At 44.7% G+C, this 72,089-nt stretch overlaps 1 long non-coding RNA gene across 1 annotated transcript; it reads left to right on the top strand.

Moving 5' to 3' along the window:
• Window positions 1–15,142: 15,142 nt before the first annotated feature.
• LOC130294019 (uncharacterized) lies at window positions 15,143–62,228 on the top strand. Its single transcript, XR_008848357.1, has 3 exons — window positions 15,143–15,339; window positions 29,440–29,609; window positions 61,914–62,228. It is a non-coding gene; the product is annotated as an uncharacterized LOC130294019 (long non-coding RNA).
• Window positions 62,229–72,089: the final 9,861 nt, after the last annotated feature.

Below are 72,089 nucleotides of genomic sequence, written 5' to 3'. Positions count from 1 at the left end.
CCTTTAAATGGTCCACAGACTAGTGCATCACAAAGTCAGCCTACATCCTCAATGGGACGTTCTCTAGTAGTTACACTGTACTGGAGCAGACATTCACAAGAATCAGGGTAGACTAAAAGTACAAAACCAACACTAAGACAACAAATCTGCAATAAAGCTATGGCTGCATATAACAAACAATTTTACAAGGACAATGACTAGTAACAAAATGTTACTTTCCTAAAACCAAACTCGTATTCTAAAGAACTGTACAAAATTCCTGCCCGTTTTTAAAGTATTTGCATTGTATTGATCTACCTCGGGAGTAAAGTAAAGTTACAGTTGGTAAAACACGCAGGGATCTTCAGACACTACCAGGGCCAGATTAAGGTAGCCTAGAGGATGGAGTACTTTATTATGATGGAGCCCCATCCACAATCCCCCATCCTGAGAATAAATCAATCCTGGCACATTCATACATCCATTTATCGTTCATAGATACACCCCTCCACTTTTGGTCTCCTCACCCCCCAGTCAACTTACCCTCCTTGAGATCAACGCCAGGGATGAAATGAGGTTGGAGGCCTATCAGTCGCAGGGAGGAACACGTCAGGGGCTCAAAGCAGACATGCATGCCATCACGTCTGTTCCCAGTGGCCCCTGCTGCTGTTAAAGCGGCAGTGCCCCTAAAAAGTATTTGGGCTGGCCCAGAGTGAGGCTCCAGTGGGGCAAAAAAGGGGGCAGAGAGGGAGCCGCAAACTAAAAGAAAAAATTTGAAAAAAATTGCATTGGGGCAGGCGGGAAGCCCACCGGACATCTCACACCAACGGGTGTGCCCGATGGCCAGTCCGGCACTGCCTGCAAAAGTATATTAAAAAAAAGCTGTCAGGCATTGGGGGCCCCCCCTGTTTGAATGGGAACTTGGGGCCTGGACCTGTGTTCAGCTCCTGGCCTTGTTTGTACCTGCACACATTAAATATATCTTTTTTTATTCATCAATTGGTGAGTGCCATCTTCATCTTTTCTTCTAGTTATTGCTGTAAAGTTAAAGTTGTTTTCTTAAAATTCTGGCAACAAAAGTCTTTTTCTCGGGTCTGGACTCTGGGTAATCACTACCTGCTTTTTAAGGTGTCACAAACCTAACCAAAAGATGACCACAGCCACAGCATTGAGCACAGGGCGATGCTGGGGGATGACAGGAGAAGCCTGGGCCTTCAACCCTTCATCCTCATCATTTATCAGCTGATCTCAAAGCTTTTAAATAGTTGTTGACTATTTTTTCAGAAATACCAGTGATCCCTGAGGACCTAAGTTTTGCCATCAGCTCTAAAGACAATCACTAAATTACTACTAAATTACTACATTACCACAAAAATACAATAAACTCCTGTTCTGAACACAAGACGACTGAAAGGGGTTATCCAGGAATAGAAAAGCAGAGCTTATTTCTTCCAAAAACTGCACCCCACCTGTTCTCAGGTTGTGTGTGGTATTAAAACTTGGCTCCATTCACTTGAATGGAACTGAGCTGCAATATCACACACAACCTAAGGACAGGTGTGGTGCTGTTTTTGGAAGAAATCAGCTGTTTTTCTAAACCTGGATAATCCCTTTAAAAATTGGTAGAAACAGCATAGGAATCATACATACACTGCACAAGTCCAATCATCTGATGACTGATCATCCAAAATTAATCAAGAATATCCTAATAACAGAGAATTCCTGAGGATAGAAACTGCTGCAGAGGAGAATAAAGAGAAAGTCAAATACTCATTGTCTCAGTCATCTCTGATCCAAATATTACAGCTCACATACGTATATAATCTCTACAAATCACTGTTATACTCCACATCCACACTTGCAAATCTGCGGCTTTACAGCTGAAATCTCCCAGCATTCCCTGCTTCAGTTATCACAAAGTTTTCTCTGGTGATTTGCAGTATACCGTCATCTCATGAAGGAGGTTAGGAACATTGTTAGGGGATCTGTCCATAGGCTGGTAATACCGATAATACCAAAAAAGAGTAGTGAATGCAGCTCTGGAGTATTATACAGGATATGTGGTGAGTTAATATGGCATGTTGTCATTTTAGTGTTGGGGTGCAGCTACAGACATACAGACACTCATGACGCCAGGGTAGCGTTAATTACTAAGCTCCAATGTTAGTAGCTTCCTGGGCCAAGCACTGGGGTAATAATGTCCACAGATACAGAGTTATGGAAACTTCTAAATTTTTCTCAGGAACTTGCAAAACATACAGGAACAGCTAAACAGTTAATTCAAAGTTTGCTCAAGTATGCTTGAGGGATCACCGTTCCTTCAGGACACTATGGGACTTGGAGTCTTTGCTGACTGACTAGCTTCTTGAATTATGTTTAGACTGACCTGGAGTTGATTGTATAGCTTTTATGAGACTTGGGAGCTGACCAACACTGACTCTTCTCTCCACTTAGGAATCTTGAATTAGGGCTTACTGCCAGACTGGACCTATTTGGACCAGAGTTGCCCTAGGCTTTTTATCTCTTGCTATCCTTTCGGAACTTGACTAGCCTGAACTTGATTTGGATAGTACAGGGTCAGGTAGACTGGATCCTGTGAAGGGTACAGTCGCTCTGGAACAGATTAGTGCCGCAACTGAATTTTCTTAGGCCTGTCCTCATGTGATGAGGTACAGGTCCAAAGCAGAGGTCTGAAGAAGACCTCCACTCTTCTCTCCTCCTGAACACTGACTAAACTAACTCCTCCCAGACTACACCCCAGATGTACTTCATTGTGATGTATGTGCACAGTGACTTCAATGCAGTGCTCATTTGCTAGGTATGATAACAGTATCAAAGGCCCAAAGTATCCCTCCTTAGTCCTATAAGGATACAATGCTCCTGTTTTGGGGGACAGTGCGAGGGTTAGGCCTGGAAGACAAGTTAGTGTTCAAGTTTTGCTGAAATCCCCGCAATGTCAGTGGCAGTCGGGGCTGCAACATGTCAGACTCCAGATATATCACATTATTGAGATATTAGCCCAAACATGTTTAAGATAAAGAGGTTAAAACTTAATTCTTTATTGATCCATTGTTAAAACTTCAGCCACATTTCTTCCAGTCGCTTTATCTCACGGGGACTGAGTTTTATGGACCAAATGTTGAGTAACATAGATGAAATTTTAAGTATAGATCAATACCAAGCTGCAGATTTTTACAGCTGGGAGATTCACCTGGAGATTTTGCATGGAATGAAACTGTTCAGAGCGAGAGTGGGAATGAGGCGAAGTGTTTAAGAGTGCGCAGAGTCGCCATCGCCGCTGACCTCAAAACCTCCTCTCATTGCTGCGTCTTACTGACCCCCTGAGAATTACACAAAACTCCGGAGCAGAAGAGATGAGAAGGTGTTTAACAGCGGACTCACTGAATGACGCCTTCAATTCTATCAAATCTAATGGGGATTGGCGTACGCGGTAGCTAGCAAGGTCATCTGCTTTGTTCCATAAAGGCTACTGTTTCTTTATAGCACAAGCTTCAATACATGTCTATATAAACAATATATACAGTGGTGCTTGCAAGTTTGTGAACCCTTTAGAATTTTCTATCGTTCTGCATACATTTGACCTTTTTACAGGTAACAGACAACTGAATCAAAGAAATAAGTCAAAATATAAGGCTTAGTTATTTATTTGTTGAGGAAAATGCTTGAATATCACATATCTCTGAGTACCGTATTTTTCGCCCTATAAGACGCTCCGGCATATAAGACGCACCCGATTTTAAAGGGTACCTCTCATCAAAAAAACCTTTGATATATTATTATAGATTAATGTATGCAGAATAACTTTACAATTGCATGTTATTAAAAAATATGCTTCTTTCTATTTAATTTTCCACTTTGAAGAAATGACCACTAGGGGTCTCCCTACCAGTCCTGGCAGCAAGCATTTCAGACTCATGCTGGAGTCCTAAACACTACGAGCTGCCAGTCTGCTTTGTTCACAAAGGAGGACACTCAGAGCTGCCAGCCTGCTTTGTTCACAGCCTGTTTGGCTGTGAACAAAGCAGGCTGGCAGCTCTGAGTGTTTAGGACTCCAGCATGAGTCAGAAATGCTTGCTGACAGGACTGCTCGGGAAAAATACAATAGAAAGAAGCATATTTTTCATTAACATGCTATTGGAAAGTTATTCAACATTCATTAATCTAAAATATATCAAAAGTTTATTTGATGAGAGGTATCCTTTAAAAGTGCAAAATCTAGAAAAAAAGATTCTGCACCCAACAGTGATCTTCAACCTGCGGACCTCCAGATGTTGCAAAACTACAACTCCCAGCATGCCCGGACAGCCAACGGCTGTCCGGGCATGCTGGGAGTTGTAGTTTTGCAACATCTGGAGGTCCGCAGATTGAAGACCACTGGTATAGAAGGTAATACTCACGTGTCCCCGCCGCTCCGGACCCGTCACCGCTGCCCTGGATGTCGCTCCATCGCTGTCGCCGCGTCCCCGGGGTGTCCCCGACGCTCCGGACGTCTTGTTCCCTGGGATCCACGCTCTCCGTCGCCGTCATCACGTCGCTACGCACGCTGCTCCTATTGGATGACGGGACAGCGTGCGCGTGGCGACGTGATGACATCGAAGGAGAGCGCCGCCATGCAGGGGATCCTGGCACGGAGCAAACACCGAGGAGGCAGGTAAGGTCCCTCCCGGTGTCCTGTAAGCTGTTCGGGATGCAGCGATTTCACCGCGTCGGTCCCGAACAGCCCGACTTTCGCTTCAGACACGGCGGTCAGCTTTGATCGCTGCGTCTGAAGGGTTAATACAGGGCATCACCGCGATCGGTGATGTCCTGTATTAGCCGCGGGTCCCGGCCGTTGATGGCTGCAGGGACCGACCCGATAGGTGTGTATTTGCCGTATAAGATGCACCAACTTTTCCCCCCCAGTTTTGGGGAAGAAAAAGTGTGTCTTATACGGCAAAAAATACGGTATGTGAGCCTTTGTTTTCAGTGCCTGGTATGACCCTAGTGCAGCAATAACGACATTTTCGGTTATTGTTTATTAGACCTGTGAATCAGCTTCATTCCGTTCCGTTCCTTGTTCCAAATGCTGAGCAACGGAGTACCCCTTTAACTCTGTTATATTGGTGGGTTTCCTTCTGCTCAAGGCAGATCCTTAACTTTTTCATTCTTTAAAGGAGTACTCCACTGCCCCAGCGTTCGGAACATCTTGTCCCGAACGCTGGGTGCAGGCTGTGGGGGTCGTGACATCACGGTCACACCCCTTGCGATGTCACACCACACCCCCTCAATGCAAGTCTATTGGTGTAGATTTGCATTGAGGGGGCGTGGCATGGCATCACAAGGGGCGTTGCCGTGACATCACGACCCCCACAGCCCGCACCCAGGAATGTTACCTGTGAAGGTGGTGTGATTGAGCTGCTTTGCATATTCTTTTTTACAGAATTATATAATCCAATTCTAAAGGAAAGCTTGTAGGACATTTGTCTGTGAGCTGAATCCCAAGAGAATGTCCTGTAGCAAAATTACCCTAAGCACACAATTCATTCTATCAAAGATTGGTTAAAGGGGTACTCCACTGCCCCAGTGCTTTGTGCAGGCTGCGGGGGTCGTTTGGAGAACAGCGGTTATCATCCTGCAGTGTGCACCATTTTTGTCCAGTGTCCTCCTGATGGTGGAGGCCTTTAGCTGCTTAGAGGCTACCTTAGGGTCCTTGCTGACTATTATACACCTTGCTCTTGGTGTGATCTTCGCTGGTTCACCACTCCAGGTCTTGAACTTTCTCCATTCGTATGAAGTCTGTCTTACTGGTGATTAGTGGAGTCCAAGTTCTTTGGGGAGAGTGTTTTGTAACCTTTTTTCAGCACTATGACCATACACGAATCTTCTTCTGGGTCCTCAGAAATCTCCTTTGTTCATGCCATGATTCAGTTTTGCAAAGCTGTTGCTAAAGGGGTATTCCGGGTTTATACATATTATCATAAGATGTATGATCGCAGGGGTCCCGCCACTGGGGACTCCCGCGATATCAGTGCCACCCCCAGTATTCTGTGCCAGACACTGCTTCCAAGACGGGGACGTGACGTAACAGTCACGCCCCCTCGTGACACCACGCCCCCTCCATTCATGTCTATGGTAGGGGGCATGATGTCCGGCACGCCCCCTCCCATAGACATGAATGGAGGGGGCGTAACCCTAGCGGCGGGACCCCTGCGATCATACATCTTGTCCCCTATCCTTTGGATATGGGATAAGATGTATAAACCCGGAATACCCCTTTAAGATCATGATAGATCTTTGTTCTTTAAATATAGCAGGTTATATATGCTTATATTCCACTTATAACCTATTGTCCTCCCATTGACTAAAAACACCAAACTCCTTCAAAGTATCTGTTAATCTTTAAGGTTTACATAGTTTTGTCACTCACTGGCAAAAACTATATTGGGTATTTTTTTCTCCAAAAAACATAAATAAATAAATAAATAAAAAAAAGTCTATTGTGGAGCATTTCACTGGTAGTTAGGACGAGATTTACAGTAGTTTTCAATATATATATTTGTGGTGAGCTGGGTGAGGCAATGGCGTAACAGGGTCTGATGGTATTAACCCTTTCTTGTCGTGATGCCAGGGTGCGGTTTGCTTAGTATTGTAGGTCCTGCCACCAACCGGCCCATAAATGACAGGGATAATAAACGGAATGTCCACAGCAGATTTTATGACATAACTGGAAACTTTCACTTGAACTTTTATGCAAACAGTCTTTACAATTGTACAGTTTCTCTCGAGGTAACCGGGATGCAGGTTCCTCACAGGCTTTGCTGGGATTTATAGTAATGAGCTTTATGCAGGCCACCGTGCTACCAATTAAAAGATTTGAGTAGAATAGTAGTCACACAGGATTTGTAGGTTGAGCTTTACAACTCACGGTTTTTAGTGGCTGCTGGTTCTTTAGGCTTTGGCCTAGTTGAGATGAATGAAGATATGCTGATTGTGCTTGCTTTGGATCCAGGAGATAAGAGCAAGAATTTAGTGGCTACAGCCTCTTATATACTAAGGAGGCTGGACTAAGCTCATTGGCTGCAAAGCCTGTAGGTCCTGAACCCAGTGAACTCTGGGTACATCACATGACCCAGGAAGGTCCTTAACCCCTTAAGGACCAGGCCATTTTATACCTTAAGGACGGAGCGTTTTTTGCAATTCTGACCACTGTCACTTTAAACATTAATAACTCTGGAATGCTTTTAGTTATCATTCTGATTCCGAGATTGTTTTTTCGTGACATATTCTACTTTAACTTAGTGGTAAAATTTTATGGTAACTTGCATCCTTTCTTGGTGAAAAATCCCAAAATTTGATGAAAAAAATGAAAATTTTGAATTTTTCTAACTTTGAAGCTCTCTGCTTGTAAGGAAATTGGATATTCAAAATAAAACATTTTTGGATTCACATATACAATATGTCTACTTTATGTTTGCATCATAAAATTTATGAGTTTTTACTTTTGGAAGACACCAGAGGGCTTCAAAGTTCAGCAGCAATTTGGAAATTTTTCACAAAATTTTCAAACTCGCTATTTTTCATGGACCAGTTCAGGTTTGAAGTGGATTTGAAGGGTCTTCATATTAGAAATACCCCATAAATGACACCATTATAAAAACTACACCCCCCAAAGTATTCAAAATGACATTCAATAAGTGTATTAACCCTTTAGGTGTTTCACAGGAATAGCAGAAAAGTGAAGGAGAAAATTCACAATCTTCATTTTTTACACTCGCATGTTCTTGTAGACCCAATTTTTGAATTTTTGCAAGGGGTAAAAAGGAGAAAATTTTTACTTGTATTTGAAACCCAATTTCTCTCGAGTAAGCACATACCTCATATGTCTATGTTAATTGTTCGGCGGGCGCAGTAGAGGGCTCAGAAGGGAAGGAGCGTCAAATGGTTTTTGGGGGGCATGCCGCATTTAGGAAGCCCCTATGGTGCCAGGACAGCAAAAAAACACACATGGCATACCATTTTGGAAACTAGACCCCTCAGGGAACGTAACAAGGGGTAAAGTGAACCTTAATACCCCACAGGTGATTCACGACTTTTGCATATGTAAAAAAATAAATAAAATGTTTTACCTAAAATGCTTGGTTTCCCAAAAATGTTACATTTTTAAAAAGGATAATAGCAGAAAATACCCCCCAAAATTTGAAGCCCAATTTCTCCCGATTCAGAAAACACCCCATATGGGGGTGAAAAGTGCTCTGCTGGCGCACTACAGGTCTCAGAAGAGAAGGAGTCACATTTGGCTTTTTGAAAGCAAATTTTGCTCTGGGGGCATGCCGCATTTAGGAAGCCCCTATGGTGCCAGAACCGCAAAAAAAAAAAACACATGGCATACCATTTTGGAAACCAGACCCCTCGGGGAACGTAAAAAGGGGTAAAGTGAACCTTAATACCCTACAGGTGTTTCACGACTTTTGCATATGTTAAAAAAAAAAAATATTTTACCTAAAATGCTTGGTTTCCCAAAATTTTTACATTTTTAAAAAAGGTAATATCAGAAAATACCCCCCAAAATTTGAAGCCCAATTTCTCCCGATTCAGAAAACACCCCATATGGGGGTGAGAAGTGCTCTGCTGGCGCACTACAGGTCTCAGAAGAGAAGGAGTCACATTTGGCTTTTTGAAAGCAAATTTTGCTCTGGGGGCATGCCGCATTTAGGAAGCCCCTATGGTGCCAGGACAGCAAAAAAAAAACACATGGCATACCATTTTGGAAACTAGACCCCTCAGGGAACGTAACAAGGGGTAATGTGAACCTTAATACCCCACAGGTGATTCACAACTTTTGCATATGTAAAAAAAAATATATTTTTTTTTACCTAAAATGTTGATTTCCCAAAAATTTTTGATTTTTAAAAAGGGTAAGAGCAGAAAATACCCCCCATAATTTGTAACACAATTTCTCCCGAGTACGGCGATACCCCATATGTGACCCTAAACTGTTGCCTTGAAATACGACAGGGCTCCAAAGTGAGAGCGTCATGCGCATTTGAGGCCTAAATTATGGATTGCATAGGGGTGGACATAGGGGTATTCTACGCCAGTGATTCCCAAATAGGGTGCCTCCAGCTGTTGTAAAAGTCCCAGCATGCCTGGAAAGTCAGTGGCTATCTGGTAATACTGGGAGTAGTTGTTTTGCAACAGCTGGAGGCTCCGTTTTGGAAACAGTGGCGTACCAGACGTTTTTCATTTTTATTGGGGTGGGGAGGGGGGCTGTGTAGGGGTATGTGTATATGTAGTGTTTTTTACTTTTTATTTTATTGTGTGTTAGTGTAGTGTAGTGTTTTTAGGGTACAGTCGCACAGGCGGGGGGTTCACAGTAGTTTCTCGCTGGCAGTTTGAGCAGCGGCAGAAAATTTGCCTCAGCTCAAACTTGCAGCCGGATACTTACTGTAATCCTCCGCCCATGTGAGTGTACCCTGTACATTCACATTGGGGGGGGGGGGACATCCAGCTGTTGCAAAACTACAACTCCCAGCATGTACGGTCTATCAGTGCATGCTGGGAGTTGGAGTTTTGCAACAGCTGGAGGCTCCGTTTTGGAAACGGTGGCGTACCAGACGTTTTTCATTTTTATTGTAGGGGTATGTGTATATGTAGTGTTTTTTTACTTTTTATTTTATTGTGTGTTAGTGTAGTGTTTTTAGGGTACAGTCGCACGGGCGGGGGGTTCACAGTAGTTTCTCGCTGGCAGCTTGAGCTGCAGCAGAAAATTTGCTGCAGCTCAAACTTGCAGCCGGATACTTACTGTAATCCTCCGCCCATGTGAGTGTACCCTGTACATTCACATTGGGGGGGGGGGGGGGGGACATCCAGCTGTTGCAAAACTACAACTCCCAGCATGTACGGTCTATCAGTGCATACTGGGAGTTGTAGTTTTGCAACAGCTGGAGACACACAGGTTGTGAAACACCGAGTTTGACAACAAATTTAGTGTTTTGCAACCAGTGTGCCTTCAGCTGTTGCAAAAGCTACAACCCCCAGCATGTACGGACAGCGGAAGGGCATGCTGGGTGTTGTAGTTATGCAACAGCCGGAGGCATACTACTTTGGCTGGGGATGCTGGGGATTGTAGTTATGCAACAGCTGGAGACACACTGGTTTGCTACTTAACTCAGTGTGCCTTCAGCTGTTGCAAAACTACAACTCTCAGCAGTCACCGACAGCCAACGGGCATGCTGGGAGTTGTAGTTATGCAACCAGCAGATGCACCACTACAACTCCCAGCATGCCCTTAAGCTGTTTGTGCAAGCTGGGAGTTGTAGTTACACAACAGCTGAAGGTACACTTTTCCATAGAAAGAATGTGCCTCCAGCTGTTGCAAAACCATAAGTCCCAGCATGCCCATAAGTGCATGCTGGGAGTTGTGGTGGTCTGCCTCCTCCTGTTGCATAACTACAGCTCCCAGCATGCCCTTTTTGCATGCTGGGAGCTGTTGCTAAGCAACAGCAGGAGGCTGTCACTCACCTCCTGCTGCTGCTTGATCGCCGCACAGGTCAGTCCCGCCGCCGCCGCCGCCGTCGTCGCTCCTGGGGCCCCGATCCCAACATTAACGCCGGGGATCGGGGTCCCCAGCACCAGGGGTGCACGTCCCGCACCCGCTCACGTCCTCCGGAAGAGGGGCGGAGCGGGTGCGGGAGTGACACCCGCAGCAGGCGCCCTGATTCGTCGGCCGGTAATCCGGCCGACGAATCAGGGCGATCGTGAGGTGGCACCAGTGCCACCTCACCCCTGCAGGCTCTGGCTGTTCGGGGCCGTCTCTGACGGCCCCGATCAGCCAGTAATTCCGGGTCACCGGGTCACTGGAGACCCGATTGACCCGGAATCGCCACAGATCGCTGGACTGAATTGTCCAGCGATCTGCGGCCATCGCCGACATGGGGGGGCATAATGACCCCCCTGGGCGATATGCCGCGATGCCTGCTGAACGATTTCAGCAGGCATCGGGCACCGGCTCCCCTCCGGCTAGCGGCAGGGGGCCGGGAAAGGACAGGACGTACTCCTACGTCCTCGGTCCTTAAGGACTCGGAAATGGGGGCGTAGGAGTACGTCCATTGTCCTTAAGGGGTTAAACATCCGCACATTCACAATTGTAGATCACATGACCTGGGAAGGTCCTATACATTTATTTTACGTATACATTAAATAATATACATATAAACACAATTATATGAGGCGACCAAGGGGCAAGCCCTGCAGGAGAGCGCTGTGGGGACTTAACACAAGGGACAGGACAAGGTCCTGTGCTGGAACACCACATATTTATATTTTATTAAACCTTTGAAAATACATTTTCTGGTCTATTGCTAGATGTCCCCCAAACACATAAAATGAGCCATGTCTAATACCATTATGTGCTTCAAAATAAGCATACCTGTTATCAGCTTCTGGCTCTTGCGGAACACCATTAAGAACAGTCACATTTTCCCAGGCATTTTGGGGCCCTTTTCTTGTTTAAAGCTGTTGTCTCCAGTCTCCCCTTTGATTTAATGACCTAAATATTCTTGCTCAGTGAACAAAACCTTAAAATTTTGGGTCCAAGGCCAGGAAACTCCCCAGATCTTACTCCCATTAACCCCTTAAGGACCCAGCCCACTTTTTTACCTTAAGGACCCGGGCATTTTTTGAACATTTGACCACTGTCACTGTAAGCATTAATAACTCTGGGATGCTTTTACTTTTCATTCTGATTCCGAGATTGTTTTTTGTGACATATTCTACTTTATGTTAGTGGAAATTTTTTTGTCGATACTTGCATAATTTCTTGGCGAAAAATTCCAAAATTTGATGAAAATTTTTAAAATGTTTTACTTTGAAACTCTCTGCTTATAAGGAAATGGACATCCCAAATAAATTATAAATTGATTCACATTTACAATATGTCTACTTTATGTTTGCATCATAAAGTTGACATGTTTTTACTTTTGGAAGAAATCAGAGGGCTTCAAAGTTCAGCAGCAATTTTCCAATTTTGCCCAATGGAGCTCTTTCTCTTCTGAGCATTGTAGTTCGCCCGCAGAGCACTTTACATCCACATATGGGGTATGTTCTTACTCAGAAGAAATGGGGCTACAAATTTTGAGGGCTTTTTTTTCCTATTCTCCCTTGTGAAAATGAAAAATTTAGGGTAACACCAGCATTTTTGCGAAAAAATTTTTTCAATTTCATTTTCACATCCAACTTTAACGAAAATACGTCAAACACCTGTGGGGTATTAAGGCTCACTATACCCCTTGTTACATTCCGTGAGGGGTGTAGTTTCCAAAATGGGGTCACATGTGGGTATTTATTGTTTTGCGTTTATGTCAGAACCGCTGTAAAATCAGCCACCCCTGTGCAAATCACCAATTTAGACCTCAAGTGTTCATAGTGCACTCTCACTCCTTAGCCTTGTTGTGCGCCCGCAGAGCATTTTACGCCCACATATGGGGTATTTCCGTACTCAGGAGAAATTGGGTTACAAATTTTGTGGGTCTTTTTTTCCTTTTACCGCTTGTGAAAATTAAAAGTATGGGGCAACACCAGCATGTTAGTGTAAAAAAGGAAATTTTTTTACACTAACATGCTGGTGTAGACCCCAACTTTACCTTTTCATATGGGGTAAAAAGAGAAAAAGCCCCCCAAAATTTGTAACACAATTTCTCCCGAGTATGGAAATACCCCATATGTGGCACTAAACTGTTGCCTTAAATTACTTTAGGGCTCCAAAGTGAGAGAGCACCATGCGCATTTGAGGCCTATTTTGGGGATTTGCATCCGCCACCAAAATACCCTATGGCAGTGTTTCCTAAATAGGGTTTCTCCAGCTGTTGCAAAACTCCCAGCATGCCTTGACATTCAGTGGCTGTCCAGCAATACTGGGAGTTGTTGTTTTTCAACAGCTAGAGGCTCTGTTTTGGAAAAAAAAGACGTTTTTTTTTAATTTATTGGGGGGGGGGGGGGGGGGACTGTGTAAGGGTATGTGCATATGTAGTGTTTTACTTTTTATTTTGTGTAGGTGTAGTGCAATGTAGTTTTTTTTAGGGTACATTCACACAGGCGGGAGTTTAAGCTTTGGTGAAAAATTTGCCGCATCTCATCCTGGGGGGGGGGGGGGGGACAAACCTCCAGCTGTTGCAAAACTACAACTTCCAGCATGCACTGACAGACCATACATGCTGGGAGTTGTAGTTATGCAACTTCTGGAGGCACATTGGTTGCGCAACACAGAGTTTGTTATTCAATGCAGTGTTTCGCAAGCAGTGTGCCTCCAGCTGTTGCAAAACTAGAATTCCCAGCATGTACAGTCTCTCAGTGCTTGCTGGAAGTTGTATTTTTGCAATAGCTGGAGGCACACTGGTTGCGAAACACTGAGTTAGGACACATACTCTGTTTCACAACCAATGTCTCTCCAGCTGTTACAAAACTGCAACACTCAGCATGCATTGACAGTCGTAGGGCATGCTGAGAGTTGTAATTTTGCAACAGCTGGAGGCACACTACTACAACTCCCAGCATGCCCTTTGGTAGTCTATGCATGCTGGGAGCTGTAGTTATGCAACAGCTGGATGCACACTTTTTCAAAGAAAAAATGTGCCTCTAGCTGTTGCATAACTACTCCCAGCATGCCCTTTGGCTGTGCATAATGCGAGTAGTTGCAATGCAACAGCCGGAGGTGAACAGGCCTCACCTCCTGCTGTATCCTGCCGCTGAGACCACCACCCCTGCTGCCACTGTTCCTGCTGCCGGAACCGCCGCTCCTGAGGTGACTCCCACCGGGTCAGGTAGAGGTAGAAGACTCCCGCCGCCGGCCCCGATCACCTCCCAGCAGGGCAGTGACTGGTCGGTCGTTCTGAACGATCAATCACGTAATCGTGAGGTGGCACCTGTGCTGGGTAAGGGTGAATGGGGCTGTCTCAGCCTCATTCACCCTTTTTTTGGGGGTCATCAGAGCTCAGATTGACCCGGAATCGCAGCAAATCGCTGGTCTGAATTGACAGGCGATTTGCGGCGATCGCCATCATGGGGGGTCTCAGGACCCTCCCAGGGGTTTGCATGGGGTGCCTGCTGATATCAGCAGTCATCCCAGTCCAGTCCCTGCCCAGCACGCAGCGGGGACCTAAATTCCCTCGGGTGTACAGGTACGCCCTGGGTCCTTAAGTGGTTAATAATTGGTGGTCAATCCTCAAAAGTAGGTGGACAAAGAAAAACACAGAAATTGTGATAAACTCCAAGCATCAATCAGAATTTGGTCCAGAATCTGACATCCAGAATGCCAGGCCAAACTATAGAAGTCTTAGGCTAGGTTCAGACTACGGAATTTCCGCCGGCAATTTCGCTTTGAATTCCGCTTGCTAAAATTTATAGTGTGGTGAATGGGTTTCCATTCATAAATTCACACTTCGGAATTTGTGAAGCGGAATTTGTGAACGGAAAATCCGCTTGGAAATTTCCGCCTGAAGAATGGCGTTGCTCATTCTTCAGGTGAAAATACTCGCGAAACACATTGCAGTCTATTGGAGACTGCAGCGTCCGCGAGGTCCCAGCCTGGCCGCACTCGGAATCTCGCCTTAAAGTCTTTAAAAATAAAAAGGGGATTAACACTGGAAATCTTGAGACTTTGCATAAAGTTGATGTATTTGTCATTAAAGTTTTAAAAACTTATGAAATGGTTATAATTATTCTTCTGTAACCATAGAAACATCTGACTAAAAAAATTTCCAAACACTAAAGCAGAAAACTTCTAAAAATCTAAACTGGTGTCAGTCTCGTCAGTTTTGACCGTGACATCCATAGCAGGTATATCACTGTATACAGGACAATGCTCTCCTTATCTCCCTGCTATCACATTCCTCTGATTTTAGGAAGGATCTCCTGTGGATGATCAATGTAGTCATTCTTGTCCATGTTATGACATTGTATTGTTTCATGAAATGGGATGGATTGCAGTTGTCCGCGCAGTCACTCGAGTTGTCAGGAGCTGTTGGGAACGTCTCGAGGGATGCCTCACAACCGTTTAGCCGTGTTCCCGCCATTGACATGCACGTCAGCCGTGCCAGCCTCCGCGTGTTGTTTTCTATCTCCCTGGCTGTCGCCCCCCCCCCCCCCCCCCCCCCCAGACATTCCTGCGCACGTGCGGCTATAATGTGCTCGGAATCTTGGAGAGAAGTGCAGAATGCAGAGTACAGGGAGGGTGTGACAGTCTGCAGAGCCTCTCAGGAGGGAGGTAGATGAGATACAGCATCCACATAAAGAGCATCCAGCTCTGAAGTCATTCCTTCCCCCACTCTTCTCATGGATGATTCTCGGGTTTTCAGTTGTCTCCAGGTAAATAAATGCAGGCCGTCCACGTAAAGCGAGCACAATGAGAAACGACATGAGTGGCATAGCACCCCCCCCACCACCACTCGCTGATGGTCTCCCCCGCATTACAAGCTTTATTGCCGCTGTTTTCTCTGCTGTAACTATCCTCTCCGTGTCTGCAGTTTGGTTTCCTGAGAACTAAGGTCGCGTTCAGACTGCTGGAGCTTCCGTCATTAGTTCTGTCAGGTTTTATGCAAAGAATAATACAGAATAAATCTACGGAAACTTTCTAAGAATTGTGCCCAGCTCCTACTATTGGGGTCCATTTTATACCGTATTTTTCACCGTATACTGGGGGGGAAAAGTTGGTGCGTCTTATACGGCAAATACACATTAGACCCTGTCCTATCGCGACGGTCCCTGCAGCCATCAATGGCCAGGACCCACGGCTAATACAGGACATCACCGATCGCGGTGATGCCCTGTATTAACCCTTCAGACGCTGCGATCAAAGCTGACCGCCGTGTCTGAAGCAAAAGTGACACTAACCCGGCTGCTCAGTTGGGCTGTTCGAGACTGCCGCGGTGAAATCGCGGCGTTCCGAACAGCTTACAGGACACCGGGAGGGACCTTACCTGCCTCCTCGGTGTCTGCTCCGTGCCGGGATCCCCTGCATGGCCGGTGCTCTCCTTCCTTGTCGTCGCACACACCATCCCGTCATCCAATAGGAGCGGCGTGCGTAGCGACGTGATGGCGGCGACGGAGAGTGAGGATACCCGGCAGCAAAGACGTTCCGGAGCGACGGGGACACCCCGGGGACGCGGCAACAGCGATGGAGGGCGACATCCAGAGCAGCGGTGATGGGTCCGGAACGGCGAGGACAGGTGAGTACTACCTCCTATACCAGTGGTCTTCAACCTGCAGACCTCCAGATGTTGCAAAACTACAACTCCTGGCATGCCCGGACAGCCAACGGCTGGGAGTTGTAGTTTTGCAACATCTGGAGGTCCGCAGGTTGAAGGTTCAGAATCTTTTTTTCTAGATTTTCACCCTTTAAAATTGGGTGCGTCTTATATGCCGGAGTGTCTTATATGGCGAAAAATACGGTAATTCAGTGGTGTACTGTGGCATCCATTACCTACAACGAATATGTGAACAGAGCCTAACCTCATGGCTACAGCAGCAAGAAACAGTCTAGGAACAGGCCAATGGTTTGCCTCAAACCCAGATAACACCCTAATGGCATTGTCTAGAGAAGTGCCAGCCACAATGCTTCCTGTACATCCAGCCACAGTACCCCCTAAACATAGTCCGTCCACATAACTAGGGCACTCAGGGAGTTTGTGTCTCTGTACCTGGCTTTTGTTGCCACCAGACATGGTGTCATGGTTGGCAGAATAATGGGTGCAAAATGCAGTCGTGCCTGAAGTTTACTGCAACACAAGCTTGAGGAAGCGTAGCCTATTATTCTCTTATCTGGTCTAAAAATTATCAATCAATTCAGAGATTTATAATCATATATCCACCAATCAGTCACTGACCGCCATGTCCTTCCATCATCAGAGACTATACGGGTTTGTAGAGACAGACACAGGAAGACGGGTTCTTAAAGGGCCACAAACCCAGCAACCAGATCTGCAGTGTTATAGGGCCCCTTCAGTACTGTTCCCTTACACTGTTATACTGGTTGTGATGGACGACTGTCTGGCCAGGCCATGATACAAAAGTATGGGTGCGTAAAAAGTCAGTGTACTGCCGCCACCAAGACTTTTATATGGGTGTCCTAGGTTACCCTCCAAAGCAATAGACTGTCAATGTCTCTTCACCCAAGATATCTATAGATATTACCAGTAGTAACGTGAGCCAAACAGCCTATCCCTGGGCTATGTTAGGTTTTGAGTACTAGAGACAGAACTGATTAAAAGTAAATACAGCCACAGTGCTGCTATACAAAAATATATACAAAAAAGACAAATGCAAGTACCGTATTTTTTCGCCCTATGGGACGCACCGGCATATAAGACGCACCCAATTTAAAGGTGCAAAATCTAAAAAAATAAAGATTTTGAACCCAATAGTGGTCTTCAACCTGCGGACCTCCAGATGTTGCAAAACTACAACTCCCAGCATGCTGGGAGTTGTAGTTTTGCAACATCTGGTGGTCCGCAGATTGAAGACCACTGCATAGGAGGTAATACTCACGTGTCCCCGCCGCTCCGGACCCGTCACCGCTGCCCTGGATGTCGCTCCATCACTGTCGCCGCGTCCCCGTCACTCCAGAACGTCTCTGCTGCCGGCCGGGTATCCTCGCTCTCCGTCGCCGCCATCACGTCGTTACGCACGCCGACGCACGTACGCGACGACGTGATGACGAGGAAGGAGAGCGCCGGCCATGCAGGGGATCCCTGAACGGAGAAGACACCGAGGAGGCAGGTAAGGTCCCTCCCGGTGTCCTGTAAGCACTAACCCGGCTATTCAGTCGGGCTGTTTGGGACCGCCGCGGTGAAATCGCGGCGGTCCCGAACAGCCGGGTTAGTGTCACTTTCCCTTCAGACGCGGCGGTCAGCTTTGATCGCCGCGTCTGAAGGGTTAATACAAGGCATCACCGCGATCGGTGATGTCCTGTATTAGCCGTGGGTCCTGGCAGTTGATGGCCGCAGGGACCGCCGCGATAGGGGTGTATTCGCCGTATAAGACGCACCGACTTTTCCCCCCCAGTTTTGGGGAAGAAAAAGTGCATCTTATATGGCGAAAAATACGGTATGTGGGGAATCAGAAATAAAAGAAAAAAAATCTAAAACAATATCATACCCGGGCATGTGGTCCATTCAGTGATTTTATGTGGCTGTTTTGAAGTTACAGAAGACCCCAACATTGTCCACCAACATTGAGTTGGGGGCAGACTCTGAGGATGAGTTGGTTATGATTCAGGGGGTGGAAAAAATGGATCACCTTGGGGGAGATTTATCAAAACCTGTCCAGAGCGAAAGTTGCCCAGTTGCCCATAGCAACCAATCAGATCGCTTCTTTCATTTTGCAGAGGCCTTGCTAAAAATGAAAGAAGGAAGCTGATTGGTTGCTATGGGAGACTGGGCAACTTTTGCTCTGGACAGGTTTTCATAAATCTCCCCCATTATGCCCAAGGTCCGAAAATGTGTGGTATCATGTTCATTGCATATGTCACAATTATTTCACCCAGCTGATCATCCTTCCGGATATCGGCGGATTGGTAAGAGATCAGATATGACTAGTCTAAGGCAAGGATAATGACCCAACTCGTTATCTCCTCCTTCCTCCATACCAGGCCGGTCATACTTGGTCTTTCCTAGAATAAAAAAAAACTGCTGGTTCGGAATAAATTTTATATTGACCCTCCCTGCAATAGTTATCGACATATGGAATAACCTAAATACTAAATGCAATTTTAACTGTAGCAAATAGCATATCCCTTTGTTCAGAATATCACCCTTTTGAGGGGAGATCTCCTGCTGTATTGCTGATGTGGATCTGACTGGTCCAGGTAGAACTGACACTTTAAGGTGTAAATGTTTTTTTTGTTTTTTTTTACATTCAAAAGCCATATGCACACAAGACATATTAGGGAGATACTGGGGGAGATTTATCAAAACCTGTGCAAAGGAAAAGTTGCCCAGTTGCCCATAGCAACCAATCAGATCGCTTGTTTCATTTTGCAGAGGTCTGTGGAAAATGAAAGAAGCGATCTGATTGGTTGCTATGGGCAACTGGGCAACTTTTCCTCAGGACAGGTTTTGATAAATCTCCCCCAATGTGTCACTGAGGGGAAATAAAAGACTAATCTCACTATTACACCAATATCAAACAGAGTGTGGCATACAATACAGTATGGGCCTAAAAACACAACAAAGCCTGGAATTAACTATCAAAACCAAGATGTGGGAAAAGCCACACACACTTTTCCCATGTGCAGGTGGTGTTACTAGTAAAAATACAGTTACAGACAGGATACCGAAACAGGTTTTCTTAATGTGGTGCAGATACTTGAACTTTACTCACAGATTTTAAGCACAATACCGTATGACAGGGCATACTCTGAAGAAACGTCTGTGATGTGATGAGCCACACACAACTAGTAGGTCTACAAAAAAAGCTATTTTCATCCTCTGACTAGTAGATTCGTAGAAGCACGAACTTGAAGCACAATGCCCTTCCAGCTTGGACTGGAGACAACCTTTTTGGGAGCAAACGGAGCGGGGGAACCCCTGGCGTAGTGGCGCCTTGACGGGGGTTTTAGTGGCCCTCCCAGATGTTAGTAAGGGTTAATGTGGTTAGAGGTATATTTCAAGGGAATGGGGGTTAAAGGGTTAAATGGCTCCTGCTCCTTTAAGGGACAGTAGCAGGTGGCTCGAGTGTGGGGTGAAAGGGAGGTCATCTGGAGGGGAGGGGGAGGAGTGTATATAGGGGGGTGCTCCAGGGGGGAGGGTACTCACCAGTCGCCGTGTAGAAGCGAGAAGAAGGTCCCGCCCGCCCGCCCTCTTTTAAACGCTTGGTGGGTGGGATTCTGATAAGGGGGAGGCATGTGAAAGGGTCCCGGGGGAGTCAGTAGTTTGAAAGATAAATGTTTGAGATGGTTCAATTGGGCCTCCTGGTGGTGGTTCTGGGCCTCAGGAGTTCGAGGGATTGTGCAGAAGGTTACTGGGGTGCCCCCGGGCCAGGAGCTCGCGGCCAGGGGTAAGAAGGGGAGTGCCCTCCAGTTTGGTTATGTTTATATGTAAATATTCAAATGTTATTTATTGGTTTGTTAAATAAATGGGCCACACGGCCCAATTTTCCCACAGCAGGTGTCAGTGTCTTTTCTATTGGGAGAAGGGGTTGTTACGTGGTTAAGAGTGGGTTACAGAGGAAGGGATGTATCTAAAATCCCATCCAGTCAAGGAGAATTCCTCCAAACTTGGCATAGTACCGTGATCGCTGTGCAAGTGTTGAGACTTGCTTGTGACTCTATGGGAGGGGACGTGATGGTTGTTATTCCCCCTCCCATAGACTTGCATTGAGGGGGCATAGCCATGATGTCACGCAGCTGCCCCCACAGCGCAAAAATTTTAGTTCCGAACGCTGGCCAGTGGATTACGCCTTTAACTAAACCTAGGAGGATCGCTTGAGTGAAGTTACTACTTACTTACTTGTGACTAACTAGTCTGTTAGCAATAGCCAGACCCAAGCTAGACTGAACTGGTTTTGGGTCTAGCCCACTGGGAAGATGGCGTTGGATTAGGGGCAACTCCCTTAACCCTACTGGAAGCTTTTGCATAAAAGCCTTGATAGGGAGTGAGCCATGTGACCAATAATTTACTATTCTCAAACAGAATATGTAAATATTTAACCCTTACAATTGCAGAGCACCTCAGTGTATGCTATAATGGACTTACAACACCACATGCACAGGTTTAGGCACTCAAAAAGGGACTTCTTCAGCCACATAATAATTTCTTATATTTTGTAGCTAGAACATGGCTACCAGTATACTGCACCTACTTAGTGTAATAAGTAGAGATGAGCAAATTTACAGTAAATTCGATTCGTCACGAACTTCTCGGCTCGGCAGTTGATGTCTTTTCCTGCATTAAATTAGTTCAGCTTTCAGGTTCTCCGGTGGGCTGGAAAAGATGGATACAGTCCATGGAAAGAGTCTCCTAGGACTGTATCCACCTTTTCCAGCCCACGGGAGCACCTGAAAGCTGAACTAATTTATGCAGGAAAAGTTATCAACTGCCGAGCCGAGAAGTTCGTGACGAATCGAATTTACTGTATATTCGCTCATCTCTAGTAATAAGGTTTCCTGTTTGAGTGTAAGAGGTGAAGGTTCGCTGAGAGGTGTAAATGAGGTTACCTACCTGATGTAACTGGACAAAGTTACTTGCTTGGTGTAACTGGTGGGGGTTCCCTGCCCGGTGTAATAGAGGGGGTTCCCTGCCAGGTGTAATAGAGGGGGTTCCCTGCCAGGTGTAATAGAGGAGGTTCCCTGCCAGGTGTAAAAGAGGGGGTTCCCTGCCAGGTGTAATAGAGGAGGTTCCCTGCCAGGTGTAATAGAGGGGGTTCCCTGCCAGGGGTAATAGAGGGGGTTCCCTGCCAGGTGTAATAGAGGGGGTTCCCTGCCAGGTGTAATAGAGGGGGTTCCCTGCCAGGTGTAATAGAGGGGTTCCCTGCCAGGGGTAATAGAGGGGGTTCCCTGCCAGGTGTAATAGAGGGGGTTCCCTGACAGGTGTAATAGAGGGGGTTCCCTGACAGGTGTAATAGAGGGGGTTCCCTGCCAGGTGTAATAGAGGGGGTTCCCTGCCAGGTGTAATAGAGGAGGTTCCCTGCCAGGTGTAATAGAGGGGGTTCCCTGCCAGGGATAATAGAGGGGGTTCCCTGCCAGGTGTAATAGAGGGGGTTCCCTGCCAGGTGTAATACAGGGGGTTCCCTGACAGGTGTAATAGAGGGGGTTCCCTGACAGGTGTAATAGAGGGGGTTCCCTGACAGGTGTAATAGAGGGGTTCCCTGCCAGGTGTAATAGAGGGGGTTCCCTGCCAGTTGTAATAGAGGGGTTCCCTGCCAGGTGTAATAGAGGGGGTTCCCTGCCAGGGGTAATAGAGGGGGTTCCCTGCCAGGGGTAATAGAGGGGGTTCCCTGCCAGGGGTAATAGAGGGGGTTCCCTGCCAGGGGTAATAGAGGGGGTTCCCTGCCAGGTGTAATAGAGGGGTTCCCTGCCAGGTGTAATAGAGGGGTTCCCTGCCAGGTGTAATAGAGGGGGTTCCCTGCCAGGTGTAATAGAGGGGTTCCCTGCCAGGTGTAATAGAGGGGTTCCCTGCCAGGTGTAATAGAGGGGTTCCCTGCCAGGTGTAATAGAGGGGGTTCCCTGCCAGGTGTAATAGAGGGGTTCCCTGCCAGGTGTAATAGAGGGGGTTCCCTGCCAGGTGTAATAGAGGGGTTCCCTGCCAGGGGTAACTTGAGGAGGTTCCCTGCCAGGTGTAATAGAGGGGGTTCCCTGCCAGGTGTAATAGAGGGGTTCCCTGCCAGGTGTAATAGAGGGGGTTCCCTGCCAGGTGTAATAGAGGGGTTCCCTGCCAGGGGTAATAGAGGGGGTTCCCTGCCAGGTGTAATAGAGGGGTTCCCTGCCAGGTGTAATAGAGGGGTTCCCTGCCAGGTGTAATAGAGGGGGTTCCCTGCCAGGTGTAATAGAGGGGGTCCCTGCCAGGTGTAATAGAGGGGTTCCCTGCCAGGTGTAATAGAGGGGTTCCCTGCCAGGTGTAATAGAGGGGGTTCCCTGCCAGGTGTAATAGAGGGGTTCCCTGCCAGGTGTAATAGAGGGGGTTCCCTGCCAGGTGTAATAGAGGGGTTCCCTGCCAGGGGTAACTTGAGGAGGTTCCCTGCCTGGGTTGATATACAAGTAAGCAAAAAGAAGTAGAAGTACCAAAAATGGGAACAAATATTGCAAATGTGAAAGCCAGATGTTAAGTTCATAAAGCTCACAAAAAGAGTCATTTTGTTGCCTATACAGGGCATTCTATCTCCTCTCCCAAGGTGCAGATTAATATAAAGATGAAATCCAAATAAGTACCATATCTCACCAATTAGGTTTTTTCCCAGCTTTCTTAGGTGCAGGTAATTCAATTCACCACATCACTTCTTGTATGAATACCGCAGTGCCATCACATCACTATATATATATATATATATATATATATATATATATATATATATATATATATACAGTGGTCCCTCAAGTTACAATATTAATTGGTTCCAGGACGACCATTGTATGTTGAAACCATTGTATGTTGAGACCAGAACTCTATGGAAACCTGATAAATGGTTCCGAAGCCCCAAAATATCATCCAAAAATAGGAAAAGGTGAGGATTAAAGAAAAATAAGTAGAAAACTAATATAGATAAAACAAGTCCTTACATATAAAAGTAAGAAAGATCTGCTGGGAGCTGTAAATCACTGTCTATTTCAGTGTTTCTCAAGCAGGGTGCCTCCAGCTGTTGCAAAACTACAACTCCCAGCATGCCCAGACAGCCGTTGGCTGTCCGGGCATGCTGGGAGTTGTAGTTTTGCAACAGCTGGAGGCACCCTGGTTGGGAAACAATGGTTTAGGTAGAGGACAGGAGCTTCTTCAGGGTCCTATACAGTACACACAGTGTCCCAAATGGAGCCGCCCTTACTTGGTGTCCAAAACAGCAGCTAAACCTGGCCCAGGTAAGCAGTGGTACAGAACTTGTAGTTCCTCCTTGTACTGTAGGGGGCGCTACCAGACACCAGTCAGTGCATACACTTCAGTAATACAGGTGATTTACCAGTAAAAATTCCCATTCTGATTGGTCAGTTCTTCCGGCCATTGACATGTTTCACAGATCTGGACTGTCTGTAGCATTGTATGTTGAGTCTGGTTTCAAGTTACGATGGTCCAGAAAAAAACATTGTATGTTGAAGCCATTGTAAGTTGAGGGATCACTGTATATATATATATATATATATATATATATATATATATATATGTTGATGTGATGACACTGCGATATTTATACAAGAAGTGATGTCATAGATTTAAATTATTGATACTTATTGATTATTTAATCTTTTTATTTCCTAATCTGCACCTAGGAAAGTTGGGTGTGAGAGGAGATGTAGCATGGTTTGGGCACTGTAAATCTTTTAGCGTGCTATATGTGTATGATTAACCAAACCCCAAGGCCGTAGCCTGGTGTGCAAAACACCTCAATTTTCTCCCCCCTAAAACATAACTTTTAATAGTATATATCTAAAAAGTAACAATTCCAGAAAGTGATAATTAAAAATGCAATGTCACATGGGAGAATAATAGTTATTGGGGCAACATGGCTCCAGTGTACAGGGCTCTGCAGAAGCCCAAACTTCCCAATTGTGACACTAATTAAAACACAAAATTGCCGCCTCTACATGTTTCGCCGTCACACGGCGTTCTCAAGAGGCAATATGTGGCAACATCATGAGCTATATGTGTATGCACTGAACAAATGTCAGACGTTTGTGTCCCAGCACCGCAGTCCATGACGTGGGGGTAATGACGTGGGGGTAATGACGTGGGGGTACTGCTAGTCTCATGTTATTTATATCAGTTTATAAATCTCTACACCTCCAGTAAACCGCATCTCATTATCCGATAGATATGTTCTCTAGAAGGATGTATCAAAGAGCCGCATCTCCTGTGAGTGCCATATGTGCAGAGATATGTAGATATTATGGCGCGCTGTAGGCTGGTTGGGGCTTCATCCGTGCGCTAATTTATCTGTGCTACATATACGACTCTGTTGTTTGCAGCAGCTCTGGGTGACCCCAGCACAGAACTAATATTTGCACTATTATGAATAATGAATTTGGGTTGTAGAGACCTTCTTTGATCCCCAGACGGCAGTTCTGTGCACAATGGCGGCCATTAATAAAGCAGCAAGGAGCGAACCAACATCCATCATGTTAATAGAGATCGAAAAGGTCAAGAGTAACGACTAGGCTGAACGACTTACCTAGCCCTCCACATCTAGTGCACAATCAGCATAATGTATGTTTCAGTGAGCATCCTCTGTACAGCACCGTGTATAACAGCCCCCTTTTCTGTACAGCACCGTGTATAACAGCCCCCTTTACTGTACAGCACCGTGTATAACAGCCCCCTTTACTGTACAGCACCGTGTATAACAGCCCCCTTTACTGTACAGCACCATGTATAACAGCCCCCTTTTCTGTACAGCACCGTGTATAACAGCCCCCTTTTCTGTACAGCACCGTGTATAACAGCCCCCTTTTCTGTACAGCACCGTGTATAACAGCCCCCTTTACTGTACAGCACCATGTATAACAGCCCCCTTTTCTGTACAGCACCGTGTATAACAGCCCCCTTTTCTGTACAGCACCGTGTATAACAGCCCCCTTTTCTGTACAGCACCGTGTATAACAGCCCCCTTTTCTGTACAGCACTGTGTATAAGAGCCCCCTTTTCTGTACAGCACCGAGTATAACAGCCCCCTTTTCTGTACAGCACCGTGTATAACAGCCCCCTTTTCTGTACAGCACCGTGTATAACAGCCCCCTTTTCTGTACAGCACCGTGTATAACAGCCCCCTTTTCTGTACAGCATCGTGTATAACAGCCCCCTTTTCTGTACAGCACTGTGTATAAGACCCCCCTTTACTGTACAATACTGACTATTAGTGTTGCTCACGAATATTCGCAATTCGAATATTATTCGCGAATATCGCATATTCGCGAATTCGCGAATTTCGCGAATATAGCGCTATATATTCGTAATTACGAATATTCGTTTTTATTTATTTATTTTTTTTCTTTCTTCACAGTACACATCACAGTGATCACCCCTCTCTGCTTCCAGCTTGTGTGGTGTAAAGAAGGCTGTAATACTACTGTGTGAGACTGCTGTGCGAAAATGCGCATATGCGAAACTTAGTATATGCTAATTTTCGCATATGCGAATTTTCACGCGTGTTAATTTTGTATGGGCCAATATTCACCTATGTTAATTTTCCCATATGCGAAGTTATAACAGCCCCCTTTACTGTACAGCACCGTGTATAACAGCCCCCTTTACTGTACAGCACCGTGTATAACAGCCCCCTTTACTGTACAGCACCATGTATAACAGCCCCCTTTTCTGTACAGCACCGTGTATAACAGCCCCCTTTTCTGTACAGCACCGTATATAACAGCCCCCTTTTCTGTACAGCACCGTGTATAACAGCCCCCTTTACTGTACAGCACCATGTATAACAGCCCCCTTTTCTGTACAGCACCGTGTATAACAGCCCCCTTTTCTGTACAGCACCGTGTATAACAGCCCCCTTTTCTGTACAGCACCGTGTATAACAGCCCCCTTTTCTGTACAGCACCGTGTATAACAGCCCCCTTTTCTGTACAGCACCGAGTATAACAGCCCCCTTTTCTGTACAGCACCGTGTATAACAGCCCCCTTTTCTGTACAGCACCGTGTATAACAGCCCCCTTTTCTGTACAGCACCGTGTATAACAGCCCCCTTTTCTGTACAGCACCGTGTATAACAGCCCCCTTTTCTGTACAGCATCGTGTATAACAGCCCCCTTTTCTGTACAGCACCGTGTATAACAGCCCCCTTTTCTGTACAGCATCGTGTATAACAGCCCCCTTTTCTGTACAGCACTGTGTATAAGACCCCCCTTTACTGTACAATACTGACTATTAGTGTTGCTCACGAATATTCGCAATTCGAATATTATTCGCGAATATCGCATATTCGCGAATTCGCGAATTTTGCGAATATAGCGCTATATATTCGTAATTACGAATATTCGTTTTTATTTTTTTTTTTTTTTTCTTTCTTCACAGTACACATCACAGTGATCACCCCTCTCTGCTTCCAGCTTGTGTGGTGTAAAGAAGGCTGTAATACTACTGTGTGAGACTGCTGTGCGAAAATTCGCATATGCGAAACTTAGTATACGCTAATTTTCGCATATGCGAATTTTCACGCGTGTTAATTTTGTATGGGCCAATATTCACCTATGTTAATTTTCCCATATGCGAAGTTTCGCATATGCGAAAATAAAACGAGAATATGCGAATATTCGCGAATATATGACGAATATTCGTCCATATATTCGCGAATATTCGCGAATTCGAATATGGCCTATGCCGCTCAACACTACTGACTATAAGAGCTAATCCTGTACTGTACAGCACTGAGTATTAGTAGGAGCCTCCTGTACTGTACAGGTCTAAGTATAAGAGCTCTCTCTAAAGTATACAGCACTGAGTATCAGTAGGAGCCCCCTGTACTGTACAGCTTTGGAAGAACGGTCGGCTCCTGGCAGATCCTCCTGTTACTTGTACAGTGGTCCCTCAACATACGATGGTAATCTGTTCCAAACGGACCATCATTTGTTGAAACCATCGCATGTTGAGGGATCCGTGCAATGTAAAGAATAGGACAGTGGTCTACAACCTGCGGACCTCCAGATGTTGCAAAACTACAACACCCAGCATGCCCGGACAGCCGTTGGCTGTCCGGGCATGCTGGGTGTTGTAGTTTTGCAACATCTGGAGGTCCGCAGGTTGTAGACCACTGGTATAGGAAGTTGTACTCACCTGTCCCCGCCGCTCCGGACCATCACCGCTGCCCGGGATGTCGCCGTCCATCGCTGTCACCGCGTCCCTGAGGTGTCCCCGACATCCGCGCGCTCCATCGCCGCCATCACGTTGTTACGCACGCCGTCCCGTCATCCAATAGGAGCCGGATGAAGCACTAAGTGTGCGAAAACGCCTGTAGTTCGCCTCTGAGCGCCAAGCTTACCTGCTGCCAGAGTCCACGGTTCATCCTGGTCTGAGGAGCATCGAGTCAGTTACCCCGCGGTGAGTGCGGCTATGCTTTTTTCAGTCTTCATTGCTTAGTTCTTTGTTTTTGTTTTTCGTTTGTTTGTTTTTTTCACCATGAACCATTACTTGTTTTTTGTAGGACTAGTTGAACTTTTAAATGGCATCTTTAAGTTTGCTTTAAATATTGTGGAACCAAATGTATTTTGACATGCTTGTGTCAAAAAGATGCCTGGATCAAGAAGCTAATAGGGAAAGGACAGCACATCTGGCATCACTGTGCTTTTTTTTTGTGTTATACTTCTTTTTTCTTATATTTATGTAATGTAATGCCTGTAATGCCTATGTGTACCATGTGCATTGTGCCTTATGTGTGGTTGTTTTGTGGCATGGCACAGCAAGTAACTTTAATATATGACACTACGCGCATGTATGATTAGAAGTTTCTAGAATGGGGACGCTCCTGCTCAGCTACCAAATCCCACTCTAGCTGAGAGAAGGATAGCCTTTCTAGAGAGGAGGTGTCTAGCTCAGTGTAGTAAACTTAAAGATGCCATGGTATGTCCGACAACCCAAAGCAGTTGCTAGGAAAACAAGTAATGGGACACTCCATTTGCTCTGGTCCAGCCTCTCTGCTGAAAGGAAAAGGAAGTTTAGTTGGTACACTGTAGAGCATAGAGGAGAGAGGAGTGTACCAGCCTCCCCTCCATAGCTAGTGCCAAAAGGCCTGAAATCAACAAGGTAACCAGGTGACCAGATGACAGCTTCTTCACAATGTACATGACACCCATATTGTCAGACAGAAAAACTCTTCCCTTGTAGAAGAGTAGTGTTGTTCGCGAATATTGGCAATGCAAATTTTATTCGCGAATATAGCACTATATATTCGTAATTACGAATACTCGTTTTTTTGTTTTTTTTTCACAGTACACATCACAGTGATCCCCTCTCTCTGCTTCCAGCTTGTGTGGTGTAAAAAAGGCTCTAACACTACTGTGTGAGACTGGCGAGCGAATTTTCACTTATGTAAATTTTTGTATATGCAAATTTTCGCATATGCTAATCTTCGCATACGCAAATTTTCGCATATGTGGAAATAAAACGCGAATATTACAAATATGCGAATTTAGCGAATATATGACGAATATTCGTCCATATATGCGCAAAATATCGCAAATTCAAATATGGCCTATGCCGCTCAACACTATAGAAGAGGGACAGACTCTTCCTTTGTAGAAGAGGGCCTCCTTTTGGTATTCAGACTGTGAGACCAGGATTGGCTCCTGTAGTGTCCTTTATGGGGTTCCTTCCAAGGCCTAGTAAAAATCCTTACCATGTTACTGTTTGTCTAGACTGATCTCTTCCGTCTTGGACCTAACTATCCACAGGTCTTTTGTATCCAGACTATCAGTTTTGCTTCCAATGCTTTCAATGTCCAGCCCATCTTTCCTCTAACATGCCACATTCTGATTGGAGGAAGACAAGGCCTCGGAAAGAGCTGCCCAGCTGTACTCCCAACCAGGTACAGACTCCATGGCCTCTTCTCTAGGCCTCATATCATAACTGGTTAATGGCTCTACCTCTACATAACTACTAGCCTCACTTCCTAACTCCAAAGGTGTTTCTTTTCCTTATGGTTACAGTCACCACGGTAAAAAACAAAAACAAAAAAAAAAACATTCTGCTGGTATCACAACATATACAGCAATGTAATACAGTAACTAGATGTGAACATGACCTCACATGAACTTATCTCTTATATCAGGAAATAAATTGATAACTGGAGATACAGGTCCAGCAGCAGGTGTGGACAGTGAGCGGATGGACGGATTACACTCTTCATTTCAGTGCAAGGTTCTACCAAGTTACCTGAAGTGCATCGGGACACACAGAGGAGCCCGGAGTTCACAGCTACAGATGACGAGCCGCCCGCAGGTAACAATTATCTTGTGCTAATTTCTGGCAGGTTTGTCAGTTTTATATCCGGTAGAGTGCATCCTCGTAAAACCTCCTCCTCAGAGAACACTTCACCTAAACACAGAATTATCCTGCACATTAAAAAGCCTGATACACATGGCCATATAAAGTGAGCAGCGATAAGATGCAGCGGTGACCCCGTCCCCTGCAGACCCAATATCATTTCCTCACTACAGCTCTTCACCATTGCACATTGAATATGACCTGACATCACAACTAAGGCACAAACTGAAGGAACCAGGAGGTAAATAGTTCCCATGTCATGTATGTGCACACATCACCTAGACCAGTGTGGCTGTCAAGTTTGGACATCACTGAGACAAAGTACTGACATCACCAGAGGGGACATAAGTCAGACCAGTGCAACTATCACTCAGACCAGTGCAGATGTTACTCTTGTTACTCTTTTACAAGTTCTTACGGCCTCCACTCCCAAACTTAAAGGGGTATTCCGCCCCTAGACATCTTATCCCCTATCCAAAGGATAGGGGATAAGATGTCAGATCGCCGCGGTCCCGCTGCTGGGGATCCCCGCTCTGGCACCCCGCCATCATTACTGCACAGAGCGAGTTTGCTCTGTGCGTAATGACGGGCGATACAGGGGACGGAGCAGCGTGACGTCATGGCGCCGCCCCTCGTGACATCACGGCCCGTCCCCTTAATGCAAGTCTGTGGGAGGGGGCGTGGCGACTGCCACGCCCCCTCCCATAGACTTGTATTGAAAGGGGCGGGCCGTGACATGAGGGGCGGAGCCGTGATGTAACGATGCTCCGGCCCCTGTACCGCCCGTCATTACATGCAGAGCGAACTCGCTCTGTGCAGTAATGATGGCGGGGTGCCGCAGCGGGGATCCCCAGCAGCGGGACCCCGGCGATCTGACATGTTATCCCCTATCCTTTGGATAGGGGATAAGATGTCTAGGGGCGGAATACCCCTTTAAAGGTTTAGTCATGTTTTTCTTTCCCAGTCCTTAGAGTTTGTCAAACCTCCTCTCCTAGTCCTGAGTATTTATTTATATTTTTATTCATGACTTCCTCTACCAGGCCAAAGAGTTTAGCCATGACCTTCTATCCCAGTCCTGAGGGTTTAGTCATGAACTCATGTTACAGTCCTGAAGATTTGATCATGACCTCTTCTCTAGGTCCTTGCCGATTAGCCATGACCTCTTCTCCCATTCCTGTAGGTTTATCTATGACCTCCTCTCCCTAGTGCTAGTACTCTGTTGGGTGCCTCTATCCTGCATAGAAGATGAGATACAGTGTGGCATGAAGGCATACAGGTTCCCTATGGCTATCCTGCGGTATTTTTGCCCACAGATGTTGCAGCTGGACCTGTAGATTGTGTATACTAATAGGTTGCCAAAGCTGGCTCACCATAAATACTTAAGCTGGTACCCAAGAAAGTGTTAAAATCTGGACAAAGACATTCCTGCGAAATCCTTGCTGTGGGTGCCAGTTGGAATCTCTGTTTTGAGAGGCAACACATCTGGCCACAGGCTGTTCTGCGTATATCACTAAGCCATTCTCAAAAACTGTTAAATGGGCAAAATATCTTTGAGTGTGTCATAGAGGCATGTCTATCAGTCAATTATCTCCTACCAAGAGGTACACTACCTAAAAGTAGCCTCTGAGAACCTTTTTATAGGGCAGAAGGGGAAGCAACTTTATGCCCTCTTGTGGCAAGACCCACTCTCTTATCAAACCACATCTGTAATCATTTACATTTCTGATTGAGACCATGTTGCATACTGTTTTTTTGTCAATGGATGTATAAAGGTATCACTGAGCGACCATTGTTCCTGTGGAGGCCGGCAGGAGAGAGGCTGGGCAGACAGCTGTTGTAAGACAGGGGCTTGTGAAGATCCTGCAGACCATCGCTCCTCTGCCTGGGGTGTGAGCTCAGCACATTGTCTGCTGTGAGTGGCTCATAATAAGGGATTAATTGTTTGTGCTGAGAAGTTCGGGGTAAATAAACAGCCGGAGGGATCAATAAACAGCAGGTCAGGGATGGAGGATTTACTGCCTGCAGCAGCTGCATAGCACATCTATGGAAAAACGAAAACTGAGAAGAGCAGAGCGAAGGGGCCACGGACCGCCATACACACAACCGTCTGGGCTGTGTTCATACCTGTAGCCTAGTTTTTTGTGTTAATGTAGTCTAATGGTGTCCGTAATAAAGGATTCAGAAGAACAACATGACACATCACTGGCTACATGTCTGCTGCATGATATTTATATTATTTATTCTCTATATAGGATGATTGAATACTACTATTGTATTATATCAGTGATGTCATACAGGGGCGGGGCTGTGATCACAGTGTCATTATATTACTATTGTATTATATCAGTGATGTCATACAGGAGGCGGGGCTGTGATCACAGTGTCATTATATTACTATTGTATTATATCAGTGATGTCATACTGGGGACGGGGCTGTGATCACAATGTCATTATATTACTATTGTATTATATCAGTGATGTCATACTGGAGGCGGGGCTGTGATCACAATATCATTATATTACTATTGTATTATATCAGTGATGCCATACAGGAGGCGGGGCTGTGATCACAATATCATTATATTACTACTGTATTATATCAGTGATGACATATTGGGGGCGGGGCTGTGATCACAATATCATTATATTACTATTGTATTATATCAGTGATGTCATACAGGGGCGGGGCTGCGATCACAATATAATTATATTACTATTGTATTATATCAGTGATGTCATACAGGAGGCGGGGCTGTGATCACAATGTCATTATATTACTATTGTATTATATCAGTGATGTCATACAGGGGGCAGGGCTGTGATCACAATGTCATTATATTACTATTGTATTATATCAGTGATGTCATACAGGAGGCGGGGCTGTGATCACAATAGCATTATATTACTATTGTATTATATCTGATGTCATACAGGAGGCGGGGCTGTGATCACAATATCATTATATTACAATTGCATTATATCTGATGTCATACAGGAGGCGGGGCTGTGATCACAATGTCATTATATTACTATTGTATTATATCAGTGATGTCATACTGGGGACGGGGCTGTGATCACAATATCATTATATTACTATTGAATTATATCAGTGATATCATACTGGGGACGGGGCTGTGATCACAATGTCATTATATTACTATTGTATTATATCAGTGATGTCATACAGGAGGCCGGGCTGTGATCACAATATCATTATATTACTATTGTATTATATCAGTGATGACATACTGGGGGTGGGGCTGTGATCACAATATCATTATATTACTATTGTATTATATCAGTGATGTCATACAGGAGGCGGGGCTGTGATCACAATATCATTATACTACTATTGTATTATATCAGTGATGTCATACTGGGGACGGGGCTGTGATCACAATATCATTATATTACTATTGTATTATATCAGTGATGACATACTGGGGGCGGGGCTGTGATCACAATATCATTATATTACTATTATATTATATCAGTGATGACATACAGGGGGCGGGGCTGTGATCACAATATCATTATATTACTATTGTATTATATCAGTGATGTCATACATGAGGGGGGGCTGTGATCACAATGTCATTATATTACTATTGTATTATATCAGTAATGTCATACAGGAGGGGGGGGCTGTGATCACAATGTAATTATATTACTATTGTATTATATCAGTGTTGTCATACTGGAGGCGGGGCTGTGATCACAATGTAATTATATTACTATTGTATTATATCAGTGTTGTCATACTGGAGGCGGGGCTGTGATCACAATATCATTATATTACTATTGTATTATATCAGTGATGTCATACAGGAGGAGGGGCTGTGATCACAATATCATTATATTACTATTATATTATATCAGTGATGACATACAGGGGGCGGGGCTGTGATCACAATATCATTATATTACTATTGTATTATATCAGTGATGTCATACAGGAGGGGGGGCTGTGATCACAATGTCATTATATTACTATTGTATTATATCAGTGATGTCATACAGGAGGCGGGGCTGTGATCACAATGTAATTATATTACTATTGTATTATATCAGTGTTGTCATACTGGAGGCGGGGCTGTGATCACAATATCATTATATTACTATTGTATTATATCAGTGATGTCATACAGGAGGAGGGGCTGTGATCACAATATCATTATATTACTATTGTATTATATCAGTGATGTCATACAGGGGCAGGGCTGTGATCACAATGTCATTATATTACTATTGTATTATATCAGTGATGTCATACTGGGGATGGGGCTGTGATCACAATGTCATTATGTTACTATTGTATTATATCAGTGATGTCATACAGGGGCAGGGCTGTGATCACAATGTCATTATATTGCTTTTATATTATATCAGTGATGTCATACAGGAGGGGGGGCTGTGATCACAATATCATTATATTACTATTATATTATATCAGTGATGTCATACAGGAGGGGGGGCTGTGATCACAATGTCATTATGTTACTATTGTATTATATCAGTGTTGTCATACTGGAGGCGGGGCTGTGATCACAATATCATTATATTACTATTGTATTATATCAGTGATGACATACTGGGGGCGGGGCTGTGATCACAATATCATTATTTTACTATTGTATTATATCAGTGATGTCATACAGGGGCAGGGCTGTGATCACAATGTCATTATATTACTATTGTATTATATCAGTGATGTCATACAGGGGCAGGGCTGTGATAACAATATCATTATATTACTATTGTATTATATCAGTGATGTCATACAGGAGGGGGGGCTGTGATCACAATGTCATTATGTTACTATTGTATTATATCAGTGATGACATACAGGGGGCGGGGCTGTGATCACAATATCATTATATTACTATTGTATTATATCAGTGATGTCATACAGGAGGGGGGGCTGTGATCACAATGTCATTATGTTACTATTGTATTATATCAGTGATGTCATACTGGAGGCGGGGCTGTTGTTAAATTACTATTATTGTTATGTTGTGTAGGGAGTGGGGCTCTCAGACATGACATGGGGCTGGCTGTCAGCGGTAATAGCTGATGATGCACAGTTAATGTAGGATGTTGAGTGGAATTACCTTTCAAGATTAGGATGGTTATTCCACTCCGTTTCCATCCGTTATTTTAGAGTTTCCGTCCTTCCAGTTTATTTGGTGGTTTGCATGTAATAATGGGAGGATGTGGCGGCCGGACTGTCAGAAACAGACTTGATATCTGCACATGAAGATAAGTGATGTGCAGGATGAGATTGCAGGTTCTTAACGTTGTGTCGGTAGAAAATTATATTTAATTACATTCTAGGAAAATATTTTCACACAACATCCAGAGACCTGTCAATGAAACAGCATGAAGTGCAGAAATGGAGTGTGCTTATATCCCAGGAATTACCACCCCTTCCCGCTGGTTATAAAGCATGCCATTCTCCCCCTGCCCACTCCTTTTCTATGGGGAGGGGCACTAGACCATTATAAAGCTAGAGGGTTCACAGCAGAACAGAGAATGTAAGAAGTGTGCTCTGACCCCCAGCAGCATAGAGTGTTTCAGAAGAATATACAAATCTTGTGTGAGATCCCAAGCAGGATCTCCCCCAGCAGCACAGAGTATTTCAGAAGTATGCCAGGCTATTTGGCCATCATTTGGGGTTCCCATCTTACTGCCATTACAGTCTCTTCAGCTATGTGGATGCAGCTGGGCTGAGTGGATTCTGTATTGTGCTTCTTCATAAACATATGTTCTGATTGTATCTTTATCTCAGGAGACTGGTGAGAATGGTCGCTTGTATGCATCATGCTCCGACATGTTCATACAGTTGTGGAGGGAGATAGTACACTGAGGTGCTCCGTCTTCATGATTGACCACTATTCCAGTGACCATCAGTGATGTCAGGGGACAGGTGCCCCCAGTACTAGCCATATACTGTATCTACAGACATATGTTCCACATACAGTATAGGATCCTTTAGCTCTCATGTTGTTTCTCTTTTTCCAGGGACCTCAGGGGCGGGGCTCACAGAAAGATGGTTGTGTCTTCATGGTAAAGTTGAGTTAGTTGGGGTGAAAATTCCTCCTCTGACTTAAAGAAATCTTACAGATTCAAAAGTTGTTACATTTTTCAGTATACTTTCAGTATCAATGACCTGACCAGATCATGCGATGGATACGTCTGTAGCTGTATATATAAACACCATCTGTCCCTGCATGCACACACAAGATCAGTATGCTGACGTACTCCTGTAAGGACCTGCCATATCGGTCACAGCAGCAGGGCCAGTGGGTCCCTCAGTAAGAACTCTCTGCCTTTGGCCATCAGTGATAAACATTCTCGGGAGCTGAACTCGAGGACGTGTCATACTGGACCCTGCGCGTCGCAGCTGCAGCATTAAGCATCACAGCTCTGTCCTCTGATAATATGGTAATTGCTAATTGCTGATTCTTATCGGTCGCGGACTCGGGGCATCAGACCTGCAGCGTGATTATACCACGCCACATTCATTAACCAAGGCTTAACCTCTGACCCTAAAGATCTGACAATAATATCTGATTAGGAGGCAAAATCAACTACAGTGCCGTCCTCCGATTGCATAAACAACTTCCACATCATCCCTCACCAGCATCATTCTGTCCATCAGGTGGAACTACAGGTCCCAGCAGACTGCATCATCTACAGATGAGTGCTGACACTTGAAAATGGCATAAGTGAAGAAAAGACTTAAAGGCTAGCAACATGGATTGGCCGCCTCAGGATTTTCCAAAGATCGTGAAAGATTTAGGAGGCTAGAAAAGTTGTGTAAATATTCATAATGCCAAGACCCCCAGGACTATCCATAGATCACAAAGCTCCACCCCTATAACCTCATATATCCCAGGAACTCCATACATCACAGTGGAACCTTCCCCAAGACCTACTCATAGATCACAGGGATCCTCTCCAAAAACCCCATAGATCACAGTGCTCCTTCCCCTAGAACCCATAGATGACACAGACCTACCCCATTGACCCCCTTTATCACATCACCCCTCCCTGAAGATTTCAAAGATCACAGTTAACCTTCTGCAAGACCCATCCCTCTCGATACCCCATAGATCACTGCGCTCCTCCCACAGGATTCCATAGATCACAGCGCTCCTCCCGAAGGATTCCATAGATCACAGAGCCCTACCCCGGGGACCTCTCATAAATAGCAATTTCCCTCCCCAGAAACAGCTTTAAATGGTCACTGTCAGATCCTAAAACTTTTTATATGGTGTTCCTGATTAAAGACTATTTGTAATATGGTTTTTAAACTGTTTCTGAATATTTATTAAAGAAAACAGCTACCTAAAAGTCAACCACCAGGGATCCACAAACCTACTGGGACACTAACCAGTCCTGCAACAGCATCAGGCTTGTCCATGAGTCATGGACAAGAGATGACTCATGGTCAAGGCTGCATGAGCAGACACCAATCACCTCCCACCACCACAAGGGATGGACATGCTCCCTTCCACTGAGATGATTTCTAACACTGTGAGCTAATGAAAAGAGGGAATATAATAAAGAATACAGGTGGTAGAGGCATAAAAAAAGACTAAGAGAGCAAGCTTGTGTGCGGAGGGCTGGGTCTGTACTTAGAATGCCAATTCAGGTCTCTGGAAAGCTGAATGACATGACTGTAATAATAATGCTGCTGTTCCCTGTTATCAGTCACTGTCCTGAATCTCATCTCCGTAGTACAGACATTACCCACTGTATTGTTGGTTTTTCTGCGGCCGTCTTGCAGGAGAAACAATGTGTTTCATCAATACTCATTACAGTACAGATAAGGGGCCACATTGTTTCCTCCATTGATCCCATAGACTGTATTCTCAGCCGCTAGATCCATTCACATCACAGGGAGAATGTTTGTATATTAGATCAGGAGAAGTAAATAAAGCGATGAGTGCGCATTGTGTCCTGGAGCCACCATTACCAGTGTTACATGGGCGCCGCTGATTACCATGGTCACACACACATCACCTTTACCACAGTGCGATAACAACTGTAATTTCTCTTGATTCATTCCAAACGTTTTATTATTTATTTCCCGCCTCAAGTGCAGTTTGATATTTTCTGTTTTTCAACAAAAGTGACGCATTAATTGGGTCAGCGGTGAGGTCGCGGGAAAACCGGCAAATGTGATATTTACTGTAAATTGATGCAGTAGTGGCGGGTGAAGCGGAGTTGTGCCGGTTTACATATGAATGATGAGCCGACCTCGGATAAGTGATCCCACTGTCTGTGAAAGGAAAAAATCCAGATGCTCTCAGAGCAGTGAATGATGAACAGACAAGTCACAACACAAATCACTGCTCAAAATTAGACGACACGAATGCATGGCCAGGTGATCCCCGTGACCAGCAACTACAGGTGACGACTCGCCCTAAGGACATCACTAATAGAATCACTGCTGCGAATGAAAACAGTGGCGAGGATCTGCGTCCATTAAAATGATCTTCCAAGAAGAGATGTACAGCACAAGCCGGAGACTCCAATAGCAAAGGAAAGTGACTTTTATTGGTTGCTATCCAGATGCAACGTTTCGGCAAACAAATTGCCTTTTTCAAGCATAACAAACAAAGTGACTAAGTGCATATTTATAGGAGAGCAAGAAGCATACAGATTGGTTAACACACAAGTGTAACATATCATACATTAATTAGTGATACAGCACCCATTGGTCAAATCATGTTGTCATGGTAACTGTTATATATACAAAGCTATTACATAGTGAAATCATATTTCCAATGTGTTGTATATAAAACCATGGGCCTCCTTATACTTCACTTACATGTCTCCATGCTTCCGATCCAGGCCATCCTGTACCGATTGTACATAATTCTAATATTAACTTGCGTCGTCCGGTTTGTAAACAAACCTACTGCGCATGTCTCAATCACCACGTCACTTCCACTGGGAATAACCAATCAGCGGTAAGCCCATAACCAGTATAGTTAAGATGGTGTGCGCGAGCGCCGGCAACCGGCGCCTGCGCAGTACCCGCGCGTCAAAAAGTTGGCGTACGCGCACTGACGCCTCAAAGCGCCCGAAGCTGGCGCACGCACACTTATATAAAAAAAATACCATTCATCGCTCCCGCAGTCCGGCCAACGGGCAAATACATGCCCAATGTCAGGACAGCGCATGCGCAGATGTATAATCTCACGAGTCTATGTTAGACTTCTATATGAAATACAAAAATAAGCTGGTATGGACTTATATGCAAACAAAGTGGGAATTTTATTATGTAATAGTGACAATCAAAAACAAAACTTTTTAAGAATGAAACGGAGGCCTAGATACATAGATGGACACATGTATTACAATACTCCATAGGGATATGATACAAGTACATATTTCTTTGTGTGAAGTTCGGCCCATCTTCTGTTCCAACCCAGGATAATTCATAGAAAGTGATAAGTGCCATTTAATACAAAGTGCCTAAAAGGATAAAAACAATATTTAAAATCACATATAAAACATAATGTATCTGATTTTGCCTACTATTGCAAACCTACACTAAGCGTGTATCATAACATTGACCAAGAAAGAAAAAAAGAAAGAATAAAAAGATAATAATTAGAGCAAAAATTTAAAAATTAAAAAAATGATAAAAATAAAGATAAGAAGATAAATAAAGAAAAAAAAATGATTATGAAAAATATATAAAGAAAAAATAAAGAAAAATATAAAAATATAGAATAAATAGTAAAAATAAATATAAAAAATAAAATAATAATAAAAATAATAACAACAAAAATAAAAAAATAATAATAAATAAAAAATAAATAATAAAAAATAAAAATAAAATTACTAATGAAAAAATAAAGAAATAAAAATAAATAAAATAAATATAAAAAATAAAAATGTAAAGAATGAAAAATTTAATCAAATGAAAAAGTAAAGTGGGGGAAGGGAACACAAGAAAGCAGGGAAAGAAAAAGAAGAAGAAAGAAAAAGAAAAAAGAGAGGAAAAGGGAAAGCGAAGAAAAGAAAACGAAGAAAACAAAAGTAAGAAAGAAACAAAAGAAACAACAAAAAGAAAAAAGAAAAAACAGAGGAAACAGGAAAAAAAAAATAGAAAAAGAAGGGGAAAAAAAGGGGACGGAAGCACACAGGGTCCCGATAGTACTGTTATTTACATAAAGGGTTTTAAGCCAAAATGCATGTTTAAACCTTTCGGATACATGGTGCCTAACGTATAAATCCATCTCAGTTCCTTTTGGCGTAACAATTTTTCCCTGTCCCCTCCTCGTCTCAGGGGGGGCACCCAATCAATGATACGAAACCTTAATTGACTTATGTTATGCCCACTTTCAATAAAGTGCTTGGGTATAGGGAGATCTACTTTTTTCGTCCTGATGGATGACTTGTGTCCATTTAGTCTAATACGGCATTCATTTGTTGTTTCACCCACGTAGTGTAGCCCACATGGGCAAGACAACAAATAAACCACGTACGACGTCCGGCAAGTAAATCTATCGTGTATCCTGAATGTCTGGCCTGTATGTGGGTGGTTAAAGGTGTCTCCCTTAATCATTGAGTTGCAGTGACTGCAACTAAAGCAAGGAAAATTCCCTTTCCTTACAAAGCCCAATCTTTGCTGTTTATCTGATTTTTTGAAGGGCCCAATATCAGATTTTATAAGACGGTCCCTAAAATTTCGTCCCTTTCGATAAGCCATAACAGGTGGTTTATCAAGTCCCACAGTTTTACTGACCAGTGACCAGTTGTGTCTAATAATATTAGCTACCACCTGATTATTAACCGTATAGGTTGAGACAAACGGTATCCTATCAGAGGGAGGTTTAGGGGTGCTTACCAAAAGAGAGGATCTTTCAACCTGTTCTAGTTTATTGGTGTGCTCTGTCAATAAACGTTGTGGATACCCCCTCTTTTTAAATTTTGTCCGCATCTCTTCAATCTTAATGGCAGATTGTTTTGGGTCTGAAACAATGCGTTTCACCCGTAAGAATTGACTCCAGGGTAAGGATTTGACTGTCGGTCTAGGGTGAAAACTATCATATTGCAGGATGCTGTTACGGTCTGTTTCCTTAGCGTACAGATCTACTGTTAATCCACCATTGTCCAATGTCACTGTCGTATCCAGAAACTGAATAGATGAGCCAGAGACAACCATGGTGAACTGCAGTTCGGGATAAATCCCATTCAGTTCATCAAGGAAAGATTGTAGTTGGATAGATGTACCGAGCCAAATGACAAAGGTATCATCTATGTAGCGGAACCAAGTTCCTACCAGATGATACCATTGGGAAGTGTAAATATAAGTCTCTTTAAATTCTGTTATGTAGATATTGGCATATGTCGGGGTTACATTTGAGGCCATGGCTGTTCCCCTGTTCTGGACATAGAAGTCATCCCCAAACAGAAAATAATTCGGTCTGAGGATGACCTCCAATAAGTCTAGAACAAGGGAACAATTGAGGTAAGACAATTGGCCACTGCCCGGATACCCTTAGTGTGATCAATCGACGTGTAGAGATTCACAACGTGGAATGACACAAGAAGTGATCTTGGGGGGCAGGATAATGTCTGGATTTTGTTGATGAAGTCACCTGTGTCGTGGATAAATGATTTGGCTGAGACAGCGTGGCACCTAAGTATTTTATCCAGATATATTGCAATTGGAGAGAACACTGAGTCACTCCCGGAGACAATAGGTCTTCCGGGAGGGTCACAGAGTCTCTTGTGTATTTTTGGTAAGCAATATATAACTGGAGTTATAGGATGTTTCTGGGTTAAATATATTTCAAGGTCTTCATCTATAATGTTGTCCTCCACTGCCTTTCGTAGTCGTGTACTGATAACTGCCTGTATCTCGCCTAAAGGATTTTTAGTCAATTTCTTATATACATCTTGATCTGACAATTGTCTATTAATTTCAGACAAATATTTGGGGGTGTCCATGATGACAAGGGCACCCCCTTTATCCGCTGACTTAATAGTAATTAATGTTTACAAACCGGACGGCGCAAGTTAATATTAGAATTATGTACAATCGGTACAGGATGGCCTGGATCGGAAGCATGGAGACATGTAAGTGAAGTATAAGGAGGCCCATCTTCTGTATGGTTTTATATACAACACATTGGAAATATGATTTCACTATGTAACAGCTTTGTATATGTAACAGTTACCATGAAAACATGATTTGACCAACGGGTGCTGTATCACTAATTAATGTATGATATGTTACACTTGTGTGTTAACCAATCTGTATGCTTCTTGCTTTCCTATAAATATGCACTAAGTCACTTTGTTTGTTATGCTTGAAAAAGGCAATTTGTTTGCCTAAACGTTGCATCTGGGTAGTAACCAATAAAAGTCACTTTCCTTTGCTATTGGAGTCTCCGGCTTGTGCTGTACATCTCTTCTTGGATTGTTGTGACTCTGAATTGGCCCTCCGGACAGGTACAGGCACAGCCGAGTGGTCCAGTGCTGTCTCTCTGGACTTTTTTGCTGTACATTAAAATGATCTAATACAGACTCAAACTGGTGGCCCTCCAGATGTTACAAAACTTCAACTCTCAGCATGCCTGGACATGCCCAGACAGCCTTGACTGCAGCTAACGGCTGTCTGGGAATGCTGGGAGTTGAAGTTTTTCTACATCTGGAGGGCCACCATTTTGAGACCCCTGATCTAATAGAAAGAACAGATGCCTCTGATTATAGGGATCACTATGGCCACAAGGATGGGTCATATACGAGCTATCATCCTATCTTAAGTCTTTACTCAGGGGTCATTATCTGGGGGTCATTCTCTCCTCCAGAGGTCAGCATCCACAAGTCTTCATTTTGGAATCATGTAAAAATAATAATTTTGGGATTGGCATCAGGAGTCCATTTTTATAGGTCTTTATAGAGCAGCTATCATCCAGAGGTCATCATCCAGCAGCTATCATCTAAGGGTCATCATCCAGTGTTGACTCTCTAGAGGGTGTAATCTTGTGTTCATTATCCAGAGCTCAACCTAAAGCAGTCATCAACCAGGGACTGTCATCTTAGAGTCATCATCGAGGGGCCATCACCTGCCATCATCATCCATAGTCCATCCTTAAGGGGTGATAGCAGCTATCGTCTGAGTAACATCATCCTTATCTTGGAATCATCGTATGTGTGTTATAATCCCAGGGTCTTCATCCAATGTTGACCCTCTAGAGGGTGTAATCTTGTGATCATCATCAAGCTTCCAACTTCTGAGGTAGATCATCAAGAGGTGATCATCCACAGCTCACTCTTAAGCTGTCATAATCATGTGGTCATCATCCAGAGGCTATCATCTTAAAGTTATTATCGAGATGCAGTCATCGTTAAGACATCATCCTTAAGAGGTCATCTTGCTGTAGTCCTCATCTAGTGGCTCTTCTCTGAGGGATATGATCAAGTATGCAACACAAAAAGAGAAACACAGCCGCACATCCACCGTTTGTAATTTGATCTACTTGCTTCTCAGCATCATTTCAAAAACTAACAGGTTGTTAGTATACATTTTGATCAAAAAGTACAAGCCCACTCGCCACGTCAAGGCCACCTCGTTAGAGTGGGTCCCTTACCTGACACTGGCGTAGCCCCTGGCGGCGACCACTGCCTCCGAGACCCCATGCCCAACGGGGGGAGCAACCCAGTGGACATGCAGCCCCACTACTGCCCAACCAAGCCCCTGGCTCTGGGCCACTCCACCCCACAGACAAAGCATCACAGAAACAATGGCCGCCGCAGAGAACCACACCAGTATGAAACCTACAATGTGCTCACCGCCAGAGGGCTGGGAGAATGGTAGGAGGAAACCCTTATGCAGTTTCCTGCTAATTAAAAACGCCTGGGCCAAATGGGTGGAGTGGAGTGCTGGCCATGGAAGAAGGGAGAGACTACAAATGTGCAAAACAAAAAGAGAAACACAGCTGCACATCCACCATTTGTAATTTGATCTACTTGCTTCTCAGCATAATTTCAAAAATGAACAGGTTGTTAGTATACATTTTGATCAAAAAGTACAAGCCCACTCGCCATGTCAAGGCCACCTCGTTAGAGTGTCAGGTTAGGGACCCACTCTAACGAGGTGGCCTTGACGTGGCGAGTCAGCTTGTACTTTTTGATCAAAATGTATACTAACAACATGTTAGTTTTTGAAATTATTGAGAAGCAGGTAGATCAAATTACAAATGGTGAATGTGCGGCTGTGTTTCTCTTTTTGTGTTGCAGATAGGATCAAGTGGTTCTCATCTGGGGTTCATCATCCAAAGGTCACTTGGTATCACACTTCAAGAGTTCATACCCTAAGGGTCATCATGTGATCATCATTCAGAGGTCATCATCTGGGGGGTCATCATTCAGAATTCATCTTCCAGAAGTCATCATCCTGTGGTCCTCATCCAGCGGCTATCCTGTGAGTAATATTATCCAGTGGTCATTGTCTTGGGAGCTGTGTGGCATCCAGCGGTGCATCATCTAGCAGTGATTATCTTGGGTTTATTATCTGGAGGGCTTTATCAGGGATTTTCATCCAGAGTTTACCCTTCAGGAGTCATAATCATGTAGTTATCATCTACTGGCTGGATTGAAGACTGGTAGATCATCCAGGGGTCATTTTCTGTGGTCATAATCTGGAGCCCTGCAGGCCTTAAAGGCAACTGCACCAAGCCTATGGCACATAAATCTGTGAATTCTTTGAATCAGCATATTCCATGGCAGCCATCATTTTTTTCGGTGGTGAGTTTTATAAATTATGACCTTGTATAAATTATACAGGGCAATTCTTTTTATTTTACAAAAGTGCTTTACATCCGAGTGTCCATGACCAGATAAATGCTGAGGGCAGAGCCTGACGTGTCCAGAGAGAGATCTTAGCATTGTTCCCTATACTCAATGCAGTGAGGACACGAGTTCCTGTGATTGGGGCCCCTGTGGCTGCGGTCAGTGGCCAGGGACCCTGGACTGTCTCATTATCGCAGATTACAGATGAGGATGTCACAATGATTCATTTCTTTGGCATTTATCATCTAATTCACTACAAAGGTTTAATCCTTAACAAGGAGGAGCAATTGCATAAATTAATGGAATGTATTCTGTGCTTCTGGGGTCATGGATGCCACATGTGATAACAGGATGAAATGGGTCCTCTGGCGATTTAATGATAGACACACTTAATGATCACACACTTAAAGGGGTTATCCACCATGAGGGGATTTTAGTACTTACCTGTCAGACAGTAATGGACATGCTTAGGAAGGAACCGTGCTTGTTTGGTGCTAAATGGCTATGTTGTCCACTATAATGACATACACACTTAATGATCACACACTTAAAGGGGTTATCCACCATGGGGGGATTTTAGTACTTACCTGCCAGACAGTAATGGACATGCTTAGGAAGGATCCGTGCTTGTCTTGGTGCTAAATGGCTATGAGTCCACTATAATGCTGCTGATTTCTTTTTGTGAAATGGCTATTTTCTGTTGGTGGTCCCTACCTCCAACTACAAGTCCCAGGATCCCTTGTTTGTGTGAGTTTACTTTTCTCCCTCCCATACATCAGCCACCCCAACTATTGAAGCACACCTAGGACAATTCCCTGCAGCTCTGTGGAGAATGATCTCCTCCCCAACCAGTGGTCACTCCGCCCATTGAAGCAGAGAGGCTCCTTTGAACACCCTACTAGTAACGTAATTTCATGGGCCGCACTGCAACCTGAGAAAACCTCAGATAACAGTAATTTTGTATGCTGTTAAAAATAAGCATCGGGGCAAAGATCACATAAGAATTGCCATCAAACACAGGTACAGACACCATATTATGAACTACACTAACTTTACAGCCCCTGTAGCATAGTAATAAAAAATCCTGGAATACCCCTTTCATGTATCACTCCCATCATCATTCATCCCAGGAGCTCACAATCGAATCTGCCTATCACACACAAAATGTATCGTTTCCATCCTCTCTGGCCCCAGGAGCTCACAATCTAATCTCCCTATCACATTCAGTGGCACTCATTTACTGTAGAGTGTAGGGTTGTAAATGTGTTGCCACACCCCTTTTTTGGTTTTTATTTGATTTTGGTTGGTTTTGTGAATTTTTCTGGCACATCATGTCGCATGTTGGTGCAGCCCTGGCGCAGGCATGTTACAACATCGCACATCAAAAATGAAAAAAACTGTTGGAAAGAGCTTAGTAAATGAGTGCCGTGTAACGACTGGAGATGTGGATCCGCTGTACCTTGTGTGGATGATGGCTTGAGCTGTACCAGGGAGCGGAGTCTAAGGAGCCGCTGGTTTTCACCAGAGCACGCTGCAAAGCGGGATGGACTTGCTGCGGCTTGAGGCTCCCAGGTCGCTACCCCTGATACGACTCATCCACTAAGGCAGCCGAGGTGATGCGTGGCACAGAGAGGATGAGACGAACTCGTAGTCTGAGACAGGCAGAAGGTCAGGGCAGGGGGACACAGCAACAAGGTCAGAATACGTAGCAAGAAGGTCAGAGGGCAGACGGCAAGGAAGCGTGGTCAGGGAACGAGGCAGGCAAAACTGGTACACGGTAAGACAAGACACAATTCAGGTAACACTTTCTCCAAAGCACAAGGGCACAAAGATCCAGCAGGGGTCAAGAGGAAGTCCGGGGCTAAGAAGGTTCAGGAGAAGCACCAATCATTGGTGCGCTGGCCCTTTAAATCTGAAAGAGTCGGAGCGCGCGCACCTAGGGGGCGGATGCGCACGCGTTGAGAACCAGGAACAGCGGAGGGGGCAGAGACCAGAGAAGGTAAGTGACAGGCCGTCGTTTGTATGCGGGCGCGTCCCACGATGCCAACGCCAGCACTGCCAGCAGCAGGGGAGAGAACAAGAGTGCGCTCGCGGCCAGCAAGACTGGCGGCAGCGCGAGCTGTAACAGGCCCGTGTATCACTCCTATCAACTCTAACCCCAGGATCTCACACTCTAATCTAATTTCCTTATAACACAATGTATCGCTCCCATCATCCCTGACCCCAGAATCTCACAATCTAATCTCCCTATTACACACAATGTATCACTCCCATCATCTCTGTGGTCTATGAATGGAACCTGTATGCATGTATGATAATATGGAGGCACTGCAGAGTTACATGTGTTATAGCCACCCTGCATTAAATGTAACTTCCCTGGCCCTACAGTGGCAGATCCTGACATGAGGGTGAAGGGTGCAGACCTCCCAGCGGTGGGCTGCTGTATGATGAGAGCCCGACAGAGTTACAGGCCCAAATCTCATCACGTCCCTGGGGCTGGACACAATACTCCGCTATCTCTTCTGACTCAGGTTAATTGTTTAACCCTGAGGATGTGAAGACATGAAGCTCCGAGCAGAGGAAGCAGCTGGTGCACACATGGAGACATGCCGGACACAGGGGCATCACGTTATACCCAGCATCACCCGCAACCTGTCCAATTAACACTAGGACAGAGACAGGCGGCAGATTTCTACAGCACGACAGGGACTGCTATACTCTAATATACGGTAACATAGTCACATGGACTGTAAACCGCTGTCCATCAGTCTGTCCAGCCGACTATCATGCATTATCAACAACTTGGAAAAATCCGTCAATCAATACCCATTAAAATTTTCATGGTAAAATCTTTCTATATGCTTTGCATTTTTAACCTGCTTCATTTTAAATGCTGTTAGAAAGGAAAAGGTTTGAAAGGTTTAGTTTTAATCCCTTGGCAATGCAACCATTTATCATTTTAGCGTTTTTGTTATCTTCTCATCAGCAAAGATTCATAATTTTGTCTGTGGCAGGCTGTAATAGTAGATCTTACATGGCAGCCATGGAATCCATCAGGGACCCTGTGGCTGCCATGGCAACCAACCAGCACCGGTGATTGCATCATGGTGGTGCCATTCAGAATGCTGATAGAACCAGTACCTGTCAAATAACCACCTAACCAGAGATCACTCCAATGACAGTAATTGTACCCATTAGATGCCACAGTTAATAGCAACCACAGAGTCTAAAGGAAAAGCAGCTGTCACCCGCTGTTTATGAAGCACACTCAGCTTCTGAGCCCACTCTATACCCCCTTAACCTCTTAAGGACTCAGGGTTTTTCTGTTTTTAAACTCCATTTACTGCGGTCCAGGCTCCAGGGCATCTAAAATGGTGGATCCACATGTCAGTACATGGGGCAAGAAATGCTGGGAAGGCGGGAAGGCAAGGCGGGAAGGGAAGTAGACAGATGACCCTGAATCACATGCAAGATGCAGCCTGACAGCAGCCAGTCACCCCTGTTATGTCACAGCCCTATATATTCGGCAGCTATTTTGCGGCTTGTCATATCATTCATTACACTGCATACAGATAGGTCGGACATCACTGTGTGTTTGTGTTGCATAGAAAAGCTCATTCCAGCAGCATTTCATATCCTAGTCACATCAGCGTTCTGGTGGACAGAGAGCAGTGTTTTTTTCACTGAAAAGGATTTTTACTGCAGCCATTAACCTCCCAGTCACTTTCTACAGCATTGTCTTACAGAGAGGGGCAGATAGCTGTGTGTTGCCTCATACATTTCAACAAGCTGCCTCAACTTCATAAACCTTGGCAGAGGAGGGAGGAATAATTCTCAATGCAATTCTGTGTCTTTTTTTCCACAACAAATCATTCCTAATAATCTTTGACCGAGTGAAATTTTGTGTTTAGTACACAGCTTTTTTGTGCTGCAGCACTGTTGTGTTCTGCTGGTGTTGTGCAAAAATACCTTTTTTTTAAGCGTACTGTACTGCATTTTTCTGCCCTCATAAGTGCATACCACATACGTACATCTAAGTAGTGTACTATTTTGCACCTGTTAATCTATCAAGGACCTACATACTGTGAAAGGGCAGCCAAAAGTAATCACCGGCTAATGTTTTACTCAAATAATTTTTGAAGCGTACAGTAGCGCATTTTTCTGCCCTCATAAGTGCATGCCACATACCTACATCTAAATAGTGTACTATTTTGTACCTGTTAATCTGACAAGGGCCTAGATACTGTGAAAGTCCAGGCAAAAGTACTCATCGGCTGGTGTTTTTTTAATCAGATACTTTTTGAAGTGTACATCAGTGCATTTTTCTGCCCTCATAAGTGCATACCACATACGTACATCTACGTAGTGTACTATTTTGTACCTGTTAATCTGTCAAGGGCCTAGATACTGTGAAAGTCCAGGCAAAACTACTCATCGGCTTTTGTTTTTACTCCAATACGTTCATTAAGCGTACTGTAGCGCATTTTTCTTCCCTCATAAGTGCATACCTCATACATACATCTAAGTAGTGTACTATTTTGTACCTGTTAATCTGTCAAGGGCCTAGATACTGTGAAAGTTCAGGCAAAACTACTCACCGCTTTTGTTTTTACTCCAATACGTTCATTAAGCGTACTGTAGCGCATTTTTCTTCCCTCATAAGTGCATACCTCATACGTATATCTAAGTAGTGTACTATTTTGTACCTGTTAATCTGTCAAGTGCCTACATACTGTGAAAGGGCAGCCAAAAGTAATCACCGGCTGTTCTTTTACTCCAATACGTTTATTAAGTGTACTGTAGCGCATTTTTCTGCCCTCATAAGTGCATATCACATACCTACATCTAAGTAGTGTACTATTTTGTACCTGTTAATCTGTCAAGGGCCTAGATCCAGGCAAAAGTACACATCTGCTGCTGTTCTAGACAAATACTGTTTTAAGCATAGTGAAGTGTATTGTACTCTCCTCATATACGCACTAAGTATGTCAGGCAGAGAAGTGCCAGGACATGCACAGAGGAGTGGCAGAGGCCTAAATTCATCAGCCAGAGGTCGCAGCAGACTAGGGGCGAGTGGCAGCAGGAGTCGCAGCAAGAGGCCTGAGCTCCCGGTATCAGCTAGTGGTCGTGTCTGGACCAGCAACCCATCTGCCATCATCGATTGGTTAACACAGTCATCCACTTCATCACAAGTGACATCTGATATCCCCTGTCAACAGTCGGTGGGTTCCTCAGACACAACCCTTAGTTGGCATGGCCCGGGAGCAGTCCCTGTCCTCCCACCATTGCCTCTGTCCTATGCTGTTCCCTCCCCTACAGAAGTATCTTATACTGTGGGTTCAGCTCCACTATTCACTGAGGATGATCTAATAGAGGAAAGTCAGCAGCTACTGCCCAGCCAACAAGTGGAGGAGACATCCGCCGCTTCCTCCACTAGGCAGACAAGTAGTGATGAGGACAGTGACGTGGGAGATGGTGTTGCCAGGGTTCAGGGTCCTGAAGCAGACACTGAGGAACCTGATGAGCAGACACTTGTTGATGATGATGAAGCCAATCCCGATTGGGAGCCGGGTGCAGAAGGGGCTTCATCATCATCATCAGGAGAAAGAGTTGCAGGTTGCCCGTGAGGCAGCAGCTGAGCCAGCAAGGTGGTAGCAGGGTTGGCAGTCAGCATGGTAGCAGAAGTTGAAATTCTGAAGCCAAACGTGCCTGGGGGAGACCACCTGCTTCGCAGCAGCCTACCTTCCAGTGGAACACGGGCTCCTGGAGACGGCGTCAGTAGCAGTCAATTAGTGCAGACTGTAGGTGGGAAAATCAGCTACTCGGCGGTGTGGCAGTTTTTCATCAAGCATCCGGAGAAGGTTCACATAGCCACATACAAGATATGTCGGCAGAAAGTGAAGCGGGGCCAGGGTCCCAATGTTGGCACCAAGGCCCTGTGTTAACATATGCTTTGCCACCATAAAGAGGCCTGGGAGAATCGTGGCTCCGATGTAGTGGTCCAGCCTGCAGCATCACCCCGTGGAACACCGCTCCCTCTTTCAACCAGCAAAGGCTCCACCACCTCAGCCGAAGGAAGCTGTGTGTAATCCCTCCTTCTGTTGCTCCATATGCTCCTGTTCCTCCTACTTTTAGTCAGCCATTCCACCAACAATCCATCGGCGAAGCGATATCCAAGAGACAACAGTATGCGCCCACTCATCCAATGGCGCAGAAGCTGAATGTGTTCCTGTCCCTCCCTTTTGAAGTGGTGGACTCTGCACCTTTCAGAGAACTGATGGCTTGTGCCGAGCCGTCATTTCTTTGCGAAGAAGGCAGTACCAGCCCTGCACAATTTTGTGGAAAAGAAGGTAGTCCAGTCCTTGAGCCTGTCGGTGTGTACCAAAGTGCACAGCAGCGCCGACGCCTGGAGCTGTAACTGTGGTCAGGGAAAATACATGTCCTTTACGGATCACTGGGTGAATGTGGTTCCTGCACGGCCACAACACCAACTTGGACAGGTCACACCGCTTCCTCCTCCACACTCTCAGGCCATTGGTCCTGTGACAGTGTGCGATTCCGCCATCCTCCACTGTGTCCTCAGCCTCCACTGCCCAGACAAGTCTCAGTGGCCCTTCAGCATACCATGTGTGCAGAGCACGGCAGTGTCACGCTGTTCTTCCCATGATTTGTCTTGGCGAACGGAGTCCCACAGGGGAGGAACTGCTAAAAGTCATTCGTAAAGAAATCGGAGCATGGCTTACTCCATGAAAACTGGAAATGGGAACCATAGTGACTGACAATGGGAACAACATCTTGTCTGCGCTGCTACTGGAAAGGCTGAGCCATGCGCCCTGCATGGCAAACATGTTCAATCTGGTTGCGAAGCAGTTTCTGAAGTGTTCCACCCATTTGCAAGACATCCTAACAATGGGAAGGAAACTTTGCATGCACTTCAGCCACTCGCACACAGCAAAACACACCCTCCTACAGCTGTAGCCTCAGAACAGTCTCCTCCAAAATAGTCTGATTTGGGACGTTGCCGCACATTGGAATTCCACCCTCCATATGTTGGACCAACTGTACGAATAGAGAAAAGCCATCACCGATTTCTTGATGATCCAAGCGGATAGGGGGACTCCCCTGTGTAATTTCAATGTGAACCAGTGGCAGCTCATACGTGACACCTGCCATTTGCTCAGGCTCTTTGAGGAAGCCACATTATTAGTAAGTCACCAGGATTACAGGATGAACAACGTCATTCCACTGCTTCATTTCTTACAACACGTGTTGGAAACGATGGCTGGTCAGGGCACTGGAGATGTGGCGCCTACATCTCACGGCCACATGAGTCTTGTGGGGGCTGAACTGGAGGAGGAGGGGGAGGGGCACAGTGGAGCACAGTTTAGGTTTTGCCAAATGGGCGGTTTTTCTAGTAATCTGACAGGAGAGGAGGAGCAGGAGCAGCCAGAGGAGCTAGAGGGTTATGAGGAAGGCGAGAGAGAGAGGACCAAGACACACCATGGCAGTATGCAGAGGAGATCGAGGCAGGGAGTCCCTCCGAGTCACTTGCACAAATGGCACGATGCATGCTCACTTGCTTGCATAGTGACAGCCATCACCAATTGTCACCATTTGGCAGCGGGATGACTTCTGGATCTCCACCTTATTGGACCCTTGCTACCACTACAAAATAGGGGCCTTTTTTACACCCACTGAGAGGGAGGACAAAGTGATCTACTGCAGAGGCACCCTATGTAGTCAGTTGGCCGATGCCTATCAGCGCCATCGACCATCCTCTCGCAGGTCTGAATCAGGGGGCTCCCTGCGCTCACCTTCCACTGCCATGGCTGCTGGGGTGGGGTGGCAGGAGCAGTACCAGCTCCATCAGCAGCAGCCTGAGTCTACAGTCGTTGATGAGTAGCTTTCTTCACCCGCATAGTGAAGCAACTCATCAGCAGCAGGTACACCTGGAGCAGGACCTGAACCAGCAGGGGGTGGCATACCTTGACATGCCCATGCCAACACACCTTGAAGATCCGCTGGACTTCTGGGCAGCCATATTTGATTTGTGGCTGCAACTAGCAGAGTTTGCCTTGGAAACGCTGTCCTGTCTGGCCAGTAGTGTGCTTTCAGAACGGGTGTTTACTGCAACGGGGGCCATAGTCACGCCAAGGAGAACTCATCTGTCCACGAAAAATGTGGAGAGACTGACCTTTGTGAAGGTGAATCAGGCATGGATCAGCCAGGATTTCCAACCACCAATGCCTTATGCATGAGAGTGGATTGACCATTATGCCACACCAACACTTCACAAATATGGATAGTGCGAAACAGATTTAAGGCGCTGCTCCCCAGTTACAAACAATCCTCCGCATCAAACCTTTTTTCACCCACCTTCGTCACTGGGTACTGGTATTGCCACCCACCGCACCACTCTGTCACCGGGTCACTTTCAGGACTCCTGATGCTGCTGCTGCCACCTCCCGGCTGTCTCATTCAGCCACTATATGGTATCTTCTAATGCTTCAGCCAACTCCCGGCTGTGTCATTCAGCCACTAAATGGTCTCCTCATGCTTCAGCCACCTCCAGGCTGTGCCATTCATCCAATATATGGTTTACTGATGCTTCAGCCAGCTCCAGTCTGTGTCATTCAGCAACTACATGGTTTGGTGATGCTGCTGGGCCTAGGACATTACCTATATATGTTTACGGTAGCACTAGGTACCATACATCTTCAATGGAAATTGCAAACTTAATTTTTTATTCTTAGAGATTATGAGGCCCTATTGTCTCCTAATCTGCCACTAACTCCAGGCTGTGCCATTCAGACACTATATGGTCTCTTCATGCTGCCACAAACTCCAGGCTGTGCCATTCAGCCGCTATATGGTCTCCTCATGCTTCAGCCACCTCCAGGCTGTACCATTCAAACACTATATGGTCTCCCCATGCTGCCAGAAACTCAAGGCAGTCATTCAGCCTCTATATTGTTTCTTCATACTGGTGCCACCTCCAGGCTCTGCCATTGTGCTGCCATGTGACTACTTGTTAGATTAGGTACTTTGTACCCACACACCAGGGCTCGGGACACTAAAAATGTAGTTAAAATTTCAATTTCAAAATCCTCAATTTCAAGTTAAAAATCTTAAATTTCCGTACGACGTAGAAACGGAAGCCCCCAAAATTTACAAAATTGTGTTTTTTCTTCAATTTTGTAACACAATGATTTTTTTTCCCGTTTTGCTGTAGATTTTTGGGTAAAATGACTGATGTCATTACAAAGTTGAATTGGTGGCGCAAAAAATAAGCCCTCATATGGATTTTTAGGTGCAAATTTGAAATGGTTATGATTTTTAAAAGGTATGGAGGAAAAAACAAAAGTGCAAAAACAGAAAAATGCTTGGTCCTTAGGGGGTTAATATTGTCAACTGCTCCAGATCTTTAGGGGTTAATCTCCATTGTAACAAAATAACCACAGGAATGTAATCAATCAGCAGATTGCTGAATCCTTTGACCCTTTTGACAGTGGAATGATGAAAGTTAATCTCTTATATGGTCTTTAGTGGTAATGATGGGAGTTGTTAGTCCGTCAGTATAAGGTCCTCCTAAACTTAGGCAACAGACTGACAATATTATTGCTGTTAAAGACGTATTCCCATTCTGCAGCTGCAGGCGTGGTTAGGGCATGACTGAGGGTGGCGTTAGGGTGTGACTAGGGGGTATGGTAATGGGTGCGGTTAGAGACGTGGCTTGTCCCTCTTTGCTCCCCCTGTTAGGAGGTATGCTGTATTCATTTTCAGGCCTACATGATACAACTACACAGCCAAGAGATTGGAAACGCTTGGTTTATGGGGTTACTCGGAAGTCACATCCCCTTTCCCTTCACTACACTTTAGTATGACTGGTGGTTCAACCCATGATGATTTATTCCAGCTATGAATCTGGAGAACATGGCAGGAAAAAAAAAAGATTTTAGGCTCCACACTTTTCCAATAACTATAATTCCCCAAACTGTAATAATGCCCCCCTTAGTAGAGTGGGTAGCAGCACATGTCCCCCACATTATATTGGCAGCAGAAGAGCCCCCATTAGGTTGGCAGCAGATGTCCCCCCCCATTAGGTTGGCAGCAGATGTCCCCCCCAAGTAGGCGGCGAATGGCAGTACCCCCAAAGTAGGCAGCAGGTTCCCCATAGTAGGCAGTAGATTCCCAATAGTAGTCAGCAGCGTTACCCCCATACTAGGCAGCATTGTCCCCCCATCATAGACAGCAGTGTCCCCCCCCCAATTAGGCAGCAGTGTCCCCCCCCAACTAGGCAGCAGTGCCTCCCCATACTAGGCAGCAGTAGTGGCCCCCATACTAGGCAGTAGTGTCCCTCATACTAGGCAGCAGTAGTACCCCCCATACTAGGCAGCAGTAGTGTGCCCCCTATACTAGGCAGCAGCAGTTTCTCCCCCATACTAGGCAGCAGAAGTCCCCCCTAATTAGACAGCAGTAGTGTCCCCCATATTAGACAGCAGTAGTGTTCCCATATTAGGCAACAGTAGTCCCACCATAGTAGGCAGCAGTAGCCCCTCCATATTAGGCAGCAGTAGTGTCCCCCACGTTAGGCAGCAGTAGTGTCCTCCACATTAAATAGCAGTAGTGCCCCCCATATTAGACAGCAGTAGTGCCCTCCCCATTAGACAGCAGTAGTGCCCTCCCCATTAGACAGCAGTAGTGCCCCCATTAGACAGAAGTAATGCCCCCCATTAGACAGCAGTAGTGCCCCCCCATTAAACAGCAGTAGTGCCCCCAATTAGACAGCGGTAGTTCCCCCATATTAGACTGCAGTAGTTACCCCATATTAGACAGCAGTAGAGCCACCCATTAGACAGCAGTAGTGCCCCCTCATTAGACAGCAGAAGTGCCCCCCCATTAGACAGCAGTAGTGCCCCCCATTAGACAGCAATAGTGCCCCCCCATTAGACAGCAGTAGTGCCCTCCCATTAGACAGCAGTAGTGCCCCCTATTAGACAGCAGTAGTGCCCCCCTATTAGACAGCATTACTGCCCCCGTATTAGACAGGAGTAGTGCCCCCCTATTAGACAGCAGTAGTGCCATCCCATTAGGCAGCAGTAGTGCCCCCTCCCCCATTAGACAGCAGTAGTTCCCCCATATTAGACAGCAGTATTGCCCCCCTATTAGACAGCAGTAGTGCCCCCATTAGACAGCAGTAGTGCCCCCTGCTTAGACAGCAGTAGTGTCCTATTGGACAGCAGTAGTGCCCCCCCCCTATTAGCCAACAATAGTGCCCCCCTCCATTAGACAGCAGTAGTGCCCCCATTAGACAGCAGTGGTGCCCACATTAGACAGCAGTAGTGACATCCCATTAGATAGCAGTAGTGCCCCCCATTATACAGCAGTAGTATCCCCCTATTAGACAGCAGTAGTGCCCCCAGAGGAAGGGCCCCCTGACATGGACAGATGTGTCAGCAGAAAGCAGTTCATGATAGAAAATAAATCCAAAAAGAAAAGAATTTCATCTGTAGTAAATAGCAGCTGATAAGTACTGGAAGGATTAATATTTTTTTAGTATAAGTAATTTACAAATCTATTTAACTTTCTGGCAGTTGATTTAAAAAAAAAGAAAAAAAAATATATATATACTTTTCCACCAGAGTACCCCTTTAAGGTCAGGCTTAGTCATACATTTTGCTGAGAGAGCTGCACCTCAAGTTGTCTGTGTCTAAAGTAGCTTACGGCTGGCCAAGTAGCTAGACAGCCCCGGTGCCAGACACAGGCTGGGGTGAGGCCGATGCTACAGGTCCTCAGACTGGTGGTAATAACTGGAGATGTAGCACCATCCAGAATGGGTGAAACAGTCAGTAGCAGAAAGCATTTCCAGTAGATCATGCGGGTCAGCTGAAGAAAATGTAGCCCAATAAGGGGAAGCAAACAAGAAGGTACAGATGTAGCAGAGCTGAGATCTTCTTTTAGCAGCAGGATCAATAGATGACCAAATACAAGCACAGGTTCATTGTCAACAGTCCAGATCATGCACAGGAAAGTCAGAGAGGTACAAAATGGTCAGGCAAAGGCAAGGTCAGATAAAAAGCTCAAGCCCATCTGACAGGGAACAGCTGTGACACTACAAGTCCCAGCCAGTTTGCAGGTCTTTTTCTCTCTTATATGACATTTCCCACAGGCTGTGGACATGATGTGACACCGAACAGTACAATGGAAGGAAGAAAATCCCACAACATCTCCTATGAAACTGAGTAATTCCATAAATCAATTCAGTGTCAATCTGTGCAGAACATGGAAACAAAACTCAGCATCCCAATCATGTGACGCCCATGGAGGTCTAGTGAGACAGTACCAGCAGCTGTTTACAGGGCTGACACGTTTGCGGAGCTGCTGTGGGTTTTCTGATGTGCGGTGGCAGAAGACTAGTGTTGAGCGGCATAGGCCATATTCGAATTCGCGAATATTCGCGAATATATGGACGAATATTCATCATATATTCGCGAATATTCGCATATTCGTTATATTCTCGTTTTATTTTCGCATATGCGAAAATTCGCGTATACGGAAATTAACGTGAAAATTAACATATACAAAATTCGCATATGCGAACATGTGCGTATGCGAAAATTAGCATATGCTAATTTTCGCATATGCGGATTTTTGCACGCCAGTCTCACACAGTAGTATTAGAGCCTTCTTTACACCACACAAGCTGGAAGCAGAGAGGAGTGATCACTGTGATGTGTACTGTGAAGGAAAAAAAAAAAAAATCGTAATTACGAATATATAGCGCTATATTCGCAAAATTCGCGAATTCGCGAATATGCGATATTCGCGAATAATATTCGAATTGCGAATATTCGCGAGCAACACTACAGAAGACTTGTGTTCACTGCAGATTTTCTCCTGATTCTCGATCAAAGAGTCAGAGTGATATTGTGTTTTTTAAAACAATGCAGAGTTTAATACAAGATAATGTCCTTCTGGCTGTAGATGCTGCAGATAGGTGCTGGGTGCCTCATCATGTATTCTGCAGCCAGTCCCTGTCTCATATATGGCAGAGGCTCCAGGTTATGATTCATCCAAAATGTTAACACATTGCACAGGAACCCCATGGCTGTGTACAGTACAATTCTGCTCTGGCCTTATACAGACTTCGTCTGGTTACAGCCGTTCATTGCACTTATCATCCATACATCCTTGCACCAGCTCATCACACATATCATCCATATATCCTTGCACCAGCTCATCACACTCATCATCTATAGATCCTCACAGCAGCTCATCACACATATCATCCATAGATCCTCACAGTAGCTCATCACACTCATCATCCATACATCCGTGCACCAGCTCATCACACATATCATCCATACATCCTTGCACCAGCTCATCACACTCATCATCCATAGATCCTCACAGCAGCTCATCACACTCATCATCCATAGATCCTTACAGCAGCTCATCACACTCATCATCCATAGATCCTCACAGAAGCTCATCACACTCATCATCCATAGATACTCACAGCAGCTCATCACACATATCATCCATATATCCTTGCACCAGCTTATCACACTCATCATCCATAGATCCTCACAGAAGCTCATCACACATATCATCCATATATCCTTGCAGCAGCTCATCACACATATCATCCATATATCCTTGCAGCAGCTCATCACACATATCATCCATATATCCTTGCACCAGCTCATCACACATATCATCCATATATCCTTGCACCAGCTCATCACACATATCATCCATATATCCTTGCACCAGCTCATCACACTCATCATCCATATATCCTTGCACCAGCTCATCACTAGTGTTGAGCGGCATAGGCCATATTCGAATTCGCGAATATTCGCGAATATATGGACGAATATTCGTCATATATTCGTGAATATTCGCATATTCGTAATATTCTCGTTTTATTTTCGCATAATCGAAAAATCAGCGAGTGCGAAAATTAACATATACGAAAATTAGCATATTCAAAATTAACATAAGCGACAATTCGCATATGCGGAAATTATCATATATTAATTTTCGCATATGCGAATAATTAGTTTGCGTTAATTTGTTTATGCTAATTTTCGTATATGTTAACCTTCGCATACGCGAATTTGCGCATATGCGAAAATATATCGAGCTTATTACGAGTATGCGAATATTCGTGAATATATGACGAATATTCGTCCATATATTCGCGAATATTCGCGAATTCGAATATGGCCTATGCCGCTCAACACTACTCATCACACTCATCATCCATAGATCCTTGCACCAGCTCATCACACATATCATCCATATATCCTTGCACCAGCTCATCACACTCATCATCCATAGATCCTTGCAGCAGCTCATCACATATCATCTATAGTGTTGCTCGCGAATATTCGCAATTCGAATATTATTCGCGAATATCGCATATTCGCGAATTCGCGAATTTCGCGAATATAGCGCTATATATTCGTAATTACGAATATTCGTTTTTTTTTTTTTTTTTTTTCTTCACAGTACACATCACAGTGATCATCCCTCTCTGCTTCCAGCTTGTGTGGTGTAAAGAAGGCTGTAATACTACTGTGTGAGACTGGCGTGCGAAAATTCGCATATGCGAAATTAGCATATACTAATATTCGCATATGCGAATTTCCACGCATGCTAATTTTCGCATGCGCGTATTTTCACATACGCGAAAATAAAGCGAGGGTATAACGAATATGCGAATATTCGCGAATATATGACGAATATTCGTCCATATATTCGCGAATATTCGCGAATTCGAATATAGCCTATGCCGCTCAACACTAATCATCTATGAGAGACAAGAGAAAGAAAAAAGTGCCGGGCTGCTCCCTGGTGTAATACTATCAAGTTTACTTGACCCGCCACCACACCACTGGTGCAATACTGACCTTGGTGGGTTGGACTATCCATATGGGTACAAACTGAAGTGTTGTAATGTATGCAGTATGCAGTTCAAGTACCATATCTGCGTACTGTAGGTTGCGAATAATTTATGGAAATTATGGAGACAAAAGGGAGAAAAACAAGGGTCTGATACAAGCGCTGCTGCTGAATTCACACAATAAGTTTCACGTCACCACAGTAGCACAGGACGTAACGGTTTATTCGGAGACAATGGACAGCGCGTTTCGGCACTTTACGTGCACCTTCCTCAGGTCCAACAATATACAAGTGCTGGTATCCTGACAAGCCACCCTGTGCTGACTCGTGACAGCACAGGATACCTTGTTAGGAAGGCAGCACTTGTACATTGTTGGACCTGAGGAAGGTGCAAGTAAATCGCCAAAACACGCTGTCCATTGTCTCCGAATAAACCGTTACGTCCTGTGCTACTGTGGTGACGTGAAACTTATTGTGTGAATTCAGCAGCAGCGCTTGTATCAGACCCTTGGTTTTCTTCCTTTTGTCTCTTCCACATATTATCTATACATCCTTGCAACAGCTCATCACACATATACATAGATCCTCGCAGCAGCTCATCACACATATACATAGATCCTCGCATTAGCTCATCACACATATACATAGATCCTCACAGCAGCTCATCACACATATACATAGATCCTCGCAGGAGCTCATCACACATATACATAGATCCTTGCAACAGCTCATCACACATATACATAGATCCTCACAGCAGCTCATCACACATATACATAGATCCTTGCAGGAGCTCATCACACATATACATAGATCCTCGCAGGAGCTCATCACACATATACATAGATCCTCGCAGGAGCTCATCACACATATACATAGATCCTCGCAGCACATCATCACACATACATAGGTCCTCGCAGTAGCTCATCACATATATACATAGATCCTCGCAGTAGCTCATCACACTCATCATCCATAGATCCTCTCAACTCATCATACATATACATAGATCCTCGCAGCAGCTCATCACACATATACATAGATCCTCTCAGCACATCATCATACATATACATAGATCCTCGCAGCAGCTCATCACACATATACATAGATCCTTGCAGTAGCTCATCACACTCATCATCCATAGATCCTCTCAACTCATCATACATATACATAGATCCTCGCAGCAGCTCATCACACATATACATAGATCCTCTCAGCACATCATCCTACATATACATAGATCCTCGCAGCAGCTCATCACACATATACATAGATCCTCGCAGTAGCTCATCACACTCATCATCCATAGATCCTCTCAACTCATCACACATCATCCATGCCTCCTTGCAGCAGCTCATAATACACATTGGCCCTGATTTACAGATTTTTTTATCAGGTTGTGTGCCAGATTCGATTTGCTCCAGAATTGAAAATAACCCGACTAACTCTCCATTTTACTGAGAAAACCTGAAAAAGGGGCTGTGGGCGTTGCCGCCAAAAAGGGGCGTGTCCCCAACATTTTCACAAAAACTCAATATATTAACTAAGGTTTCCACAGAAAATGTGGTGGATTTGAGCTGAGTAAAACCCGACAGATCAGAGCATGTGTAAAAAAAAAGTGTAGGGAAAGTGCAAAATGTAGGGAAACATTAGTAAATACCGTGGACAATAAATTGTAGGGAATTAAACCCACAAAAGAAAACTACATGATCCTCGCAACAACTTAGCGCACACATCATACATAGATCTTTGCAGAATGTTTTTTGTCAACCACATTGTATCCTGTGATCTATGGAGCTTGACTTTTATCTAGGGGGGCAGAAATCTAAAATCACATCCCTTCCCCTTCATCCAACCATACCCCCTTCCCTTCAATTCCTTGGTTGGACTTGAGGGACGTATGTTTTTTTTCAACCGTACTAACTATGTAACTATGTAACCTTTAGGGCAGAGATCCATGGGGTGGATGCCCATTATGGAAGCTATAATTTATTGGAGCTGTGACTTATGAGGGGGGTTTGTCATCTATGGAGGCTGTGATCTGTGGGGGGGTTGCCATCTATATGGAGCTGTTAGAGCTTTGACCTGAGGCAGGTTTTTATCTGTGGAAGCTGTGATTTTCGGGGCTGTGATCTACAAAGAGTGACCATCTATAGTGGGCCATCTTCAGGGGGCTTCCTGAGAAGCTCCATGTATACTGAATACAGAGATCTTGTGTTTTTGTTGTTGTAAAGTATACATAAACCAGGTATGGAGTCATCTATGTATGAGACCTCCCAGAGGTTGTTGTCTGCAGTTATCAGCACTACTCATGGAGCCTCAGAGAGGTTATGGCCCAGACCATCGCCCCGTCAGCCCAAATTCAGATGTCCCGGACTCAGAGCATTTTCCATATTTCATGACCATTAGCGACAGTCACAGACGGAGCGCCATCTGCCCAAACATCTGCGCCACGTTGATAACCTAAGAAATATTGTGCAGATGATTCGCCCTTAAATCCTGCCTTTCGTTCACTGCTGTTTACAGGTTGTGAGGAGCAGTTACACAACCAGCAATTACTCAGCCCGGAGGCAGCCATCTCCTACGACACAGTGGCCGCAGCTCACAGGAATGTCACGCTCCAGCTCAACACCAGTTACCTCCATTCATTCCGCTCCCGTCTGCAGGGAATATGTGAAACTTTTCTACAAGAGACTGTAAGAACAAAACCCTTGACCCATCCATTCTGTCATCATCATAAAGAAAGGGTCATAATGGTGGAGGCCACGTCCATTACTGGAGGTCGGGGTACATGAATTAACCCCTTCTTGACACCAAGTCGAAGGAATAAACACCAGACCGGTCCTGGGATCAGGATGTCCCACTGTCGTGATTCTTGGAACTTGCAGATGTTGGAGTGGTTTCCATGGAGATGTGACACGAGTACAGAATTAGGGTTTTGTGGCGTACCTCCCCCCAGCAGGCACAGAGGGGCATTGTTAATCCAGCGCTGGCAGCGCTTCCAGTTTACTGGTGTAGAGCGGTGATGCCAGCTGAGCCCGAGCCCCTCACTTCCTCTACTAAGAAATCTAAGTCACACGAAAACAACCAGCAAAAACTGAGAGGTGCGGGGCCGCTGACCGCCACAAAAAATACTATAACATTACAATACTGGGAAAATACTAGAAACTGATGTACAAATACATACAATGACACACTGACACTTAAGGTACAGGACAATGACACACTGACACTTAAGGTACAGGACAATGACACACTGACACTTGGGGTACAGGATAATGAGACGCTGACAATTGGGGTACAGGATAATGACACACTGACACTTGGGGTACAGGATAATGACACGCTGACATGGGGTACAGAATAATGACACACTGACAGTTGGGGTACAGGATAATGACACTTGGGGTACAGGATAATGACACACTGACACTTGGGGTACAGAATAATGACACACTGAAACTTGGGGTACAGGATAATGACACTTGGGGTACAGGATAATGACAAGCTTACACTTGGGATACAGGATAATGACACTTGGGGTACATGATAATGACATCTTGACACTTGGGGTACAGGGTAATGACACACTGACACTTGGGGTACAGGATAATGACACTCTGACACTTGGGGTACAGGATAATGACACACTGACACTTGGGATACAGGATAATGACACTTGGGGTACAGGATAATGACACTTTGACACTTGGGGTACAGGGTAATGACACACTGACACTTGGGGTACAGGATAATGACACTTGGGGTACAGGATAATGACACACTGACACTTGGGGTACAGGATAATGACACCTTGACACTTGGGGTACAGGGTAATGACATACTGACACTTGGGGTACAGGATAATGACACTTGGGGTACAGGATAATGACACTCTGACACTTGGGGTACAGGATAATGACACTCTGACACTTGGGGTACAGGATAATGACACTCTGACACTTGGGGTACAGGATAATAACACTTGGGGTACAGGATAATGACACTTGGGGTACAGGATAATGACACTCTGACACTTGGGGTACAGGATAATAACACTTGGGGTACAGGATAATAACACTTGGGGTACAGGATAATGACACACTAACACTTGGGGTACAGAATGGTTTGTCATCGTAGTTTATTCGTCGGTACAGCAGCACAGTGTATTCCAGATGGAGCAGTGGTTGCTCATTGTGAATATGTAATTATTGTCACCGCTTATCTGACGCTCCTTATCTCCTCCTCTGCTTTACTGTGAAATTATCTTCTTCCTCTGTCACTTTTATGCTCCATAGACAATTCCTTATGCCTCTTACGGATGCGCGGCTGCAGATGTCACAGAGCATGCCCCAGCTCTCATCATCTGAATTATTCCTGGAAACTGCTAAGTTGTCATACAAGTCTAATGCGGAAAACTTAACCCCTTAGGGACTCAGCCTATTTTCACCTTAAGGACTCAGCCCTTTTTTGCAATTCTGATCTCTGTCACTTTATGCATTAATAACTCTAGGATGCTTTTACCTTTTATTCTGCTTCCAAGATTTTTGTTTCGTGACGTATTCTACTTTAACATAGTGGTAAATTTTCATCGTTACTTGCATCCTTTCTTGGTGAAAAATCCCAAAATTTCATGGAAATTTTGAAAATTTAGAATTTTTCTAACTTTGAAACTCTCTGCTTATAAGGAAAATGGATATCCCAAATAAATTATATATGGATTCACAAATACAACATGTCTACTTTATGTTGACATCATAAAGTTGGCATGTTTTTACTTTTTGAAGACATTAGAGTGCTTCAAAGTATAGCAGCAATTCTCAAAATTTTCACGAAAATTTCTAAATCTGAATTTTTCAGGGACCAGCTAAGTTTGAAGTGGATTTGAGGGGCCTTCCTGAGAGAAATAAAATGACCCCATTATAGAAGCCTCCATGGTGCCAGAACAGCAAAAAAAAAAAAAAGAAACAACCCACATGGCATACTATTTTGGAAACTAAACCCCTCAAGAAATGTAACAAGGGGTATAGTGAGCCTTAACACACCACAGGTGTTTGACGACTTTGCGTTGAAGTTGGATGTGAAAATGGAAAATTTGATTTTTAACACTAAAATGATGGTGTTACCCCAAATTTTCTTTTTCACAAGGGGTAATAGGAGAAAATGAACCCCAAAATTTGAAGCCCAATTTCTCCCAATTAAGAAAATGCCCCATATGTGGACGTTAAGTGCTCTGCTGCCACTCTACAGGTCTCAGAACAGAAGATGCACCATTGGACTTTGGAAAGAGAATTTTGCAGACCAGAGCAGAAGATCGCCGATAACACTGATCTGTTCTATGTCCTATACATAGAACAGATCAGTATTAGCAATCATGGTATTGCTATGAATAGTCCCCTATGGGGACTATTCAAGTGTAAAAAAAATGTAAAAAAATGTAAAAGTAAAAGTAAAAAAAAGTGAAAAATCCCCTCCCCCAATAAAAAAAGTAAAACGGCCGTTTTTCCTATTTTACCCCCAAAAAGCGTAAAAAATCTATTTTATAGACATATTTGGTATCGCCACGTGCGTAAATGTCCGAAATATTAAAATAAAATGTTAATGATTCCGTATGGTGAACGGCGTGAACGTAAAAAAAAAATTCCAAAATTGCTACTTTTTGAATACATTTTATTTAAAAAAAATTATAAAAAATGTATTAAAAGTTTTTTATATGCAAATGTGGTATCAAAAAAAAGTAAAGATCACGGCGTAAAAAATGAGCCCTCATACCACCACTTATACGGAAAAATAAAAAAGTTAGAGGTCATCAAAATAAAGGGATTATAAACGTACTAATTTGGTTAAAAAGTTTGTGATTTTTTTTAAGCACAACAATAATATAAAAGTAAGTAATAATGGGTATCATTTTAATCGTATTGACCCTCAGAATAAAGAATACACGTCATTGTTACCGTAAATTGTACGTCGTGAAAACGAAACCTTCCAAAATTACCAAAATTGCGTTTTTCTTTTTAATTTCCCCACAAAAATAGTGTTTTTTTGTTGCTCCATACATTTTATGATATAATGAGTGATGTCATTACAAAGGACAACTGGTCGCGCAAAATAAAAGTCCTCCTACTAGTCTGTGGATGAAAATATAAAAGAGTTATGATTTTTAGAAGGCGAGGAGGAAAAAATGAAAACGTAGAAATTTAATTGTCTGAGTCCTTTAGGCCAAAATGAGCTGAGTCCTTAAGGGGTTAAAGCTGATGAGAGACTCATCAATAGCAACCTGCCTTCCAGGGACATAGGCCTCCCAAAATTTGGCCCCGAAGTGATTGATGACCGGCCTGATTTTATACAGGCGGTCATACGCGGGATAAGTTCGAGGGGGACATGCCACATTGTTACAGATTTGTCTGGTCAACCATCAAATTGACAAAGTCGTCACTGAAAAAAACCCTGAAATAGTCAATTTCAGTGAACGCGACAATGTCAACTTGATTCCTGAGTCGCCAACAAAACTCAGGAATCACGGGCTCGTGGTCTGCTGGCTGAGTCCAGACAAGTTCGCCGGTACCAGGCACCAGTAAACTTGGCTGGGGGGCTTGACTAGTATGAAAGCCAGGGGAACTCATATTAGCATGGGGTACAGGGTCAGGAGCAGAGGAGGTTTGCGGCCTCGCTTGGCGGCATCTCTGCCGCTTTGGTGACTCATCAAAACTAGATGAGGAGGAGGATGAGGAAATAAGGAAGGTGGGGTCTTCCTCATCCTCTGTGGTACTTTCATTGTCAGAGGCAAGTATGGCATATTCCTCCTCCGCTGGGGGGGTGTGTATGTGTGTGGGAAAAACTTTATTAGTGTATGTGTTTTATGTGGTGTGGTGCAAGACTACCTCCCTAACCCGCCCTAACCTAACTAAACCTACCCTAGCAGAAAAAAATATAAACTAAAATGGGGAAAAAAACGCTGATAAGTACTACAGGACTGATCAGCGGCGGGTGGGCTTTAGCAAACGGTGGCGGACCGCTCTTTTATGGCTAAGAGGGCCTGGCCACAGGTTTAGCAAAAAAAATAGGTCTGCGCCCCCCAAAAAACCCACTGCTGCAGACTGCAGTGACCCTGTATGGCCTGGGTCACACAGCTAAAGGTGCTGCAGACCCGCAGACACCTACAGATGTACACTGGGAAAAAAATTATCTTTTTTTTACCTCATAACTCTGTCCCTGCCTAATCTAAAACTGTCCCTAAACGCTGCTGTGCCAGGGGGGCACAGAACAATGCCAGATGGCACTTTTTGGACTTTGAGGGGGAAATACAGGACGGGGCTCTGATCCGCTCTGATCACCACCAGATGTAAAATGGTGCTGATCAGAGCGGAACAACATGCTCCTGCTCTCCTTCCCCCTCCTCATACATTATGATTGGTGCGGTCACTAAGACCACCCAATCACATCTGTACTGGGGGGTGGGGGGGGTGGCAACACTGCAACAGTACAGTACGGTTGGTGATTGGTGGTGTATATTACAACACTGTATATTACAACACTGATCACCATCCTTATCCAGGTCATTGGGTCACACGTAACCCAGATGACCCGGAATCGCCGCAGATTGCAGGTTTGTATTTACCGGCGATCGCCAATATGGAGGGTCCTCAGGACCTTCTTCGGCGAGGTGCCGGGATACCTGCTGAATGATTTCAGCAGGCATCCGGCTCCAATCCCCGCCCAGTGAGCAGCGAGGAACTGAATCGCAGCAAATCGCCGGTCTGAATTGACCGTCGATTTGCGGCGATCACCGATATGGGGGGACCTCAGGACCCCCCTCGGCGATGTGCCGGGATGCCTGCTGAATTATTTCAGCAGGCATCCCTGTCCCCACACGGTGGCCGGCAGGGACCGGAAATGCTCCGGGCGTACAGGTACGCCCTGAACCCTTAAGGATCGGGGATGCAGGGCGTGTGCATACGCCCTGCGTCCCCAAGAGGTTAAAGGGGATGTATCACCTAGATTTTTTCCCTCATTAGAGACAGATACTGAAACATGTTCTTTTTTTCTAATATGTTTCTATTTCCTGGTTGCAATTTCTTGTGCATTATTATGGGTGCTGCCATCTTGCCTGAGCTGTCTTCAACACCATTTAGAGATATTTTTTACAGCATGACCCATTGACATAGACAACAATAGACAGAACCTGTCTTCTTCAGATGAATTGAAGCATTACTGAGCATTCTCTGTGACCTTTTTAGAGGTCATTCTACAAGAAGGGGGTATGCTGATGTGGTGCCACAGGGTGCAAGGAATACCTGACTACTTTGTGATGCCAGGGTACTGTTAGCATATACATGGTCCGAGGTTGGAGACAGCTTCTCCTGGGCCAGATACGGGGAGTAAAGAAACACACCGACGTCATGTTACGGATAACTGTCTTTACTGAGCAGAGTGCAGATGGTATCACACAGACAGTATGATGCCGAGTGGAGAGGATGCAGTGTAACTTCTTGGGAGCCATGTTGCCTTGCTGGGACTTGTGGTGCTTTTCCCCCAGTTTATTAATACTGACTTGATATAAAACGGAAGATTGTTCCAGGTCGCTAGGGTTCTGACAAGGTCCTGAGACCTTCTCGGCCAGGCTTGAATTTCCTCTATGCAAGGAATTCCTTGCAGAATGACTGGATGAGACTTGAGATTAGATTTATTCTGGACTTCTCTCAGAGCTTCTCACACCTTAACCCCACTTGTGCTCAGCATGAGCTCACACAGGAACTGAGGTAACTCCTCCCCTCACTACTCTATATACTACTGAATTTAGGGGTTCCCATTGGCAGGCAGGGTCACATGGGTCCACACTGCTCCTCTATCGTAAAGGTATAACACATATATCAGTAACAGATATATTAACTATTTGATAAAGTGCTTAAACATAACAACTATAGCAACCAGTCCTTTAGTGGGCCCAACACCTGTGCCTCTGCCCAAGGAAGTCTGAAGCCCACAGGACAGCCTTTGGTGCTGGGACATCACACTGATCTCTGCTGTAAATGGTGGTGAATCCAGTGTTATCTATATACTGGTGTCACCTTTCACTGTGCTCCTGTGAAGAAAGGCATTACTAGGAAATGATCTGTACAGAACAGAAAGTGTTAGCTTAGTTCTAGCACTGGTGGACAGAATGGAAACGGCAACATTATGATAAAATATAGATAGGAAAATTAGAAAAAAACTAAAACTATTCAAAAATTTGGTTAACATAAAAACTTGATTTTAACAATACGTCATTTTCTGATGACACATTCCCTTAAAAAAAATGTTTACTGTGTTACATGATGATGAATGCCCACCACCAAGACTATCATCATATACTGTGCAATACTGGCGCCATAGCGTTGTGGTAGTAGTTCAGCAGTGATGTGTGTGTGGAGATTTGAGGATGTATAGAAGTGTATAAAGGTACATTCGCGAATATATGGACGAATATTCGTCATATATTCGCGACTATTCGCATATTCGTAATATTCTCGTTTTATTTTCGCATATGCGAACATTCACGTATGCGAAAATTAACATATGCGAAAATTAGTATATACAAAATTAGCATACGCAAAAGTTCGCATATGCGAAAATTATCATATGCTAATTTTCGCATATGCGAATTTTCGTCCGGCAGTCTCACACAGTAGTATTACAGCCTTCTTTACACCACACAAGCTGGAAGCAGAGAGGGATGATCACTGTGATGTGTGCTGTGAAGAAAAAAAATAAAAATAAACGAATATTCGTAATTACGAATATATAGCGCTATATTCGCGAAATTCGCGAATTTGCGAATATGCGATATTCGCGAATAATATTCGAATTGCGAATATTCGCGAGCAACACTAATTAGTATGTGTTAGTCCACCCCAGTGTGTACTCCTGAGCACAGCTAAGCTCAGGTGTGTGCAGTGTTCTGTCTCCTAAGCTGAGGCCTACTTTAGTTTTATCCCTAGTCATCCTACAAGTGTCACTCACGGGAGAAATACAGGTCCCTACCGAATCAGTTACAGTGCCTTGGAAGGATCCTAGCTACCAGATCATCAAATCTTACAATTCCATCTGGTGAAAAGCACCACAAGTCTCAGAATAGCAACAAATCTCGTAAGGGGTACACTGCAATCTCACACTAAGGCCAGTTGTCTGTGTTTTACCAACTTCACAAGCTCAGTAAAAGCAGTTAACCGTAACCTGACGTCGGCGTGTTTATTAACTCATCGTGACTGGCCCAGGAAAACTGCTTCCCACCTTTGGACCGTGGTTTGGATAAACGGTGCCCTGGCGTCACAAAGTATTCAAGGTTTGTCCTGCTAACACCCAGTGGCTGCCACAAGAGTGTATAATGGTGTAAAAGAGTGTGTGGGTGTGTATGAGTTTGTATGACAATGTATGAGCATATATAGGAGTGTAGTTATTCATGCAGGTGTTGTTGCTTTTTAAAAATATTTTCACTTATTTGCTGCAGTTTTGATAAACACTTTTTAGGTTTTCTTTGGTATACAGGGATTCTCTATCCCCATTAGGTGGCAGTCCTTGGCTCGCTGTTCATTATTCGTCACTCTTTATCTGGTATGTATGCTTTTAAGAACGATGTGCGGAGCATTTTGACAGTTTCTTGTTGGGATCCATTTAACATTTTGCTTATTCTTCAAAGTGTTTCTGTGCAGCTCTTGTGACAATTTCCATGTAAACCTGTGACCCCCGGAGCTGAGATGCTTCATTTTGTGTCACACATGAATAGTTCAGTAAAATGCGTCTTCCCACCGATCACCGAGAGGCAGGATTCGGCTGTTTGAAGTTTCCGCCCTTCGGTGGTGGGGCATGATGTGTTTAGGAGATTGGACTGTTCTACAACTAATCCATGGCGGTTAATCTCAGTTTTAGCTCACGGCTCCATCATCCTTATAGATAAAAACAAATGGGACACCACAACCTGAAATGTGCTGAGCTACTTACCTCCGCCCTCTCCTCTCTACTAGGTCACAAGGAAAGAAGTCGCAGAAAAACTCAGTTTCTTCACAAAGAGCTGATGTAGGGGCATTTATTTATTACTATTATTACACAGGGTCACTCACATTCAGATATCATCTGTTCTCAGTCACTTCAGAAACAATCACCTTAACTTATCTTGTACTAATACATAATACTAATGCAAGTCTCTGGTCACCTCCAGAGCTGCACTGACTATTCTGCTGTTATATCATGTTTTATATGTGGTGTCCCGGTGCTGTCTTTCATACTGCACCTTGTGTGCTGGGTCCCCAAAGTCAGAGTTCCTTAGTACTGTTGTGGTCCGCTTGCTGAGATAACCCCTAGTCACCTCTTAGTTCCTTAATTATATGTGTTACATCTATATAATTAGTGTAAATGTATTTATCTATATAGTGTCTGTAGGACCTTAGGTCGCATGACTAATGTTTCTACTGTGATGGTATGTTAAAGGACCTCCCAGGTCAAGTGAGTAGTCACATGTTCTACCATAATCCTTTGTGTAAAGGACTGACAGTTGGGTTGAACCAATCAGCTCAAGGCCAGCCCCTGCCCATATAAGGGAGCTGCCAGCCAATCCTCAAGCTTTTGTTCCTGATCATCTCTAGAGAAAGCATCACTCTGTACAATTCTGCAAGAGAACTTAGGCCTGAAGCCTAACAATCCCGCAACTTACTAATCATGAGTTACTAAATCAAATCCCCGCTAAAGCTAGCGTGACTGCTGGACCTAAAACCAATCCCCTTAATCCAGCGGAACAGCGTAAATCAATCTGCAGAGCTTAGACTCACAAGGTCTCAACCAACTGTCAGGATCCTCATAGACTGTACATATGTAAAGACTGTTCCTGTTTTACCTCTGCATAAAATCTGCAGTAAAGTTTCCGACAGTTTTCTGAAGCTCCGGTTGTGGACAATCATTTATTCCTCCCTATCGTTCTTGGAACGGGTGGCGATAGTATATATTGAGGAGCCCTCACCCTGGCGTCACGACAGTTAAGGGTTAAACCAGCACCCTTTCATCACTGTACAGCTACACCCCATATACCTTATACCCCACAAGCTCACCACATATATTCCAGTCACTTCCAGAGCTGCAGTCACTATTCTGCTGTTATATCATGTTTTATATTCCAGTCACTTCCAGAGCTGCAGTCACTATTCAGAAAGGCCAGGAATGGACAGAATGGGAATGTAGGGCCAACATGACAGGGGGAGTAAGGGCAGCAAGGAAAGGGTGTTTGGAGGAGGGAGGTCAGTGTGAGGTGGAGGGGTCAATGGCAGGTGAAGGGGCGGCCTTTGGGAGGTGATATAAGGGGGGCAAGGAGTGGCGGGAAGGCAGTCTGGAGCCAGGAGTGTCACGGTGCCGGCTGGCAGGAGGTGGATCCTCTGTGCCAGAGAGGGATTGGCGTGGACCGTGCTAGTGGACCGGTTCTAAGTCACTACTGGTGTTCACCAGAGCCCGCCGCAAAGCGGGATGGACTTGCTGCGGCGGTAGTGACCAGGTCGTATCCACTAGCAACGGCTCAACCTCTCTGACTGCTGAAGATAGGCGCGGTACAAGGGAGTAGACAGAAGCAAGGTCGGACGTAGCAGAAGGTCGGGGCAGGCAGCAAGGATCGTAGTCAGGGGCAACGGCAGGAGGTCTGGAACACAGGCTAGGAACACACAAGGGAACGCTTTCACTGGCACA

The sequence above is a fragment of the Hyla sarda genome, chromosome 10 (assembly GCF_029499605.1).
Source record: "Hyla sarda isolate aHylSar1 chromosome 10, aHylSar1.hap1, whole genome shotgun sequence".
In the NCBI taxonomy this organism is placed as follows: Eukaryota; Metazoa; Chordata; class Amphibia; order Anura; family Hylidae; genus Hyla; species Hyla sarda.
This window is presented reverse-complemented; position numbering and strand designations above follow the sequence as displayed.